Raw genomic sequence first — 72,089 nt, forward strand, 5'->3', positions numbered from 1 at the left:
CACTAGACTCAGGTACATAGAGGTAAAAGGGATTGTCATTGTCATGTTAGCAATTAGCAATTTTCCCAAGTGTACTGGCACAGAGGGGCAGGATGTTTCAACTTCCCTTCACTTTTTTTTCTTTTCCCCTCCCCTTGTTGCTCAGAAATTATCTGAGAGGGTAATGGAAGTCTCTCTACATAATCAGAACCACTACTTTTAGCCTGGCACTATGAAGTTAGCTTCTAAAAATGACCAGATGAGGCCTTGAAAATTGATTGGAGAATATAAACCCAGAAAAGTTTCCATGTACCAGGAAGGGCTTTCAATCTCATTCAAAACCCACCCACACGGATATTTAAATTCTCTTAACAGGCAACAAATTATGCACTAACAATTTTGCATGTATGTACATTGAACTATGTTCAATTCCCTGGGCTTCCTCCTTTTGTAATCTGGGCATTGGATTTTCCAAGTTTAAAAAGAAAAAACAAATGATATGCAGGGTAAGGGGCATAGTATTGAAGGCTAGCTATGGGGGCCTGGGGGCCTCAGTCAGTTAAGCATCTGCCTTCAACTCAAGTCATAATCCCCAGGGTCCTGGGATGAAACTCCACATGGGGCTCTCTGCTGAGTGGGGAGCCTGCTTTTCCCTCTCCCTCTGACCTTCTCCCCTACCCTCCCCCAACTTATGCTCTCTCTCTCAAATAAATGAAATATTAAAAAAAAAAAAAAAAGGCTAGCTATAATTGGCAGGGTACAAAATGTTAGTAACTCCCACCCCCAGCTTGGAAGCAGCTTATCTAGAAAATATTTACATTACATCAAGTTATGTCTCTCAGAAAATGGTGATAGTCTATCTACCATTTCTACCACTATCCAAAATAACAAGAAATGGTCATGAGAAATTATTGTAAAGAAATATCCCTGAGGCACCAGGGTACATGAGTAAAATAGCAGAATTTTGCACTTTTACAATGTTTAAATCAAAGCAGAGTCTCCTCCCCAGAGGCAGGAGGATGACTCTTTAGACTTCCATGTAGTTTTTGGATATAAGGATTAAAATATATGAAGACAGTAAAAGCCAAGAATACTGTGTGAGGTTTTATGGACGAGGAGTAGGCATCAAACCTTAAAAAAACAAAACAAAACAAAAAGCCCTCTGATTTTCTTTCCTGGATTTATTGTAAAGCCGTTTTCAGGGAATTTAGGGAAAACCTTAGATCAGGAGATGATTTTATGTAGTAAATAACCCCAGCCTAGGCTAGACATGTATCTCACCCAGCTTGACAGAGGGATTGGGAAACTCACCAAAGAGAAGATTATGCTGTAGTGCTGCTAAAGCAGAAGAAAATACTGCTGGACGGATCTTTATATTTTGTCTCTAATATGGTGGATGGAAAGAGAGAAAGATAATGACCACCAACAGTGGATAGGAAAAGGTAACTAAATATGGCAGCTCCAAGAAGATAGATGGGATGTAGAATCCCAGAGCACTCAGATTCAATTTAGACTTTACAGGTGATGATTCCCTTTGATTCATGGCTGCAGTTCTTAAGGGCAAAAGAACTTAGTTAGCTAGAGATGGGATGCAAACAGAAAGAAAGTCTTCTCCAGCTGGGAAAACAAAAGATGTTTGGGATGATGTTGATGAAAGCTTTTTTAAAGTGAGAGGTACAGAGAGAGTGCAAAAGGAAGGCAGCTGGAGCTTGTCCAGGTCGGCTAACGATGCGTGGTGCTGCTGACACAGCAGTTCATCCAGCCAGTGCAACAGAGAGCTGCCTCGGGGACCTGCCCTTGTTCTTAGGGTTGGACCCTAAAAGTCCAGGTCGGGGGAGGCTTTACCACTTGGTTTGTAAAGCTTTTTCTTGTGCTTTAATTTAAATTCTTCCCACAGGGACATACTTAACTAAAACTTAGCTTAATTTTGCCCTTTCAGACTTCATCCCCCTTAGCAAGGATTTGGTTTCTAAGATCAGAAATCAACAGGGGAAAGGACATTAGACTGGGTTATAAAATGAAATGAAACGCCTCCCCTTGTTCATCCCCTTTTACTAAAATGCCCGGTGCTTTGTTCTCGAGGCTGAGAAAAATTCAACCTGGATATAAAATACTTAACCACTTAGTGATCATTTACCCATCATGGGACCCAGGGAACTGGGGGTCTTGATAATTATGTCTACCAAGTTGTGAGGTTGGACCTATGTGATCTGAAATGTAAAATTTTGTGCATGACAACATAATGCATTTTAATTGTCTTTTTTTCGTGTTGTTTCTCCAGCTGAGACAAGATGACATGTACCACAAAGTCAACATCTTTGAATGTCTTAGAATTTATAAATTCAAGTTATATATATCCCATATCACCTTCTCCCCATTATCACTAAGTGAGCTCTACATCTACATCTCTTTATATAATTACACTATGGGGAACATACTTCTCTGAAAGTACTGAAAGTAGTTCATTTTATCATCAAACTCTGGTATAAGATGGACTCTAAATTTGACAAAGGTTCTATCCAGGTGACAACAATAAGACTGATGCATTAATAGGCAAAGGCTGCACTCATCAAAACCCACACTCCAGAAAGTGCCCTCCTATTTGGGATCTGTATATGTGACTAAACTCTTCCAATGCCATCAAGTTCTAAAGAAAAAAAATTCAGATGCACTAGTGTTTGGAGTTTGGTCTCATTTTGATGATAAAGCCTTATCTCTCACACAATGAATTGAGTTTAAACTTCAGAAAGAATTCCCTCATGTGAAGGTTTTTGCACATTAGAACTGTTACTATCAGAGTGGAGAAAAGAGAATGTCCTACTCTAAATCTTTAAACATTTTACCAACTCTAATGCCTCTCTGTCACACCTGAGACAAACAAATGCACTAGTTGCTCTCTACTCCACGTGGTCAGGTACTTCCCAAGCAGTGATTAGATGGTCCTAGAGATTAGCTCATGTCACAGGCCAGCAAACTCCAGCCCATGGACCAAATCTGTTCCTTTGCCTATTTCTGCTTATAAGCCCTATGAGCTAAGAATGGTGTGTACATTGGGGTGCCTGGGTGGCTCAGTGGGTTAAGCCTCTGCCTTCGGCTCAGGTCACGATCTCAGCGTCCTGGGTGGAGCCCGGCATCAGGCTCTCTGTTCAGCAGGGAGCCTGCTTCTCCCCACCTCTCTCTCTGCCTGGCTCTCTGCCTGCTTGTGATCTCTCTCTCTCTGTGTGTCAAATAAATAAATAAAATATTTTTTTAAAAATGGTGTGCACATTTATTAATGGTTGAGAAAAAAATCAAAACAAAGAGTAGTTTTTGTGACACACAGAAATTACATGAAATTCAAATTTCAGTGGCCATAAATAAAGTTTTCTTAGAAAATAGCCATGCTTGTCATTTATGTGTTGTCTGTGACTGATTTCATGTTACAAGAGCAAGGTTGAGTGGTTGTGACAGAGACCAGATGGCCTATGAAGTCTAAAATTTTTCTATCTAGCCTTTAATGGAAGAATTTGCTGACCCCTGATATATGTCTTCCCCATGCCTTCCTGGTCATAATGCCTTAAATTCAACAATCTGTTTACCTGGATCTGTATCCTCAGACCCCATTGTGTCTGTGTGTGTTTTTTTAAGATTTTATTTATTTATTTGACAGAGATCACAAGTAGGCAGAGAGGCAGGCAGAGAGAGAGAGGAAAAAGCAGGCTCCCTGCAGAGCAGAGAGCCCGATGTGGGGCTCAATCCCAGGATCCCGGGATCATGACCTGGGCCGAAGGCAGAGGCTTTAACCCACTGAGCCACCCAGACACCCTAACCCCATTGTTTACAAAGCTTTCTATACAGTGCCTGACACATATTAGATGCTCAATAATGCTTAATATATATATTACCTATACATATAAGTTTTAAATATATATGTAACCAATATTTAATTGGTTATATTGAATATGTATTGGCTATATTCAACATAAGAAATGATTTCATTATAAAACAAATGGAATGGAATGACAGAAGCTTAGAAGATAAAAGGCCCATTGCACTTCTTGTTACAAACAGCACAGCACAGTTTTTCTTGATGAGTATGCAGTCTGATCTAAAATATCTGCTGTCCCCTCTATATGAGATCTAGTGGTCCTAGACTCTCCGGCTTCTAATTACAAAACAAAATCTTCTGATGCCAATAATAAGACCAGCCTCTATACCTTTTAAGTGCAATCTTCTTGATTATAAGCAGCCACTGACTAAAGACATCAATTAGAGAGGGAGATTTCTTAAACCCTGGGGCTAGAGTTTAGTTAAAAACAACTTGGAAAGTGGTTGAACTCCTTGAGGATCACCCACTCCCAGCACAAAGCATTCAAAGCAACCCATTACTTCCCAGCTTCCCCTACCCCCACCCTACAACATTGAAGAAAAGAATCACTCTGTGTTTCTTGTTGGGTGGCTCCTCTCTCCTAAATGCCATCATCCTGTTGAAAGCTCATACTGAGGAGATACCGGGAGGGGAGGTAGAGTTCACTTGGTTTCTTCCTGCCTCCTTATTCCATTTCAAAATGCCTGGTCCTGGATTTAGAGCCTTTGGAAGCTTCAAAACCCTTTGAAAGACTGGAGACATAAACGGAAATTATGCCTGCCCAACAGAGACTCTAAGGCCTGCCATCATACACCTTATCTCAGGAAGAGCCAAGCATTCCTGTACAGAAACCAATCAGGCTGGGAAGTAGAATGGCAAGGAGAAACCTAGCGAAATTCCAGAAAGAGAACCAAGTTATGTCTCACCTCCCAAAGAGCAATATGCACTCTATAGTTCTTGCATATTTCCAAGCATTCAGAATGAGAAGATTTGTGCAATCAAGTATTAGAGCAATGTGAATCCATATATTCATTCAGTCACTCACACACTCTTTTGTCACCTTGTCTGTGAAGCCCTCTTTAGTTTATTGGGTTAGACCCAGTCACTGCCTCTTTATTTATTCGCACAGTTTTTCACACTTGGCTTTCTTTCAACCCCTATGCATTATATATCCTATTGACTTGCTCTTAGTGGCACACTTCAGCCTCTAGAGGGAGCTCAAGTCCCCAAACCTGAAGAGAGAGAGTTCTATTGTGATGTGTGGTCAAGAACACAAATGGACCAGAGTCTGGATGGAGCTTTGGTGGGAGGAGCAACAAGATTCAAAGTTCTTGCTGCCTGGTGTGCGCACTGGGATCCCTCTCCTTTCAGAACCTGCCTTGTCCTCTTAGCTTTCTTAGAAAAGCCCTTTTCAAAAACTGCTTCACTTTTCTTTCTTTTCCCACCCATATAGCTGCTTTGATAGTCCAGGCAAAAGGATTCTCAGAGTTTAAATACAGTCTTGCTCTTGAGGTAAGGGGATTGGATAGGCATTTCATAAATAACTCCAATTAAAAATAACTGACAAGATAAATATTAGTGCAGCCACTACGGAAAACAGTATGAAGTTTCCTAAAATATTAAAAGCAGGAGTAGCATATCATCCGGCAATTCCACTTTTGGGTATTTATCTGAAGAAAATGAAAGCACTAACTCAGAATGATACATGCACCCCCATGTTCATTGCAGCATTATTTACAATGGCCAAGATATGGAAATAACCTAAGTCCATCGATGGATAAAGAAAATGTCACACACACACACACACACACACACACACACTGGAATGTTATTCAGCCATGAAAAGCAATAAGATTTTGCCATTTGTGGCAATATGGATGAACCTTAAGGGAATTATGCTAAGTGAAATAAATCAGGCAGAGAAAGACAAATAACAAATGATCTCACTTATATATGGAATTGAAAAGGGGGGTAGCTCATAGAAGCAGAGAACAGATTAGTGGTTGCCAGAAACAATCAACATTATCTTTCTATAACTTTGGTTTAAATTATGCCATAAAATAATTATCACGAATACGGTAAACTGTATATCAAGAAATTTACAACAAGGAATTCAGTGCCTCCAAATTTCTGATCATTAAAACAGAAACCATTCCCCAAATTTTCTGTGAAACATTGATAAGATGGATTTATCCAGCAAGAATACGGAAATTACATTATGGCATTAAATTATTTGTTACAGAATTTTGAAAAGAATCTATGCTGTGAAAGCATCCTAGTTTTTATTGCATCCTAGTGAAAGCATCCTAGTTTTTATTGCATTTTAGGGGTATGGATGACTGACAATTATTCAGGACACAAAAATAATTAAAAAGCAACACTTCATTTAACAATGGTGCCTGGGTGGCTCAGTCAGTTAAGTAAGCATCTGCCTTTGGTTTGGGTCATGAACTCAGGGTCCTGGGATCAAATCCCTGTCTCTGCTCAGCAAGGAGTCTGATTTTCCCTCTCCCTTTCTTGTGCTCACTCTCTCTCTCTCTCTTTCAACTAAATAAAATTTTAAAGATCTTTAAAAAAAAACTTCATTTAATGAAAGTACGGTAATCTATTTTGGGGTGACCATTTATTTCCTACAGACCCCAAATATTTCTTTCTCTTTTGAAGATTTCAGTTGTAAATCTACACTCCTGATTTAATTTATCACTATCTCAATAATTTGGAGGAGCTGTACAAACTGATGCACAGAAAGCCATATGCCTAGAGGAAGCAAGAACAAATAAGAGTTGGGGAAAATGGGTGAGGGGAGTCAAAAGCTACAAATTTCCAGTTATAAAATAAATAAGTCATAGGGATGTAATATATAGCATGGTTTAAAAAAAAAAAAAGATAAATATTGAGATAGCAGTATTCGGAGACTCATTCCCCAACTTTACCACCAGAAAAAACCTTTATTTGTCAACTCAGTTTTCAAAGCCTCCTCTCCATTTCTTAAAAGGGGGCTTCTTTCTTCTTGGGAGCAAGGCTAAGTAGACCTACTTCAGGAGGAGATGCAGGAATGGAGGGAGGGACAAAAGAAGCGTGGGCTGGAGGGGAGTCTTGGGAGCAGCTTCTTGAATAAGGGGAAAGAATGGGAGAGGAAGGCAAGTTCAGGTAAGCATTTCTGTGGCTCCCATTTAATCATTTTAGCATGAAGACTACAACTCCCTTTTATTTACCCTTGGTTTTGAATTTGTTTCTGAAACACAAGTGTTCTGAGACCACATGGGTCTCCAGGTTCATTTGAACTACAGAGAAAGTGTTCATTTGTCCAGGCTCCCCCTTGCATATTTCCTTCAAAACCCAGAGTGGGTAGCTGGCTGAGGGTTTGCAGGTTTGGGATATTCTTCCCGTTCATTGTGCTGAATACCAGAAATAGTCCAGCAGATCAGGGCAAATATAGGATCTGGGGGAGGGGGAGGTCCACTCAAGGATATTATACTGTAGCAACAGCCCAATCAGTGCAAATTCCTGAGTGGGAAGCAGGATTCCTGCCTGCATTGGGAGAAGAGTTAGAGGAAGTCATCTGTTGTATGGAAGGATAATCATTCATTCTGGAGCAAGAGCAACTGGCCTTTTCGTGAGCAAAGTTCCAGAGAAATTATGGCACAGTTTTTTAAAAGATGGAGTCTGTTATTAACAGACAGAGAACTGCTTTAGACATTTGGGCGACATCTCACAAATATCATCAGAAATCTGGTCTTGGCGTTAACAAGAGCTCAGTCCTAGATTCAGGGTAAGTTCGTCTGCAGGCTCTTCGTCAGGTAGACAGAATGGTATTTGATTTTTCAATTTTCCTTTTTTCACCATGGATACTAGGGCCTGCAGGAGGAGCAGATTAATCTGGAAGGAACAGAGAGTATCTGCTTTAACATGGAAAGGTACTTCTAGGAAGAGAGGTCTGTGTTTCCATTATGTAGAAAAAAATTGCAAAAGCAGCATAGCTTGGTTTGTCTGGGCCCAGAACTGGTGAGATTTGAATCTTAGCATCACCATTTACTAGCTAGATGACCTGTGATCAGCTCCTGACCCTGGCCCAGTGTCCTCATCTGTAGAAAGGTAAGTTGGGTTACTGTAAGAATTAAGTGAGTTAACATACGTAAAGCAATTAGGAAAGTGTCTAGAACATGGCAAGTGCTCACTAAATGTTAGCTCCTATTATTTCCCATGCATAATCAAAGGCTGAGGAAATGTCAAGTTTGCAGGATAAATCTGGTTAAGTATATTATTTTGCCCAGAAATGTATTTTGGTTTTATAAATAATTTTTTTTCATGAAAGAATACATACACTTTGTATAACACATTTTAAAAGTTAATCTAAATTTGTTTTGCAATGGAAAATATATTTTGATCATATAAATACATCAACCACATTCTGGAGTCCACCAAGAAATCATAATTCCTAACAATATTCTAATTTTACCAATTATACCAGAATACGTATGAGCAAGGGTGAGGGAAAAGTGTCCTTAACATGTCATATGCAGGAATTTTCTAATACTGTGGTGATTTGCCTCCATGGAAAAGGTCACTCACATCTCTGATTGATCATGGAGCCTTGATATTCTTGAGCTAACCCAAGCAATGACAAAATGTGGCTTGCAATGGCCCTGCCCCATTTCTAGGGCAGTAGTTCCCCTGAATCCAAGCCATGTACCAATGCTGGGCAGATTGCCTAAAAATTACCTGGAAAAGTTGTTACCATATGGATCCTAGGTTCCTCCCCAGAATTCTACCCAGAATGGGGCCTCTGTGGATGATTCTCATGCACAGTCAGGTTAGAGAGTCATTGTACTGAAAAGATGGAGTTTAAGTATGATTTCCTCTTTTCAGAAAAGGAGCACTAAAATGTATCAAAGTCTCACAATTAGACCAAGGCCAAGGTGGGGGAATTTATGATAGGAGCAAAGAAAAGAAAACTTGAACTTCCATCAGGATTGTCCTTTGGAGGATCACCTTCTCATCCTTCTGAAGACCTTTCCTACTTTCTCTTTCCTCTTTCTGGCATAGTAGCACATTCATAGGGTTTCGGGGCAGCCCAACAGATGGCTCAGGAGGAAAAAGGCTAGAGCAGGTTTCCTAAGCCTGCTGCTGGCTAACAAGATTAAAAAACTCTCCCCTCTCATATTTGATCTAGCTGTTTTATCAGAGTAGAGGACTACAAAATAATGTGCGCCCAAAGTACTAACAAGTGGGCCTTTTTTTGAGAGCATCTCACTGGCTTTTTCTTTCAGAGAACTAGAAGACAGTGGCTCTGATAGATGTGGGTCAGGATCAACAATCTGGGATTCCAGATAAGACTTTCTTGCCTCTGGAATCATTTTTCCCCAGTGTCCTACCCCACATTCTACCACAAGCCAGCCCATTTTCCTATCGTGTCATTGGTCTGTCTCAGTCAAGTACATAGTTCATTCTCAGTGCTCTAGGGTTGCAAAATAAATTACATGATCCTTGCCCTTGGACTTGCAGTATGGTAAGGAAAGCATAATACCTTAAACATTAAGAAAATTATTGTTGCGCTGCAAAGTACTTGTAGGTAATTATCTAATGACAGTACCCAAGAGAGACAATATACAAATTCATGTTGCTGGGAATGCAGGGAATAGTTCCAGTTTCCAGTCTTTCTGATGCTTGATTGATCAGCTCTTCCTCCCATTCTGTGAGCTCACCAGCAACCTTCCAATACATCCATTTTTATTGCTTAAGTTAGCCAGAATTGCTTTCTGTTGCTTGGACCAATGATCTCTAGTTGATACTGATAAATCGGGAGTTACACTCTCATGGGGTGATTTGGGAGAGAGAAAGCTTGAGAATCAGAAGATGAACCAGTAGTCCACTCCAGTTAACAAAGTACAAAGCCATAGGGAGCTGGAAAGAGAACCACATAAGAAGAAAGGTGAGGCCAAGAGACATTGTGAAATAACATAATTCTGTGACAAGTTTTATGTAAGGAAGGACAGTCAAAGATAACTCCAAGTTTCCCAACCTGGCCTGGAAGATGAAAACAGGGAAGTAATTCATTCATTCAGCAGAGTTTATTGTGCACTTATTATGTGTCAGGCATAGTCCAGGTGCCAGTGATGCAGAGATTAAAAGTGGCTTGCTATATAGTTTAGAGGAAAGAAGATGAACTTCACTTTGGACAGGGAGGGTTTAAAGTACCAGAGTGCAAAATTTGATTGGAATTAGAAAACTAGAACACACCTAAGGAACAGAAATTAAGCAGAAGATTCAGATGTTATTAATGAATTGAGATCATACTTCAGATAAATTCTCAGGAGTGGGATTACCAAGCTAAAGTTATAAAAATATTACATAGTTCCTATAATATCATCATGTCGTTTCCTAAAATGGACTGATATATAATGCCACCAGAATATTATTTCACTACAATCTAGTTAGTATTATTTGCTATGATCAAGAAAATTAAATATTTTCTTAGACAATGGATTTAAAATTAATATTGTTTTAACTGTTACTTAATTATTATGTCTTTGTTAATGAGGCTTAACATTCCTTATTGTGTTTAATTATTATATCCTATAGAGGTCAACTATTTATGTTTCTGCCAGCGATCTCTCAAATCTTATTATGAAAGAGTTTCCCAATTTGTAATACATCTTTTGATTGCATGTTTCTTATTTTTATTATACAGTTTTAAGTTTCTGTGTGGTCACTTCACATCTGTTAAATTACCTTATTGCTTTAATCTGATACAATTATGTCATGCTTCTGCAAAATTTATTTTCTCCTATTTCCTTTGAGGTAACATTTTTGTAATTAACTAATTAGTCTGGAGTTTGTTTTGTGTTATGAGATGTGAACCTAAAGGATTTGCCTCTATTGGTATCCAGTTATTCCAGTGGCATTTATTAAGTAATCTTGAATCTTCACGTATTGTAAAGGAAAACTAGTAGAAGTAACAAAGTGTGTAGTTCTATACTTGGCCTCTTACACTGATGGACAAGTCCCTTTGCTTTGGTACTGTCCATTTATGCATCTCTCAGTGAATGCATTAAATTAAGGTCTCCAAGAATTAACATTTGATGATTGTCTGAAAAATTATGACCCTTACCAAGGACAGGATAGGTGCATCATGACCACTCATCTGGAACATGACGATCCACCACTTCAGGTGTTGTTTGGATTTCTCAGGTAACTTACAAATATCCTTGGTCACACGGCTATACAGAAAGCCCAGGGTCCAGCATATTTACCTCATTTAGGAAGCCTGTGCAGGATATGCCTGGCTGAACGGTACTATAATGGGCTATAAATGAGCTATAAATATATTTTGACTACTTGACCTTGGTCATGTGAGTATGACCCCCATCGGGTCCCCTCAATGGTGGGATCATTCAGATGCCCACGAATTGCTTCATAAATGAAAAGGGTATTTCCCTAATTGGGGAGAGGAAGTTTGGTAATGCGGTGCAGTGGTTTAAGTCACGCATTTCATGAACACATGGCTTGATTGGATGCCATAGTAAATAACCCATGGCTGGCCCTGTCACGTTTTCTGTTTGAGCCAAAAGACCCTACAGAGCCACCAGTTTAAATTAGTTGCCTAAACATCAGTTCAGTCCTACTTTCTACCCACTCACTGTCACTCTCACCCATCAGTATTTTCTACCATGCTTCTTTGCTGCATCTGCTTCCTGCTTTCCAGTCAAAGACATTTTTCCTATAACCCTATGCATGCACCTCAAGTTTTTTCTTTCCTTGAAGTGTTTGCTCAGAACCCAGACTCCCAGAGAAAACTTTCCTATGTGATGCTAACAATCACAACTGATACTATCACAATCACTACCATCACCATCACCATGATCTCAGCCCCTGCTATGTGATTGACATTATACTGTATACTCCATAAACTTGTTTTCATCTTGCAGTCAGGCCATGCATGTCTGAATCTTATTTCTGTCACTTAACTAACTATGTTACCTGTTTATGTTAATCTCTCAATGCCTCAGTTACCATCTGAAAATTGGGAATTTTTTTTTATATTTTATTTTTTTTTAATTTATTTTTTATTTTCAGCATAACAGTATTCATTATTTTTGCACCACACCCAGTGCTCTATCCAATCCGTGCCCTCTATAATACCCACCACCTGGTACCCCAGGCTCCCACCTCCCCGCCCCTTCAAAATTCTCAGATTGTTTTTCAGAGTCCATAGTCTCTCATGGTTCACATCCCCTTCCAATTTCCCCCAACTCCCTTCTCCTCTCTAACTCTCCATGTCCTCCATGCTATTTGTTATGCTCCACAAATAAGTGAAACCATGTCATAATTGACTCTCTCTGCTTGACTTATTTCACTCAGCATAATCTCTTCCAGTCCCATCCATGTTGATACAAAAGTTGGGTATTCATCCTTTCTAATGGAGGCATAATACTCCATAGTGTATATGGACCACATCTTCCTTATCCATTTGTCCGTTGAAGGGCATCTTGGTTCTTTCCACAGTTTGGCGACTGTGGCCATTGCTGCTATAAACATTGGGGTACAGATGGCCCTTCTTTTCACTACATCTGTATCTTTGGGTAAATAGCCAGGAGTGCAATGACAGGGTCATAGGGAAGTTCTATTTTTAATTTCTTGAGGAATCTCCACACTGTTCTCCAAAGAGGCTGCACCAACTTGCATTCCCACCAAGGGTTCCCCTTTCTCCACATCCTCTCCAACACATGTTGTTTCCTGTCTTGCTAATTTTGGTCATTCTAACGGTGTAAGGTGGTATCTCAATGTAGTTTTAATTTGAATCTCCCTGGTGATGATGAACATTTTTTCATGTGTCTGATAGCCATATGTATGTCTTGATTGGAGAAGTGTCTGTCCATATCTTCTGCCCATTTTTTGATATTATTGTCTGTTTTGTGTGTGTTGAGTTTGAGGAGTTCTTTATAGATCCTGGATATCAAACTTTTGTCTGTACTGTCATTTGCAAATATCTTCTCCCATTCCATGGGTTGCCTTTTTGTTTTCTTGACTGTTTCCTTGGCTGTGCAGAAGCTTTTGATTTTGATGAAGTCCCAAATGTTCATTTTCACTTTTGTTTCCTTTGCCTTTGGAGACATATCTTAAAAGAAGTTGCTGTGGCTGATATCAAAGAGATTACTGCCTATGTTCTTCTCTAGGATTCTGATGGATTCCTGTCTCACGTTGACGTCTTTTATCCATTTTGAGTTTATCTTTGTGTACGGTGTAAGAGAATGGTCGAGTTTCATTCTTCTACATATAGCTGCCCAGTTTTCCCAGCACCATTTATTGAAGAGACTGTCTTTTTTCCACTGTATATTTTTTCCTGTTTTGTCGAAGATTAATTGACCATAGAGTTGAGGGTCCATATCTGGGCTCTCTACTCTGTTCCACTGGTCTATGTGTCTGTTTTTATGCCAGTACCATGGTGTCTTGGTGATCACAGCTTTGTAGTAAAGCTTGAAATCAGGTAACGTGATGCCCCCTGTTTTATTTTTGTTTTTCAACATTTCCTTAGCGATTCGGGGTCTCTTCTGGTTCCATACAAATTTTAGGATTATTTGATCCAGCTCTTTGAAGAATACCGGTGGAATTTTGATCAGAATGGCATTAAAAGTATAGATTGCTCTAGGCAGTATAGACATTTTAACAATGTTTATTCTTCCGATCCAAGAGCATGGGATGGTCTTCCATCTTTTTGTGTCTTCTTCAATTTCTTTCATGAGTGTTCTGTAGTTCCTCAAGTACAGATCCTTTACCTCTTTTGTTAGGTTTATTCCCAAGTATCTTATGGTTCTTGGTGCTATAGTAAATGGAATTGATTCTCTAATTTCCCTTTCTGTATTTTCATTATTAGTGTATAAGAAAGCCACTGATTTCTGTACATTTACTTTGTATCCTGCCACGTTGCTGAATTGTAAGAGTTCTAGTAGTTTGGGGGTGGAGTCTTTTGGGTTTTCCATATAAAGAATCATGTCATCTGCAAAGAGAGAGAGTTTGACTTCTTCATTACCAATTTGGATACCTTTTATTTCCCTTTGTTGTCTGATTGCTGTTGCTAGGACTTCTAATACTATGTTGAACAGGAGTGGTGAGAGTGGGCATCCTTGTCGTGTTCCTGATCTCAACAGGAAGGACGCAAGCTTTTTCCCATTGAGGATGATATTTGCTGTGGGTCTTTCATAGATAGATTTGATGAAGTTCAGGAATGTTCCCTCTATCCCTATACTTTGAAGCGTTTTAATCAGGAACGGATGCTGGATTTTGTCAAATGCTTTTTCTGCATCAATTGAGAGGACCATGTGGTTCTTCTCTCTTCTCTTATTAATTTGTTATATCACATTGATTGATTTGCGAATGTTGAACCCTCCTTGTAGCCCAGGGATGAATCCCACCTGGTCATGGTGGATAATCTTTTTAATGTGCTGTTGGATCCTGTTGGCTAGGATCTTGTTGAGAATCTTAGCATCCATATTCATCAGTGATATTGGTCTGAAATACTCCTTTTTGGTAGGGTCTTTGCCTGGTTTGGGGATCAGGGTAATGCTGGCTTCATAGAAAGAGTCAGGAAGTTTTCCTTCTGCTTCAATTTTTTGAAACAGCTTCAGTAGAATAGGTGTTATTTCTTCTTTGAAAGTTTGGTAGAATTCCCCCCAGAGAATCCATCAGGTCCTGGGCTCTTGTTTTTTGGGAGGTTTTTGATCACCGCTTCAATCTCATTACTAGATATTGGTCTATTCAGGTTGACAATTTCTTCCTGATTCAATTTTGGGAGTTTATAGTTTTCCAGGAATGCATCCATTTCATCTAGGTTGCTTAGCTTATTGGCATATAACTGTTGATAATAACTTCTGATGATTGTTTCTACTTCCTTGATGTTCATTGAGATCTCTCCCTTTTCATTCATAATTTTATGTATTTGAGCTTTCTCTCTTTTCTTTTGGATTAGTGTCGCCAATGGTTTATGGATCTTATTGATTCTTTCAAAAAACCAGCTTCTAGTTTCATTGATACGTTCTACTGTTTCTCTGGTTTCTACCTCATTGATCTCAGCTCTAATCTTGATTATTTCCCTTTTTATGTGTGGAGTTGGTTTGATTTGTTGTTGATTCTCCAGTTCTTTAAGGTGTAGAGACAGCTGCTGTGTTCTGGATTTTTCGATTTTTTTGAGGGAGGCTTGGATGGCTATGTATTTCCCCCTTAAAATCTCCTTTGCTGTATCCCATAGGTTTTGGATCAAAGTGTCTTCATTGTCATTGGTTTCCATGAATTGTTTCAGTTCTTCCTTGATCTCCTGGTTGATCCAAGCATTCTTAAGCAAGGTGGTCTTTAGCTTCCAGGTATTTGAGTTCCTTCGGAACTTTTCCTTGTGATTGAGCTCTAGTTTCAAAGCATTGTGATCTGAGAATGTGCAGGGAATAATCTCAGTCTTTTGGTATTGGTTGAGTCCTGATTTGTGACCCAGTATGTGGTCTATTCTTGAGAAGGTTCCATGTGCACTTGAGAAGAATGAGTATTCTGTTGTTTTAGGGTGGAATGTTCTGTATATATCTATGAGGTCCATCTGGTCCAATGTGTCATTCAATGCTCTTGTTTCTTTATTGAGTTCCTGCTTCAATGATCTGTCTATTTCTGAGAGAGGCATGTTAAGATCTCCAACGATTAGTGTATTCATATTAATATGACTCTTTATCTTGATTAACAGTTTTCTTATGTAATTGGCTGCTCCCATATTGGGGGTATAGATATTTACAATTGTTAGATCATCTTGGTGGATAGTCCCTTTAAGAATGATGTAGTGTCCTTCTGTATCTCTGAAAATTGGGAATATTAATAGTACATATTTCACCAGGTTTTTGTGAAGTACTTAGAACCATGCCTGGCACATAGTAAGCTTCCAATAAATGTTAAGCAAAAATGATATTGATGATTACAATGGTGTGTCAGTTACACAGATGAGGAAACTAAGCCTCAGAGAAGTTAAATTATTTACTCAATTGTTAAAATTATCTACTGTTGCATAATTACCCACTCAAATTTTAGTTACTTTAAATAACAACAATTTTATTCTCACTAATGTTTTTGTGCACAGGGGGTTAGGGCCAGGCTTTCCTGTTCCATCTGGCACTGACTGGGTCAGAGCTGGTAGCTGGGGTAGGCTAGAGGGTCCAATATGGCTTGATTCACGTATGTCCCCTTGGTAGAGATGTCTGGAGGTTGGAATACAGTGAGCCTCTATCCATCTTCACAGAGCCTCTGGACCCTTCCACATGGTCTCACCATCAGACTAGCCAAAGTATTTTATAGGACAACTTAGGGTCCAAGAGAGAAAACTGGAAACTGACAGCCCTCTTAAAGGCTAGGCCACCAAACTGGGATAGAGTCACTCTGTACTTGGTCAACAAAGTCAAAGTCCAGTCCATATTCCAGAGGAGGGAATATAGACTCTACCTACTTCTTGTTGAGAGGAACATCAAAGCTTATAGCCATCTTTAGTCTGATACACTAAAATTTCATATTCACAAGTGACATTGAAATCAGATATTATTTTAAAATTTTTAAGTATTTATTAGCATCTATTGAGCAATCCAAAACTGATATCTCTTAATAAATGGAAATCTTTATCTATCTGACTCCTAATGCTCTGCTCTCAGCCCAATGCTTTTCTCATGCCATGAAGATAACATGGCTTTGACTAATGTAGAGCCTGGATTTCAGTCGGTTTTTACCAAGGACTGTAATGGACATGTATTATTTTCTTAACCAGACCCCAATTTTCCTAAGACAGAGATCCAGCTTCATTTTTATTTTAATTCCTCACCATGCCTAAAATAATGTAGTGCATTCAATAATAATCCAAAGAAATCATTCAACAAATTTTTAAGTCACAAAACTCTAAAAATAAGCAAGTTTAATAATGGTGTTATTTATTTTTAATTTCTTTTCAGTGTTCCAGAACTCATTGTTTATGCGCCACACCCAGTGTTCCATGCAATAAGTGCCCTCCATAATACCCACCACCAGGCTCACCCAACCTCCCACTCCCTACCCCTCCAAAACCCTCAGATTGTTTTTCAGAGTCCACAGTGTCTCATGGTTCATCTCCCCCTCCAATTTCCCCCACCTCCCTTCTCATCTCCCCGTCCTCCGTGTTATTCCTTATGCTCCACAAATAAGTGAAACTATATGATAATTGACTCTATCTGCTTGACTTGTTTCACTCAGCATAATCTCTTCCAGTCCCATCCATGTTGATACAAAAGTTGGGTATTCATCTTTTCTCATGGAGGCATAATACTCCATAGTGTATATGGACCACATCTTCCTTATCCATTTGTCCATTGAAGGGCATCTTGGTTCTTTCAACAGTTTGGCGACTGTGGCCATTGCTGCTATGAACTTTGGGATACAAATGGCCCTTCTTTTCACTACATCTGCATCTTTGGGGTAAATAACCAGTAGTGCAATTGCAGGGTCATAGGGAAGCTCTATTTTTAACTTCTTAAGGAATCTCCACGCTGTTTTCCAAAGTGGCTGCACCAACTTGCATTCCCACCAACAGTTATTTTTAAGTACATTGTTCATTCATTTACTCCTTCAATAACTGTTTATTAAAAGGCACAAAAAATGCATATTCTGTGTAGATGGTCTAGGTTTATGGATGTAGAAGATGTTAGAGCTGGCAGTATAGTGATCGTCCTCTTTGGACCACCCATTTTGCATAGAGAGAAATCAAAGTCCTAAGAGCTTAAGTGACTATATTCATTGAAACTCTTGCTAACTCAGAGCAAAGAGCTGGATCTCATTGACTCTCAGGTCCTTATTTTTTCCACTGTGTCATCTGAGTCTTCCCAACACATACCAGTTATTCTAATTCTGTTCTAATCTTAACTGTCAGGGTTAGGGGTTATGATATTAAATTTGATTTGGAAATATTAAAGTGACCACACTATTTTGTCTCTTTAAAAAAAAAAAGTGCATTTCTTAGTGCTCTCTACTGAAAAGACTCAGACACAATGACAATCCAGTAGCAATGAATATTCTAAGCACCCAGATTAAATGGCCTGTAATACCATTTCCAACAGAGGAACAAGAGACCTTTGAAAAAAATAAATGACTCTTGGTTTTGGAGGATTGTTTTGTGCCAGAAAGCAAGAAAGCTATCAAAGACTAACTGGGTCATGTCAAAAGGACAACTTGAAGGGATTCCTAGTGACAAAAGAATTTTTATTTTTAATCACTGTAGTGGATTTTAGCACATCACATATATAATATTTCATAAGCTTATAATGTTCCATTCTCCCCCAAAAGCCCAAAAAAAAAAAACACACCTTAATTGGTTATCATTTAGATGGTTAAAACATCAACTATTTGCTGTGAAACTTCATAAAGGAAAAGAATCAAGCCTGTGTGTGTGTGTGTGTGTGTGTGTGTGTGGCCCTTTCCCATTTAGGCTATATTTCAGAGTTACCAAATAGATGTCAAGGTAATGTTCTTCTTTATAGAGGCATTCCAGCCAATATATACAAAATAATAGAATTCCAGAATCACCATTGTGCCAAGTGGAAATAAATGGCTCTAGGTGGCTATCCCCATTGGATGTTCAAAATGTTAACTGAAACTTGATAAGGAAGGAGACTGACTGATAGCATCACTAAAATTTAAAATGTCATAATGTGATGAGGTAGGAAATGTGCAACACTACCTGTACAATATCGTGGCCTAAAAAGTAAAATGGACTTTATTCTTTTTATCACTGGTGTGATATTGTGATATAATAAGGAATATATATTTTGTACTCATTCTCTGCTCCTAAAACCCTTGTGATATCTGAAGTGGAGTAAGAGTATCTTTTGCTATAATATTTGGGTTTTTTCTCCTGATCCGGAAACAGTTCTGGAATGATAAAGGTGTAAGGGGCATCTTTGTGATCTGTATCAGGTCCTTTTCTACCACACCTGAGTTTATGTTAATGAGATGACTTTTGGGAAGCCTCTAGGGATGGGACTGGTTGCCAGGGAACCAACCTTGTGATTAGAGGATTGGAACACTCATCCCCACCCCTGCCTCGAGGGAGGGAAGAAAGACTAGAGGTTGAGTTAATCACTAATGGCCAATAATTTAAAGACTTGAACTTGGGAAGTTTGCTCTAGGCAAGCACCACTGGAGACTTAAGAGCAGAAGTGATAAAGAGGGATGAAACTGATGTTTTAGGAAGATTAATCAAGCCCCTAAATCTAACTGCCAATTTACAGGAAATACAGGGGATTGAGAAACCAAGTTAAACACCACCACAGGGAAATAATCAGCCAAATCCGGGTTTGGGGGAGGGAGTTGGATCAACAGGACAAATGACCTGGTTTTTCTAACAAAGCAGCAACTTTAAAAAAAAAATCTGCCCAAGAGAAATAATTGCATATAATGTGTGGACTTTGAATCCCAATTCAAACAAATCAGCTAGGGAAAACAGTCTTTGAAGCAACTGCAGAAATTTGAATATGGAACAACTATTACGTGATGTTGAAGAAGTGATAATTTTGTGCTGGCATGGTGGTTGAAAGGGAAAACTGTGTTTCTCCTCTACAACTTTCACAGCTTATTTGAAGATTAATCTGGATAATTGTTTGCATCTGTGTTGGTTACTTACCTAAATATCTGTTTAGCCCTTCTTTATTATTAAAGAAATTCCAATTTTGTTGAGAGCTGCTCTGTGCCCATCTCTAGGAGTGGATCATGATAGTTTAATCCAGTCAACACAATCCTGACCCCTGTCTTTAGCTTCCCTCCAGATCTGGCAAATGAGAAATAAGGGGAAATCAGTGGGCGTTCCTGAAAATGTTTGTTTTGGTAGATGTTTATAGATGAAGCTGGCCATATCCCTATATTCTTTCTGCTTTGAACATGAGTGTGATAGATGTAGCTATAGCAGTAGACATTTTGCTATCCAATAGGAGTGATCAAGAGAAAAAACATAGACATCAATTCTAACATTATTCTGTAAATCAAAGGCACCAATTGCCTACCTTTGAAATAAACTGTTCACTATGATCAGTTGGAAGCTAAATTTGTTCTTAAAAATCAGTTTGGTTTAGAGGAAAAATTAAAATGGAGTAAATGAAATTACCATTTAGTGGGCAATTGGGATCAAGATTATGGAGCTAGAAAGGTGCTATTGGATGTGAAGGAAAATCCAAAGAAAGTATTCAGAGAATTGAGTTAAATCATAGGACACCTAGTGAGTGCCCACCAAGAACTGTAAAATTGCTTAGTTTAGGAAAACCCACACATTTGGTATCAGATTTTCAACCATATATGACACCATCCAGAAGCTGCTATTGGAAAGGCCTCTTGAAAGGGCAACTAACTGACTGGAGATGACCACACATTGATGGGGTCCCATCCTTAGATATGATATATATCTTGAACCAATTACCATCATATGGTGCTGTGTCCTCTGTAGGAAGAATACATAGGTCTGAGAATCAAGGTATGGAAGTAAGGGGTTGCCCAGCTGAACATTACTCCTAGTGACCTGTCTGGGGCATTTGTTGTTCCCATCTCCAAAGCTTTGGCTTATTTGTTTCTCAAAGTCCTGGGCCCTAGAAGAGAGATACTTCTGTCAGGGGATACAGTAAGAATTCCACTAAACCTAAAGCTAAGTCTGCCACCTGATCTCTCTGGGCTACTTGTGGCAATAGAATTGCAGGTGCAGAAAGGAATCACTGCAAGGACAGGAGTAATTAACCCTAATCATGAAGAGGTAGGACTGCTGCTACCAAACAGAGTCAGGAAGAAATATATGGAGTACTCATGATCTACCTGGTCACTCAATACTCCCATAGCAGACCTTTATTATAAATGATCAAGGAGAGCAATTGAGATTTGCTAAGGGAATGATAGAGGCTCGAATTCATCCCAAGCTTCGAGCATTTAGATTAGCAGAAGTTCTAGCCAAGGGGTATGGGATGTAGAGGAAATGTAGAGGGAGATGTTAGTGAGAATCAACTATAGCCTCAGGACCAACTGTAACAACCACTAATCTTCATCTTGTAAGTTTTACTATAAAATACAACAACCAGATTCTGGAGGTAATTGTGTCTGGATGGAAAGGACTTCTTGTGAAAGGCAAACAAACCTGAACAGGATCAGGGATAGAATGAGTTGAATGCTATTGGAGCCCCATCACCAGGCTGATGTCCCCAGTTTCCAGCTAGTATGCATGGTAGCTGCTAGTAGCTCACTGCTGCCATCTGCTACAGAGAATTCCCTTGGGCCAAATGGGAGCAGCCTCACCAGGAGTTTTTATATCTACTCCCTTGACTGGCTTCTTGTTCCTGCCCTGGCCTGCTTACCTCACTTTCCATCTCCTGAGCACACTTTTTCCAGAACTCATCTCAACTCATTTCCTGCTTCTAAGGCACATGATCTAAGATACTGTCTTTTTTTATTTGAATTATGTCCCCCCAAAAGACATGTTCAAGTGCTAACTCTCAGTACCTGTGAATGTGACCTTACTTGGATATGGGGTCTTTGCAAATGTCAACAAGTTAAAAAGAGGCCATATTGGATTACAATGGGCCCTAATCTAATGACATGTATCCTTGTAAGAGGAGAGACATAGAAATAAACACACAGAGAGGCCACCATTTTATGACAGGAAAAGAAATTGGATTTAAGCTGCTATAAGGGACTGCCAAGGATTGTCAGCAACCACCAGAAGCTGGAAGAGATAAGGGAAGATTCTCATGTAGAGCCTTTAGAGAGAGCATGGCCCAATTTTAAGCCACCCAGTTTGTGGTATTTTGTTACAGCAGCCACAGGAATCAAACACACAGTCATGAAAGACCCAACTTAAAATTTCAGCTCCTTTGTGAAGATTTAGCAGGTCACTCCTATTAACACCTCTCACCTCCAATCATCTGTTTTTCCTCCATTCTCCCCCTCCAATCACTGTCACTTGCCATGCACAGCCTGGGAGTGTTTTAGCATTTTTCATGGGGCTAGACTGTTAGCTCCTAGAGAGCAGAGACCAGGGATGATGCTTAATCTAATTTCCCAGTTTAAGGAGTCTCTTTAGTTAGTATTAACTTTTCTATAGAAAACTTAGACGCATATTTTATTTTGGAATCTTATTTTAGCAAATACTCCCTGTCCATGAAAGATTGGAAAAAATAAAGTTGAGAATTGCTAAAAGGGGGGGGTGTATTATAAAAAGTTTCATTTTCTTTATGAGTTGGACCACTTTAACTCAAGGAGGAAAACATAAATCAATGACATAGGGGAATAGACTATAAAAAATTGCAGACTGGTAAAAATATTGATAGATGCGTAGAATATTTGAAAACATTGGATTTGTTAAACTCCTTATTTAAAACGATTCTAAGGGGCACCTTGGTAGCTCAGCTCATTAAGCATTTGACTCTTGGTTTTGCTCAGGTTGTGATCTTTTGGGTGGTGAGGTTGAGCCCATGTCCAGCCCTACTGTGGGGTCCTGCTCAATGGGGAGTTTGCTTGGGTAGTCTCTCCCTATGCCCCTCCCCCCTCTCATACTTTCTCTTTCTCTCTCTCTCTTTCTCTCAGATAGATAGATAAATAAATAAAAAAGACTCTAAGACCGTTTGATCCTCTGAGTTTACCTCATTTGCAAGCCTCGTAGTCTTAAATTCCTCTGGAAGCTAAAGCATATCTAAAGCAAATACAGGTGAATGGGAAAGGGTTATTTATGGATTTAATGGAAAAACAGAAACATGCTGGTCTCAATTCCATTCTCTTTGATTTCAGTATCCAAGAACATTTACTAATGATGGAGACATTCATATTTTGACCTGCCCATTGCTTGTTAGTGCTTGTAATTTATATCTGGAAAATCTCCTTTGAGAACAAGTGTCCTACAGAATGCCAGTGATCTATCAGGAACATATTTCTGAGACTCTTCTCTCCTGAATAGACTGTTCTGGTAGGGTAGTGGAAGGGAGGTGACAAGGAGAGCACTGCTAGCCCATAGAACAAGAGATTAATAATATCAATAAAAATATCTCATTCTTGGGAGCTGTGTTGGAAATTGTTGCCTTAGCATACATTTTTCAAAAACAATTTATAGGACTGAACTTCAGATGGACTGCACTAGTCGGTTTTGTGGATAGCTAGAAATCTTTTAAGTGGAACATTTTAACCTAGTCAACGACAACAAATCCTAAAAAGTCAAATCTAATGTTTGTTTTCTTCTAAATACCCAAAGGACTGGTAGAAATGATTCAACTGTTCATCACTTTGATAACTTTAAATAGAGTAAGATGAGTCATTGTCAGAGTTTGCCTTTGATGTGAAATAATACAGGTAATGAACAGGATAAAGGCAAAATCACTTAGGGACATATCCAATTTTATATACATAAAAGAATTAAAAATAAGAAATCTCTTACTGATTATTCTAGAAGATTTCTTTTTTTCCCTTAAGGCTTTCTTGTTTTTCTCTTTTTTCCTAAAATACGTCATAATGTTAGCAGAATGAGGACACTATCCTTCTGCCCTAAATGTCTTATATTCAAAATATTCAAATGTAAAATCAGATCAAAAAAGAGCTCCAATTTTGGAAGAAAAAGAACATGAGAATGTTTAGAGTATCCAGTGTCATTCTACAAAAACCTTTTCTTTCCTCAGGAGAGCCTTTGATACTCTGCCCTGGAAAACCAATACACAGTATTGTACAATTTGATAATGTGTGCATACTGCTCTGTGAGAAGTTGGCAGAAAAAGTAAAGGGAAGAAATAATACTTGTAGTTTTAAAGGAAAATAATAAGGTCACTGCAAGTAGAATTTTTCCTTTTGTACAGTCTCAGTACCCATCATTTTTCTAAGATCGGATTTCGTTTGCATTTCCATACTGGATGCAAAAACTTCATGTTCGTTCTATCAGCTCACCTGCCTGTGACAATCTCAAGATCTTAATAGCCAGACCACCAAACAGGAAATGGTCATGCAGATCAAGTTTTGGAAGCTATCAGTCCACAAACCTTGCTTGCCCGGAATTTTTCTTAGAGTCTGTCCAGTATTTCCCATTATAATATATACATTTAAGACACGTGTATTTTGTCTATATCTCTTTATATAAAACAGAAACAAGATATATATTAGGGAAATTAATTCATTTGCATTTATCTACTTATTTATTTGTTTCCATTCTATTCATTCATCATCATTCATTCCTTTAATTAACATAAGTCAGGAACTGTGTTAAGTGATAAAAATACGAAAATGAACATTGTATTTTTCTTCAAAGAGCTCTTAGGAAGGGGATGGGGGGGGGGGGCAACTCCCCAGATAATGTGATTTACAAAGAGATGCATCCAGTTCCAAAACAGCTCCACTCAGGTGAAGAAAGAAACATTTCGAGCCCTTCCAAACAACTAGGACATTTGGCTCTGATCTCAGACAAGTCAAAGAAACAAATCCCCACTCAACAGGGAACTTGTTCTTCTGCGTAGCTTCCTAAGCTCCTTGAAAGCCAAGTTCTTCATTTTCTTCCTGTTCTCATTCCAAAAGCAAGTAATTTTGAGTTTGCTTTGCCCAAGACCCTTCTTCCAAGGTTGTTCACATGTTGATTAGTTTTAAATAATTCTCCATGGTCTCTGTATGTTGTTGTTTCAGCGTTGAGGGAAAGAAGTGGGAGGGCAGGACTGCATCTCTTTTGAGGAATTCTTCCTGCTAAGGGGTAGGGCCACTCACTGCGTCTACTCTCCTCACCTGGCAGCTCTGGCAACCTTTATAGGACAAGACAAAAAAATAAAGGAGTAGAGGTAGTCTAATCCCCCTCAATTGGTCCAACACCGTAGTTCTCATATTCTCTCTGTCCCCTGAGTTTCCTGGTCTGTGAGTTATTTTGCTCATATAAGAGTTTAGTTAACTCTGCTAGTTTCTGACTCCTCAATCTGAAGTGTGGGTAACTACTTATTTCAGACTCTCTACCCTGCTCTGACATTCATAACTCTCTGAACTTTTTATTCTATTGCCACTTCCTTTGTTCTTGATACCTGCCTTGCTTTCAGGGAGGATGAGTAGTACAGGGGGAAAAAAGAGGCTCAGGAGATAGTCATAATGAAGTGAGTTTAGCTCTTGACTGTAGCACTTACTGGCTATGCGACTTGAAGCAAAACCAAACCTCTTCAAGCCTCAGTCTCAGACATTATTACCTTACACGGTTTTGTTTGGGTTTTTTTTGAGGATTAACTGAGATGACAATTGTAAAGCACCTAGTATACAGTACAGCCAATAAACAGGAGCTGCTTTTATCTGTATGCATTTGCTACATATAGCCAGGGTGGGACACACCCACTTACTGTGCAGTGTATCAGTCCACTTCAGGTGTGTCAAGAACCATACAAAATTCTGAGGCTACAGTGTGAGTGTACAAAAACTCTGTCCTAACAGAATTCACAGATCTAGCAGAGAGGACGAGTATGTATAGATTATGTAGTACTAAGTAATCACACCACCGTAGAAATAAAGACACAGTCCTTTGAGAATACAGGAGGTAGGAAGACTCTGCAGCATGTGACTCACCAGAGTGGAATAAACTCTGACAGAATTCCAGAAAGGAAACTGTGCACATACTTTTGTTAATTCTGGATACTAGAATCTTGATAGGAGAAGTCAATTTAGCATATTACCAACAATAAATTATAAAATACATACAGTAACCCCCACATCTTTCTGAATATTGGCCAGGGTTTGGACAGCAAAATGGCTATTTTACTCCAGGTATTTCAAGCAGGAAAATTTAAATGTGGGGAATTGTGCATTCATAAAACCACAGGAAAAGGAAGGCCAGAGTGGCCAGAGAAGGCCACTGCTACATCTCAGGGGTACTGCTGACTTTTAGGGAGTTGAGAACTTACAGGAACTCCAAGAAACTGGCAATAATTATAGCACTAAGATGGGTGTTTGGCAGTAAATGTCTCTGTGGTTGCCACAAAAATCTCACCTCTGTCAAAGCCTGTGCATCCGCTTATTGCTACCTGCATAACAATATGTGACTTCTTCTGCTCAGCCTTGCAGATCTCCTGGAAAGGCCCGTATTTTCTGGTGCTTTTACACCTTGGGGCCTTGCAGACCAAAGACTGCTCCTTCCAGGACTAGCTAATTTCTAGAGATAACAAACAAATCACTAGTTTTTATGTGAACCAACCGATCTAGAGTCCACACCCCCAGTCACCTCCTTTACTGACTCTCACACTCCGGATCACTGTCCTCCTGCCCTAATCACCCTATGATCAAGCACCAGATAACTAAGGACAGCCTCTAGAACTTAGAGGCAGCTGAATTTACTCCAACTAGCCAATCCTAAACCTGTTTGCCTGCCTCACTCTTCTTTCCCCTGGAAACCACAACGAAGGACCTTGCTCACATTTTCCCCTCTCCCTCTGCCTCCGGACTGACGCTGGTCAATTCCTGTATGGGTGTGGTTCCCAGTGGCTTGGTGGGCCCCCTCCTCTTGGGATCTGTGAGTTTAACAAACTTTCTTTCCACTGGCGGTTATCTCCTGATCTGTTGCCCTCACCATACCTGAGTAATAATAATAATAATGACGACGATGATGATGTTGTTACATTTTAATACAGTGCCTCACATCAAAGAAACCTAATCTAGAATTTGCTGGCAGGGATGATGAGAATGTAAGTGTCCACACTTCTAACTACTATACAAGAGAGCAGTGCACGGAACAAGAAAAGTAGCATTTGGGGCTCCTGGGTGGCTCAGTTGGTTAAGCCACTGCCTTCGACTCAGGTCATGATCCCAGAGTCCTGGGATTGAATCCCACATTGGGCTCCCAGCTCCACGGGGCTCTGCTTCTCCCTCTGGCCTTTTCCCCTGTCATGCTCTCTCTCTCACATAAATAAATAAAATCTTTTAAAGAAAGAAAGAAAGAAAGAAAGAAAAAGAAAGAAAGAAAGGAAAGAAGTGAAAAGTAGTGTTGAATTCCTGAGACCCAGTCCAGCATTCTGAGTCATGAACTGGTGATGATAACCCTCACCTGGTGTGGCTAATGAAATTTTTCTAGTATACTCTAGCTTACTCAATTCAACAAGATTTGACTATGTTTTATTATTATATGTTTTACTTTATTACTCTTGCTACTAATTTTTTTATAGTTTTTAAGCTTTAATTACTCCTCAGAGTTAGCCTTTAAATACTCTTTGGTGATCTCAGAAGGCTTTGTCCCACATGCTTCTTTTTTTTTTTTTTTAAGATTTTTATTTATTTATTTGATAGACAGAGAGAGATCACAAGTAGGCAGAGAGTCAGGCAGAGAGAGAGGGGGAAGCAGTCTCCCCGCTCAGTAGAGAGCCCGATGCGGGACTCGATCCCAGGACCCTGAGACCATGACCCGAGCTGAAGGCAGAGGCCCAAACCACTGAGCCACCTTGCTGCACATTTAAATTGCTAACAAAATGGCTGCAGTGACTCAGCCCCTCCCTTAATCATTATAGACCCTGTTCTTTCTCTTACCCCATCTGCATCTTGTATGCTGTGGCATGAAAGAGAAATTCAGAAATCCTTTTGGCAGGAAAAGTCACATCCTGCTTGGAGTATGAGCTGAAAGTGGGTAGCTAGTAGCACAACTGGCACTTTCTATGCAATAGCTTTAAACCTTCCTCAGCCCACAGAGGAACCCAGGGCTTTAGTATTTAACCACCTCCTAGAACCTGTAGAGTCCTGATCTAGGCATAGAAGACTCAGCCGCTAAGGAGATTTTAGACTCACTCTCATAGGTTAGCCACCAATTTACAGAGAACTATGATTGTGGAAGGTTATTCTAAAACCTCTTTGGGAAGAGGCACGACTTCCAGCCTTGATCTCAGGTAAAATTTGATCCCTCCACACCTAGACTGATATCCTACTAATCCCTATACACCATTGTTAAACACCTAGCAGGTGCAGTAGTTCGAAAGAAATGTAAGGCAGGGATGCCTGGGTGGCTTAGTTGGTTAAGCAGCTGCCTTTTGCTCAGGTCATGATCCCAGTGCCCTAGGATCGAGTCCCACATCGGGCTCCTTGCTCAGTAGGGAGCCTGCTTCTCCCTCTGCCTCTGCCTGTCACTCTGTCTGCCTGTGCTCACTCTCACTTCTCTCTCTATGACAAATAAATAAAATCTTAAGAAAAAAAAAAAAAGAAACGTAAGGCATTTTAAAAATTCATTCATTCATTCACTCAGAAATGTTCATTTCTTCCTCTTCTTCTTCTCTTCCCTTTTGGAACAATTCAGTCTTAACGTCTTTTTTAGAGGCAGAGGTGTACCGGCCTCCTCACCAGGATGAAGGAAGTTTGGGGACCTGGAGCCTGACTAGTGAGGTGGATGCCCATGCAAGGAGTAGGTGGGAGGTAATTCCAGTGTGCATGTGGACATCCACAAGGAGTGAGAGTGTCAGCAAAGGCCCATGTCCTGCACAGAGTGCACAGATCTAGGCAGAGTGAGGAAAGCGTCCCTCCAGCAGACGGCTCAGTATAGTATATGGGTGCCCACCAGGGTAAGGGGCACAGAGATGTAGCCTGGTATGTGGTGTCAGAGCCTGCGTGTGATGAGGATGGGATCTGGGGGACTAGAGTAGAGAGTCCAAACCCACGAGGGATAAAGATGGCATCCATGCCGGGAGGGGAGGCAGTGGTGACAGGAGATTGCCTATCGCAGTAAGATTGATCAAATTAGCAATATATTAAAAATAGTTGGTGCCAGGGTTGTTACTGTTGATAGTGAATTACAAATGTGGAAAGGGAGAAAACTAGACTGAGCCCTGTGAATTTTGGATTAGAATTGGAGATCTCAGTGAGAATTACAGTCCTCAATGTACAAATTTAGTCTCAAGGTCTGTCCAATAAGAGGGCTTAGGAGCAAGGGCAATGGCACAACTCGTGCCAAATCTTAGTTTCCAGAACCATTCTCCATGAAAAGAACTAAGACTCTGTGGAAAAGCTACAAATTCCAGGGCTGGGGCAGGGAAAAGCTAGATGAGTCTGGAATAGTGTCAGAAAGTAAGAATGATGATGAAACACCAAAAGATATAGAAAATGTTTTTAAAGGGAAAAAAAAAAAAAAGCAAAGGACGCAAAACCCAGCTTAAACCTGGGACAATGTGAGCAGCAATATAAAAAATCACCGTGAAGGATTATATAACTCATTGAATACAATAGAAGAGATAAAAGAGATATAACTGATATCTCTTTTATCTCAAGAGATAAAACTGATATAAATAAATGCACAAATTAAAATACTGATGAGAAAAAAGAGATGTATAGTATCTCAAAGTATACCTCTCTGATTAATTATTAACCACAAAAGGACAAAGAGCAACTTTACAGTGGAGGGTACTGGCAGACATTCCCAAAATTAAGAGATCAATATGAACATCATCATTATGGGGACAATTCCCCACCTGGTATCATGCAATAAAAACATCACTTCTGCAATATCTTTGTCAAAGATCCATAGCTTGAGTCTAATCACAAGGAAACATTCTACAAACTCAAGTTCAGGGACATTCCAAATAATTGGTGTTCACTCTTCAAAAAAACTTTGAAAGATCGTGAAAATCAAGAAAATATTGAGGAAATGTTATTCCAGATTAAAAGAGATTAAAGATCCTTGACAACTAAATGCAGTGTGTGACTCTGGATTGGCTCCCTCATGATAAAGGACATTATTGGGATAATTGGTGAAACCTGAGTGGAGTCTGGATTGGGTGGTAGTGATGCGTCAATGTTAATTTCCTGATACTGGTGGTTGTATTGTGGGTATGCAGGAGAATGTTCTTGTTTGTAGAAATTACACACTCGAGTTTCTGGGGGTGATAGGGCATCTGAGAGCATCATCTCAAATGGTTTAGGAAACAAAAGAGTTCTTTGTATTAGCAAGTATTCTGTAAATTTGAGATTGCCTTAGAGCTTTTAAGAAGATATACACTTTTAACTTTAGTTTTAAATTTACAGAAAGTTGTAAAATTAGTACAGAGAGTTTCCATACACTCCATACCTAGATCTCTTATTATTAACATCTTACATCAGTATGGTGCTTTTCTCACAATTAATGGATCACTAGTGATATATTATTATTAACTAAAGTCCATAGTTTATTCAGATTTCCTTAGTTTTAACATTTTTTTTTCTGTTCCAGGATCCCATGTAGGATATCCCATTACATTTATGTCATCATATCTCTTAAGCTTTTCTTGGCTGTGACAGTTTTTTAGACTTTCCTTGCTTGCTCATGACCTTGACAATTTTAAAGAGCACTGGTAAGACATTTTGTAGAATGTCTGCGAATTGGAATTCTTCTGATGTTTTTCTCATGATTAGTCTGGAGTTATAAGATTTTAATAAGAAGAAGATTACAAAAGTAAAGTGTCATTCTCATCACATCACACATACACTTCCAGATTCTAGTGATTATAAATAAAACTGTTGTAATATCTGTATGCAGACTTTTACATAAATATATATCTTTTAATCAGTTGGGTAAACATCAAGGAGCACAACTGCTACTTGAGACCATGTTAAGCTTTGTAAGAAACTATCAAACTCTTTTCCAAAGTTGTACCATTTTTGCATTCCCAGAAGCAATAACGAGTCTTCCCATTGGTTTGTATCTTTATCAGCACTGGTATTGTCAGGTTTGGGATTTTTGCCATTCTGATAGGTATATAGTAGCATTTTGTTGTTCTTTTAACGTGCATTTCCCTAATGATCAATGATTCTCATATGCTTATTGGCCATCTCTGTATCTTTGGTTAGGTGACCATTCACTGCCCATTTTTAAAATTCGGTTTTTGTTGTTTTAAAGTATAAATTTAGGGGCACCTGGGTAGCTCAGTGGGTTAAAGCCTCCGCCTTTGGCTCAGGTCATGATCCCAGGGTCCTGGGATGGAGCCCTGCATCAGGCTCTCTGCTCCGCAGGAAGCCTGCTTCCTCCTCTCCCTCTGCCTGCCTCTCTGCTTACTTGTGATCTCTGTCTGTCAGATAAATAAATAAAATCTTTTAAAAAAATAAAGTATAAATTTAGAAAGAAGTAAAGAAAAGAGAGAGAGAGATGGAGGGAAGAAAGGAAGGAGAAACAGAGAGAGAGAGATTTGTTGTGCATGTACTATGTTCTGGGCACTTAAGATACAGTAGGGGAAAAAGTAAATAATACTCCTGCTCATGAAGGTGATGAGCATGGCAAGGAGTATCTAGACAAGAGGACTGGAGGCAGAAGCAGGCTTGAACAAAGATTCTAAGACAGGAATATGCCTAGAACTTTTGAGGAAAAGGAGTGGGGCCAAAGTGGTTGGAGGACATTGAGGAGGAGAGAAGTAGAAGAGGCAGTCAGAGAGATCTAGAGTTTGCAAATTCTGACAGGTCTTTGGTCATGGTAAGGACTTTGCCTTTTATCTTAGTAAAATGATGAGGAGCAGCAGAGTTTTGAGTAGAGGAGTGACATAATCTGATGACACTGGGTGATGTGTAGGATATAGACTCTAGTGGTGCAAGATTAATAGGCATTGCAATGGTCCAAATGAGAGAGGACAGTGGTGTCAGTATAGGTGGTAGAAGTGATGAAGGCGGTGAGAAGCAGTCAGGACCTCCACTGTGATTTCCTGATGGATTGGATATGGAATGTAAGAGGAACAGAGGAATCAAGATTCCAATATTTTAGGTCTCCAGCAACTGGCAAGATAGACTTACTCTCACCTGAGATGCAGATAGCCATGTGGGAAGCAAGGTTTGGGCAAAGGATCAGGAGTTTGGTTCCAGACATATTTTAAGATGCCTGTTAGACATTCAAATGGGGCCTCCAAGCAGGCAAGTGGAGTGGGCCATAGGAATTTGGAGGTTGGGAAAGAGATTTGTGTTAGATATAGATATAGATACATTCATCTGCATATTGATGTCTTTAATGCTAGTAAGCCACTGGGGCTGATGATTCACCAAGAGAGGGATTGTAGACCAGGAGGAGGACCAAAGACTGAGCTATCTTGCATTATTGGTGACAGTGACAAGAGTCATGGGAGTAAGCCTAGATTGGAATAGGTTTTAGAGAAAATGGAGAAAGGAAATAGGAAACAGTGAATATGGAAAATTATTTTGAGGAATTTTGCTGAAAGAATGAAAGAAATGAGCTGGGAGTTAATGAGGAAAGTGAAATCAGAGAAAAGTGTTATATTTTAAGTTAGGAGAGATAGTAACTGGTTTGAATGCTGACAGGAGCCTTCCAGTAGAAAGTGAAAAAAAAAAAAAAAAAACGATGGTGCTAGAGAGAGGAGAGAGGAGAAGAATTGCTGGAGTCCTCCCCTTCAGGAGGTAATGCAGGATGGGAGCAAAGAAAGGAATGGCTTTATACAGGGGTATTGAATGCTAACCTACAGTAGCAGGAAGGGAGGCAGACTATGTCAACTATATGGATGCAGACAAGACAAGTAAGAATGGAATAATAACATTTACACTTTACAAAGATAATTTCTTGACCTTGTGGAAAATGAATTCCGCTGGGGAGAGAGCTTCCAGTCCAGAAAACAGGTTAAAATATTGCAATGAAACATTAAAATATGCAAATGAAACGTTATGAGGACATAGATGAAGGCAGCAAGAGAGGAGCACTAAAGGAAAGCTGGTTGATAATGGGCAGAAGAGTAGATGTGACTTGGTGTTTCTTGAGTGTGGGAGGTGAAAGGAAAGAAGAAATTATCCAGGATATGAAGGTTCTTAACCTAAGTTAATAGGTGGATGGTGAAGACCTTGACTATGGTTGACAGGTTGGAAATACAATTGGAAAAGAATGTTGGGGGCAGAGAGGGAAAAAATGAGTTTGTTTAAGACATTTGACCTCAAAATGCTTTCAAATCACCCACAATTGAGGGAGAGTTTCATGGGAGAGAGTTAAGGCTAGAGATTCAGATGTGGGAGATACAAATAATAACTGAGAATACACAGAAGAGTATAGAATGAACAGAGAAATACATCATGAGGAATACACCAACACTTAAGAGGAAGAGGTATCAAAGGGAATGAAGCAAGAATGGCCAGAAGGTAAAAAGAAGAACCAAAGAAAGTAAGGTCATGGAAATCAAGGAAAATAGAGTTTTTAAAGGTGATAGGGGGATAAAGCACTTTAATGGGCAAACCCAAAGTAGAATTGATCTGTCAATACAGAAATGACACCTGAGAAATTATCCGAGAAGAGTTGTGCAGTGTATTTACTTAGTGTATGCCCAGATCTGGATGAAGATTTTTCTCTTCCTTCATTTACCCTGGAGTCTAAATAGTGGATAATAATTTATTAAACTCTCAGCTTTTCTAGTAATGAAGGAATGATGTACTGGGGTCTGAGGTCAGACATTATTCAGCTAAGGAAAGTGAGCTTGGAAGAAGGGGATGGGAGCCTAGAAGCTTTCCTAGAAATCTAACACCACATCATTACTCATAGTGTGGTGGCTCTTCCACTTTCAGGTGTAACTGGACAGTGAGCTTTTTTTCTTTTTCTTTCCTATTTTTTTTTTTTTTACTGTGTTAGTACTGCTTACAATTTCTATCTGTTTATGATTTTGTAGCCAAAAAGACCAAAGTGTATTCTGATTCTGTTCCATGCTGAGCACATGTGCTTGGCAGAGGCATTCCTAATTTTCACAGCCTGTTGCAGGTTGCCTCTTACATGTGGGTTTTGCACAGAAATAGCTATCTCATTCCTTGTAATTGCATTCCAAGACTGCTTCTCTGCACTGTATTTATTTTCATCACCAGAGGTGATACTCTAGTACTTTATGGTTTCCAAATCACTTTCACATTTAATGTATTTAATTCAAGCCTTATAACCATCTTATAAGATAGATGAGCCAGTTGCTAATATTATTTCTGTCTTATGGATGAGAAAACCAAGGGTCAAAGAAATCACATGACTTTATGAAATTCAACAGTCAATATCTAAAAACATAATGATAATAGCTAATAATTCTATCGTATTTACCATGAGCTAGCACTGTTCTATGTAGTCTACATATTCATTCATACTGTAATTCATTTAATCCTTATGACAATCCAGCAAGAGAGGTGCTATTTATTACCCTATATAAGAGATGTGGAAGAAAACTCAGGCACAGAGAGGAGAAACATCTTCTTCAAGCTAATAAGTATAATAGAAGAGTGATTCAAACTCAGGTAGTCTGATTTCCAAACCAACTATCCCTGAACCTTACCATCAAGTAAACTGTAGTATGATATATATTGTGTGGCCCTAGGCTTTATTACTCTGGCACTTGTTGCTTAAATTAAATCACTTTGATTTCATTCCTCAAAAGTCACTCCAAATTCCACTTTTCTGTGGAAGTGTAATGAGATAAACAATGAAAACTATATTATAATGCCTAATTGTTGAGACCCTTTTCCTTCCATCAAATGTTTAGAACCATTCAAAGAACTCAGGTGGCTTGAGATGCTGGGTTTGAAATTTGAGGTGGTTCTAGAGCTCAATCATATTTGAGCTATTTCTCTCTTTCTCCCCTTCCCATCCCACTTTTTCTTCATCCATCCAACCTTCCTTTCTTCTCTCATTGTCTCCCTGTATCTCTGTCTGTTTGATTTGTAGCATTTGCCCATTTCCATTTGTAAGTACTCCCACCATGGCTTATTTCAAACTACCAACGTGATGTCAACAGCTTGCAAGATTCCAGAAAAATTTAATTATCAACTCTAAGTCTATCCTAAGTAGTTCTATGTAACCCACTTAAAACTCTTGACAAGGAAGGAAGGATTTTTTAAAATATTTTTTATATTTTTATATTTATTAGTCACACTTTACAGATGAGAAAACCGAGATACAATGAGTTAGGGTAACTTGTCAGTTACCAAATGACAAAGTTAGGATTTGGATATGGAGTTCCAGAGCCCCTGCTCTTATCTGCTACACTGTGCTACCACCCTCTCCAATACCGGCTGGATCTTTCAGTTGCATCCTTAATGTCTCTAAAAAAGGAAGGAAAGGAAAAAAAAAAATTGATTGCGTTCACAGTTCCCTTCTGCTTGTCCAGCTTCCCATCTCTCCATTCCATCTCTCACATACTACTAACAAAATTCCCTTTATAAAGAAAAGAACTAATCATATCATTCTCCTGCTCAAATACACTCAGACAGTTTGCTACTACAGAGAGGATAAAAATGCCCAAATTCCTCTTCTTGGTATTCGTGTCCTCTGTGGTCAGCTCTGAATGCCTTTTGTAGTGTTCATTGCAGCTCCCCTGAAAGTTCTGTCTGCTTCAGTTACACCAAATTAATTGTGACTTCTCAAACAGGCCATGTGCTCTCTTAACTCTGGGCACATGCTAACCTCTCTATCTTTCAAGGTCCTGTAAAAATGCCACTTTCTCTAAGGTCTTCCCACATGCCTCCAGTTGGAATAAATTTATTTTCTGCTTCCTGTTGTCCCACTACATTTGACTTGTACTACCTCTACTATAACACTTACAATGATCTGGTTTTCATTACAGTTATATTCTATAGTGTGGGAGATATGTCTGTCTCCCCTACTATAGAATGAATCTTTTGGGGGGCAGGGTCCATTCCTCTATATATCTCTCCGAGAGAATCCAGAACAGTGTCTTGCTAGCAGCAGGCGTTGAATCAATAGTTGTGAATTTTATTGCTAGGCGATAGTGATGAAAATCTGAACTTGGAGTAAAAGGAGTATTTACTCTCCTCTTTCCCAGTTCATAGGGCACTATCCACTCTGGGTTGGTCCCTGAGGATGATGGGAATGCCAACTTCCTTGGCCAACTAGGGAAATAATGTTACACCTTGTCCTATGGCCACAAGGGGGCACACTGGTTGGGCAAGCAACAGCTGACCTGGGGAGGTCCTGTGCCAGTCCCTAGGGATGGCAGTGATGCTTTCCACTGTGGTCCTTTCCTTAGTCTCAGACACAGCAACCTCTGGACTGAAAGCCATCCTAGAGGGTGTGGACTTCCATGCCATGGGCCCAGAGTCAAACATCTTTCCTCCCTCATTCTCTCCCCACATTATTTGTTTCTGCTTTTTAATTTTAGAAACTTCAAATATACAACAGAGCCACCTGTCCACTCCCCTAAGGTGGCTCCCCAATTATCTGGAAAATCTGTACTCTCTACCCCTACGGCAAGGTAGAGCTGATTTAGCGCCCTCAAGGACTCTTAGGTGTATGGTCAAGGAATTTCTGGGACTTTTCTGAATAGAGCAGAAAAACATACAACACTGTCATTTCGATGTGGGTACACCAAGGCAAACCTCAGAGGGCATCTGTATCTCAAGAGCGGCACTACTGACATTTGAGAATACAGCTGAATGAATCTGTTGTAAGGGCTATCCTATGTACTGTAGGTCATTTACATCAGCATTCCCAATGTCCACCCACTAAATGCCAGAAGCACCATTACCCTCAACTGTGACACCAAAAATGTCTCCAAATACTACCAAATGCCCTTGGATGGCAAAAAACCTCCTATTTGAGAACCATTACTGACATAGGGCTTTCCACAAACTGCCACATAAGTGACCCCTGTTGGGCTGGGTTGCTACGGTTCCAGCTCTAGTCCTCCAGTTAATAGCCTCAGACAGCTGCATGTTGTCTTTGGGGCCCGTTTCTATAGTGCCAGCCCCTGCCTCTGCACATTCCCAGATGCTGCCTGCAGGATGGGGGCAAGGCTAGTATCTGCGACATTAGTAGTGACTCCCAGATAGAACAAAAATTGATAGGGACATGTTTCTAGCACATGTTTTGTTGAGGTTGGGTACTATTCTTTTGAGAATTCTCTTACCTCTGAATCTGGCTCTGTGAACCTAGCATTGGGCAAAAAAATGAACAAATATGGTCAACTCCAAGACTCTTTTTCTAATTAGCCTGCATTTCTCTGTAGAGAATAGTTTTGAAAGGATCTCATTTAATAGAATCTTACCCTAAATTAAAGCAACATAAGACATCTTCCTTAGCTGCTTGAAGAAAACACCTCAAAAGATGGAGAGGAGAAGGGAGTTGCGAGAAATTGGAGGGAGAGATGAACCATGAGAGACTATGGACTCTGAAAAACAACCTGAGGGTTTTGAAGGGGCGGGGGGTGGGAGGTTGGGGGAGCTAGGTGGTGGGTATTATGGAGGGCACGCATTGCATGGAGCACTGGGTATGGTGCATAAACAATGAATTCTGTTACACTGAAAAGAAATTAAATAATAAATAAATAAATAAAATCTTAAAAGAAAAAAGAAAAGAAAAGGAAAAGAAAAAGAAAACACCTCAAAGGGTCAATAAGGCATTTGGGGGAGGGGAATATATAAATAAAACCTCCTATAATTTTCATCGTCCTTCAGCACACACACACACACACCCTTTTTGACCCAGATTCTTCTTTTCCCTTTTTGAAAGACTTAATGTATATATTTCTAGATGATAAAATATCTTGTCAATGAACATTAGAGATTATTCACAGATCTTCCAATAAATTGCTTTTCTGCAAAATGCAAGAGTACACGTTTATATTATATTAGTGTTCAGAATGTTTCTTTATGAAGCTTTTTCCTTGGTGTTAAATGGCCTAAAGTACCATATGTTTCTTAATAAAAAGCCATGTAAAAACCTACATTAATAAACTGAACTCAAAGAAAACTGCCCCAAGACGGCTCTAACCAATCCTTTTTATGGGCTTGCCAACAATTTCAAGATTGTTTTAATGAAAAAAATTTATGTTCCTGTCTTTGTGGACCACAGCACTCCAGTCCCCTAACCACCACTACTCACCCCCACCCCACCCCCCAGGCCCAGCCAATTCTCCAGTGCCCTACAGAAGGACTCACTCATACCTTGGCAAGCATTTAACTAGAAGGGCTGAGCTGTCTGCCAGCCCCTGCACACACACGTGGCCAGGCCACCACTTCCAAGCCCTTGCCTGCTAACATTCCCAGGTACTACACTGCCACCCCCATGGCCACTTCATCCTCTCCTGGGGCTGCACTGCACAAGGAAGGAAGGGGAGCCTGCAGAGCTCAATGTCTTTAAAAAGGAAAATTCCTTGGAGCTCAGCCTGAGGCTCCATGAGCATGACTCCAGATTTCGTGTTTCTCAGTATGTTGGAGGGGAAAGAACACAGACAGCCTTTAGATCAACATTTACCATTCGTCACTGTCATTGCTTATTTATTTGCTAGTCTCAGCTACTGGATAAATTTACATGGTAAATTCCATGAAAGTGGGATTGTATTTTGTTGATCACATATAATGCTTAGCAGAAGTCTGGTTTGTCAGTAAGCCTTCAATCTGTATGCATTGAAATTTGATTACATTCAAATTTTGGCAACATACTGGCTCTAAGTTACATAATAAATGTTCATCAGTTGAATGAATGAGTGGAAGAGAATGTTAAATAAATGCTATATATAACTACTAAAGTGATAGAAGTCAATAAATGATGTCACCTTTATTTTTATTATATTTGTATTATACTTATTATTGTACTTATTATACTAGCAAGCACATGCTTGCTAGCTATGTGCACTTAAGGCAATTTACTTTATCTGAACCTTAGTGGGTTTTTCTTTCATCTGTAAAATGGGTTGCATGCAGCCTGCCTCCCTATTAGGTTACAGTGAGGATTAAGAGGCCCATGGTATGGTATGTACTCAATAAGGATTGGGACTTCTAGTTCTCCTTTCACAGAATTAATGACCACCTTACTTTCTACCACCTACAAAAATATTGCAGCTCCCCTTGCTCAACACACGAGGTAACACTGCCATAATCTTCCAAAGGAAAGATGTGATTCCACTGAAGCTCCCCCTCCCCATTCTTATAGAGAGCATACAGAGGAGGCACTCCAGTTTGGAAGGAATACTATCCAAATTTGTTGCTTATGTCTATTGATCATATGCTCATCATCTTTCTTTTGTACTTCTTTTCCTCTTGTCTCTCTTAATACAATTATTTTTAAGCATACTAGCTTGTCTCCACAGAACTAATGGGAAGAAAAAAGCACTGTTAGTTAACTCTTTGTGGTTCTACAAAGACAGCACAGCTTTGCCTAAGAGACTTGTATGTAGTAGTATCTAGAAGGGTGAACTCTTCTTGGGGCGGGATGAAAATGAAAAAAGACACCAAACTATGGTTCGTTATGGCATCTCTTTCCATCTTTCCCTAATGAGCTCTGGATTTGTTTGCTTAGTTTTCTCCTATCTCTTGGAAGACTTCAGATTTTTTATTTTAGATATTTTAAATATCTTCATCTCTTACAACTCATTATGCAGAAAAAAAGAGCAGATGTGTTCTTGTGAGACCACAAGGACAGAGTCAGGACAATGGATAGTAGTCACATAGAAGAAATTCTGGACCCATAAAGAACATTCCAGCAATTAGAATGTTATAACCAAAGGAAGGAGTTGCCTGGGAGGTGCAAATCTTACCACTCTTGGAAATGTCCAAACAAACATTTGGATAACCTCATCGGAGATGCTGTAGAAGAAATGCTTGCTTTGAGTAGGCAATTGAAATAGATGACATGTGTAAAATAGAAGATTCTTTGGCCTGAGGTTGACTTAAACCTGTTCTTATTTCTGACCTCACAAATCTACCAAACCAGGATGAATCTATATACTATTATTAGTTCTAATGGGTCCGATATTAAGTTGGTTCCTTTCTTGGCTGAGGCCATCTGGCTAGGATGGAAGATGCATTTCAGTCAAGGCTTCTTTGTGATTAAGGCCTTACAGTTGTGCTCTTAGCCCCCTTGTTTGTCTAGCCAAGTTTCCTTTTTTCCTTTTTTTTTTTTTCTTTTTCATCAGACTAGTTTTCCCCTCTGGTTTTCATCTGCATGAAAAGGTTCTGACCTTTGACTTCTCTTGACTCTTGGTTGCTGCACATGCCCTGAATTTTGCTTGCCTGCTTGGTGTCTGAATTTCTCCTTTGCCTTGATCTTAATTTATATTTTGTACCCAATTCCTCCCTACCTACAAATTTACTATGATAGTTGTTAAGTTGTTAAGTTGTTGAGTCTGGATTAGCCTGGCTTCAAATTCTGCTTCTTGCTAACCTGCAACTTGCTAACTTGCAAGTTACTTTTGTCCTTTAAGCTTTGTTTTTCTCAATTGTTAAATGCAAATAATTATAGTATCTATGTGACAGGGAAGTGGGCATACAGTGTGTGCCCAGTAAATGTTACTATTAAAACATCCCTGATTCAGCCTATAGTCTCAGGTCCCAGTTTTCCAATCCTTCTTGAGGTTCTGACACCGTAAAACCACTATCCCAATATAAACAAAATCTTAATTTAGGCTTCCTTGCTTAATAAAAATGACATGTTCCAGCTAAGTTGGCTATAAACACATTTCTATAAGTTCTATTTGTCTATTAAATTTTATTATAAAATTGAAACCCATTTAAAAAAAATATATATATATATAATGAAGTTGAACTTCAGAATTCAAAACATTTTTTAAAGGAAAATAACTTACCAGTGAGATATTATCCGTATGCAAAACAGTTGTCACAATCACACACTGTTTACACAGTTACAATGGGGATAAGACAGTAAGTATAAGAAGCATGGAGTCCCCAAATTCTATCCATCTGTGATGTACAATCCCTTAGAATGCATGTGTGACTAAATTTATAAATTTGTAAGTTTAGAAGTCTGTCCAGCAAAGTGAGATCATTTGTCAGTGTTGCAGAATCACTACTCACTACTATGTTTAGCATTATTATTCCATCTCAGGACAGCCAGCTTAAAGAGAACCAGATATCATACGAGTTCAGACAAGAGGGCTGTGGAAAGGTTTTTGATGAAACAGGCACAGTGCATTCTTGTTAGCCATCGGCCATTTCCCGAATGTGTCCATCAACCTAAAACTCACCAGACTTCTGGAAGCAGGACTTGAACCAAACCTAACTTCAATCCAAAATTCAAGCAGAAGTGAACCTGAATGTTAATGTATTACTAACTTATGAACTGAACCAACTTTCTTGGGAGAAGGGGGGAAAACCTACTAAACCAGTTTGATTTGGAGTGGAGACTGTGTTTTATGAAACTATTGAACTGGAAAAAAAATCAGATCTAAATATTCCCTGAATTTAAACTAAACAAATAAATTTTTATTTCCCTCAAATTGAATCCCTGGCTACAAATAAGGCTTACTTTAATGCATATGATATTTAATCCAATACACATATAGTTTATCTTGGGACTTTTCTCCCTGTCAGTTTTCTTCTTTATGGAAAGGGGATGACGACTCCTACCTACTTCACTATAGTTACTGGGAAGAGTCAATGAAATAATGAACACTTCTATCGTCATCGTAATCATCATTGTTTATCATCATCATCTCATCTGCACTGTATCCAACACACAAGGGGTCAGCTTTGCACTTTAAGTCCTCCAATATGTTCACTGGCCACCAGAGGGCAGCAAAAAGGTAGAAACCCTTGCGGGAGCTGACTGTGGAACTTGTCTTTCAAGGACCAGACCGACACTGAGGGCTTACTGTGTGCCAAATACTGTTCTACACACCTTGCATATATTAACACATGTAATCCCTAAAACCATGCCATGAGTTGGGTTCAGTTATTATTCCCAGGGAGAAGATGAGGGAACTGAGACAAAGAAAGGTGAAGAAATTTGTCTACGATCACACAGATAACAGGTGGTAGAGCCAGGATTTGAACCCAGGCATCCTGGTTACAGAGCCTCCACTCTTAACCTACTGCCATATACTGCCAGTTGGTATTCATTTTGGAGGATGTTAACCTGGGAGAGGTTCAGACCCTGGTATGAGTGGAACCGCAGCCCAGGATGACCTTATACACCCTGTCTACAGTTCAGAACCAGAGAAGAGACACAGCCTGAGCCAGAGGAGTGTAATGTGGTCAACACTTGTGTTATGGACTAATTCAGGGCACAAGCATCAACCAAATAACAGAATAACGTCTGAGAAGAGGGAGGGGAGGAGGATGAGATTCAGGCTAAATGTAGGAGAATGATCAGGACTGTTGCTCTTGACAAAAGAGAATAGTTATTCTCATGGTGGCGGAGTCCAGCTGGCTCATCACTCGGGAGCTGCAGTGTCTTGCGGTTTAAAGAGCCAATACTAACAAGACTACAAAAAACTGACTTGGTTTCATTTTCACAATTTCCATCTTCTGGATTTTTTTGTTGTTGTTGATTTTTTTTTTTTTTTTTTTTTGTAAGGGAAAACGGTAACAACAAAAAGCCTATTGTCCTGTTCATAACAGCTAACTCTCCCAAAATGGCGATCCCTACTGACTTCCCAGTGTCGTCATTTCCTGCACTCCCCCAATCCACTGCAGTCAGACTTCGGTCACACCACTTCACTGAGACTAACCTCACCAAGGTCACTAGTTATCTGCCAAACCAAATCCAGTTATCTTTTCAGAGGCATCTGCAGCTTCCAACATTGTCAGCCATTCCTTCCTTTGTAAAACTCTCTCCACCTTGTCTTGAAATGCCTAGTGTAATCATCCTCAGTCCCAAATCTACTGCTCTTTCTATGAACACCATTTTGTAGTCTGCTTAATGGGTTCTTCTTTCCATCGTCTCTTGTCAAAAAAAATGTAATGGCTTTTAGCGCCCCCCCCATCTTCACTCTGGACATTCCAATCCATCCTCAACATTTCTGCAGAGAGAGCCTCTCAAAATATGAAAATGCTATTCGATCATAATTCTCCCTTACTTCAAAACATTCAATGTTCATGTTTCCCCATCATGAAATTATTTAGCATGGCATTCAACAGTCCTCTTGACTTCTTGCCTACTTTCCCATGTGGTTCTGACACTGTCTCTATCTATGGTCTTTGTCTACTTACACTACGAAAGACAAGGAAAAAAAGAGAGAGGGAAACAAGCCATAAGAGATTCTTCATGATAGAGAACAAACTGGCAGTTGATGGAAGGAGATGGGTGGGGGTTGATTAGGTGGGTGATGGGTAATAAACAGGGCCCTGTGGTGAGCACTGAGTGTGGTCTGTATGTGATGAATCACTGAATTCTACTCCTGAAACCAGTATTGAACTATATATTAACTAAAATAAAAAAATTAAAAAGTCATTCAATTTCCCATTGTTTCTCGAGCCTGTTTTCCTTTGCATCTTTCCGAATTCAAGTCAGTCATTCTCTTCCTTTTCCTCAAATCCTTTCCCCTAGACAGAGATGCTCATTTCCCCCAAAGAGTTCCAGTGCTTATAAGCCATTAGATGATTGTGGCTCATTCACAACCATGGGTCTCCTATGCCTGACTGCTCTCCCATTTACTAAATGGTAAATGACCATTTAGTCTGGTACCCTCAGCTCCTAACACAGAGAGGCACTTCATATAGATCTAATGGTGGGATTGAGAAACAGTAACTGGGACATCAGAGCTCACAAAATAGCAAGTGATTTGGCACTGGAATCCTGATTTTTAATATATCCCATCAATTCCTAAAGATCTGAAGGGCAAAGGCAATGCTGAAAGTTACAAACAATAAGTCAAGCCAGAGTCATAATATTGATTTTATTTCTTTATCAATGACAAGGCAACAAGCATGTTAATGAGAACCAGCAGGGTCATGCTGAACCATGGGCCTAATCCAAGTGGGTCTACAGGAGCAGGGAGCAGACTGCAGGACTGGCTTTCCTCTCCACATACCACTCAGTAGAACAAGTCCTGACAGTTTAACATGGAGCACAAAATGTGTTCTCTGGGTAACAGGGCACTTAGCAATCATGTGGACCAGATTTTGTTTTGCTTGTCTTGCCAAAAGGAGTAGTATCTTTTCACCCTGCCTCACTCCTACTCCCTAACTTAGTAGTAATTTAATAGTCTGAGAAAATTTGAATGTACAGCTTCCCCATTTGTTTAATAAAACTTCAGAGAAACATCACCATTACTCTGATCTGTTATCCTAGAAGATAACTGGGTCACAGCCAGGAGGGCAGAGACTAGAGGAAGTGCCTTTGTGGTAGCTACTCACCTGCTGAGTCCACTTTTTGTTTTTGACCTTGTCTCAGAAGACTGTGAGAGGGAGATAAGCATGAACTTCCAATTCTTCTCCAATCTATTTTCCAACTGTGAGCTGGGATGGAAAGGAAGCAGGGGGAGTTTTTATTCTATTGCTATAAATTAACAGTGTAGATTATCTAATTCTTTCCCATTGGACTTACCTTCAGTTCCCAGGGTAGCAAGGTGATTAAATACCTGGCCTTTGCATTCAACATCCTGGGTTCAAATTCTAACTCTCAAATTATTAGCCATGTGAATTTCAGACAAATTATTTAACCCCTAGGGTCCTCAGTGCTCGCAACTGTAACATGGGAATGATAATAACTTCCTCGGAGAGTTGCTCTAATGAGAAAATGCCTGTAAAATGCTTGGCATGAAGCCCGAATCAGCACTTTGTAAATGTGAGTTGTTATGACTCTCAGTTTAAATTCTTGGAAATTGGATTGGCTTTCATGAAGCTCCAGGATCAATCCAAGCTCAGTATGCCTTACATCTGGCCTGAAAGCATTTGGAAACCTCAAGATGACTGCCGTGACAGTAATGGCAGAGCACCATGTGCGCTGGCGAGAAAGAACAGATCCACTCCCTATGGCTAAAGGTAATCACTCTTGCAATCACAAGCAATTTTTGCTACTGTCAGCATTACTGAGCCAACATAGATCTGGATGAGAAAGCTGGATCCCTCTGATTCAGTCTATCAACAAAATTCCAAATGTCCCATCTTCTGAGTGATGAGGTAACAAAGGAGTTGACAGGCCTGGTCATCAGGTCCGGAATCCTGCCTCCAACGGTGTCTTGCATGCTGAATATCAGATCAAAGTTAAAAAAGAAATAGTGAGACCATTGAGCCAAATTTCCATGTGCAAGACTAAACACAATTTGATTTTCAAATTTTAGACCAAGTTCTCAGGACTGACCACTGGAAAAATTCTTGCTGAATTTTCTTCTCTAAAGTGAAATTCTGTGTATAAATCACAGAATAGATAAAGATGTTTTTTCCAGAGCCACTCTCTTAAGCCTCACCTCCTTTCTGGAGATTAAAAATAGTCTGACCAATAGAGGGACAGCAGTGGAAAGAAGATTGAGGAAAGGTTAACAAAAGAACCTTGGAAAGCTTCACAGATTTCACAACTGCCATTCTTATAGTAATCTCTAAAGAGAGACTCTGGAAATCCACCACAAGGGCACTTTCTCTAATACAGATCACCCAAAACAGAATGAAGAATGTATTTCAGCAACAAAGACAGTAACAAATCTAAGCCTTCAACTCAAGCCTCAATATCAATGAGACAGAGAGAGATGGTGTATAGTCAGGATCCACTCAGGAAGCAGAGCCACGGGCCATACCTGTATGTATATATGCTGAATCTACATTTATGTATCTACACACATATACAGAATTGTGATGGGGTGTGTGTGTGTTAGGAGGATAGATGCCATGTTGGGGAAGAATCCACAAGCATGGGCTAGAGCCTCACAAAGACAAACTCAAACTGAAACCTGTGTCAGTTCCTTTTTTGTTTTTCTCACCATAGCACATACCTTCCCCAATGTTCCTCACCAGTCTTCCCATCCCTCCCACACCCCCCCCCCCCGCAACCCTCCAGCAACCCTCAGTTTGTTTCCTCAGACTAAGAGTCTCTTATGGTTTGTCTCCCTCTCTGGTTTCATCTTGTTTTATTTTTTTCCCTCCCTTCCCCCATGACCCTCTGTCTTTTTTCTCAAGTTTCTCATATCAGTGAGATCATGTGATAATTGTCTTTCTCTGATTGACGTATTTCGCCTGTCATAATACCCTCTAGTTCCATCCAGTGTCAGTTCTTATTGCCTTCGACTTTAGTGATATGGAAAGCTGGGGACCTTCTTCATGGAACTAAACACATAAACCTAGCCCAGAAGTTGGAGGATCTGGAGGAGAACTCAAGGAAAGGTGAAACATTTGTAGGTGTAGCTAGTACCTCAAACCAGTGAGATGAGTCAGGATACCATGGTGAGCTATGAGGTGGTTGCTGCTTCTCTTCCACCCACCAAATCTCCCACACTTCTCTGTGGGCTGCTCTTCCTAGAAACATACAGGAAAAGGAATTCTGGGAACTGTCATTCGGACTAGCCAAGTTGATACCTTATGAAGCCATCACAGATAGATATTAGATCTCTCTTCTTCTGATTTCTGTGTAACTTCTCTTTGCGGAATGCCTCCTCCAGTCTAGAGTGGTTTAAAAGTCCATGGAATGAAGACTTTTTTCTCACCTCATCATATCATTCAGAAAGTAAAAAATAATTATGGTTACCTTCAGAAGCATTTAGATGTTCAGAAATCTCAGTTGCATTCTCAAGGCCTAAAACAACCTGTTCTAAAGGCTGTAGAAGCTAATTTATTATGTTAAGAAGAGCTCCCTCTGTCTTACACACATGCATGTGCATACACACACACACACACACACACACACACACTAATCTATAGCCCATAAACATCATTTCACAAGTTTCATGTATTTTCAGTATTTGGTAAATTCCCTATTTTGACAGGAATGTGAAGTGAGTGTGCTTCTCCTCACTGTCCACTCTGAGCACAAATCTCTGAGATTGAGAGATCACTTTGCCCAATACCGAGTCATCTGGAAAGTGTCACACCTGCGTTACTTAGCTGCTCCTTAAAGTTCATGGGTGTCTCTTAGTTTTGTAAGAACTGCAGTGTATTGGGATGTTAGAGGTGAACATTACCATTTTAACCAACTCTTCAAAAATAGAAAAAAAAGTAGGAAGCAGTCACATGGCAATATTAAATTTTTTCATTATATTTTATAATAACTCTCACGCACTGGTAATCATAAAAGCCATCATAATGTGTTTATTGAGGCCAGTAATCAGTGCAGGATGGAATTTTCAATATAACACAGGCAGGTTTTCTATGAAAATGGCACAGGGAACTCTGCCCCTTTGCTGGAATATAAACTTGACTCCTTCTTTAGGGCATTGAGGTAGTAAAACACAAGAGAACTTCCTAATGGAAATGAGACTATTCTCATTAAATTAAATGAGACCATTTAATGTGGGTGAAAGTGATTTAAAATTCACACACCTCCTGCAAATATGTTCTTGATTTACTTTTTAAAGAGTAAAATGGGTTTAGTAAATATTTCCAGGTATAATAAATCATAAAACATTTAACACCGATTTGTCAAATGTAGTTTACATGAACTAGCACTTAGTGTTATTTATGCCAGACTGAATGAAATGGCTGATATGTTAGGAGGGTTTTTAGCCAGTTAGGAAACATGCAGGGAGCAAAACATTGTGCTGGGTGGTATGTTGGTTATAGAAAATTGCACGATACCACATTATTCCCCAAATGCTTACAGTCTGGATGGGATATTCAATCAAGAATACAAGGCAAGATATGTGACAGGCCTGTCCAAAGCAGCTCAGTTTCAGCGTAAACCAATCAATCAAATCCACCTTTTCTTATCTGATTCTACCCATCACTCCCACCTGGCCACCATCCATTAGGAGTTTCAGCCCTCTTAGAACTGTTGACTTGAACCTTCCATTCTGAACTTTACATCCTGTCTTGCACTCTGCTTCTAAAACTTTCAGGTTTCCAGTGCTTGAACTCTTGTCTTGGATGACTTCACAGTCACTTACAGGACTAACCTTTGTTCCACTCTTCAAATATGATCCTTACATACTGCTTAGATGTGTATAATGTAAGCCACTCTGTATAACATCCTGATGCAATTCAATTTCATACCCTGGGTATGAAATTAGTCAAATCAACTAATATTATTACCTGCTCTGCCCCTATTCTGATGATTGTATAGATTTATGAAAGTGCTTATAAGGGTTTGCATCTATTTCATCAGAAATTAAGGTTAGTCAAGAGGGAAGGGGAAACGATTTATCAGTAGCAGTCTAGTCCTCTAGCATGCTCATAAACAAGTTCTAGAATAGAAGAGGACTTTACCAGGAAAACAGACCACCATCTCAACATTCAAGTGCTTCCTAAAATCATAAATAATATCTTCCTTCTTAGCATAGACTCCAATTTGTCATCTTGGAAAGAAGAGGAGTTTAACTGTCAATACCAAAATGCCCTGATATGTCCCTTCATCTTCCGGTTATTTCATTATGAGAAGAACATGTGCTCTGCCTCATCTGTTTCTCTTGTCAAGATCTTAAGACTGATCCAAAGAAGACTTTATGATAAAGGCTTGACTTTCAGGAAGTAGAGGAGTTGTATTGGAAGAAGAAGTCAACTGTGGCTGTAAAGTTTGATTTGGTATGCCTAGAGTCAGGAAATGCAAAGGAACAAGTATCACACTGCACAGAACAAAATGGAGATTAAGACTTTGGGCAGCCGCAGTTTGTTAAATCATTTTTCTGGTTAGTATTCGGTAGCTTTTTAATAGGCATCAAGTCTTTCTAAAAGTATTTGTCAATGATGACAGCAGGTCAGCATCTGGCTGGACAGGATTTGTTAAGTCTGAAGGCTTAAGATTATTTTCCACTGGAGCTATACTTAACAGTACTGTTTTGTGTGGCAAAAAGACACTGGAACTCTTGGAGTGGGAGAAAGGGGTGCAGAAAAGGAAATATTTAGAAAAGAGGTTCCAGAATCCAAGCCAGAAGAAGTCTATTCTCCAAGAGGGTCCTAGCCTTTTGTATCAAATAAGGGCACCACCCACCTCCAAACCTTTGATCAGCTCCATCTTTTTATTTATTTTTTTTACTTTGGTGGCAAATATGTAAATGACTAAAATTATAGCCATGCCATAGGATCTTTTTATCTCCAAGGTTATGATTTTAATCAGGAAACTACCTTAAGCCTTGGTTATGGCCTGGCCAGACTTTCTTTCACATTCTAGTTTTGAGTATTGTGTTCTGATCCTGTGGGAAAAATCATGCTGTAGGAGACACTTCTGGTGCCTGTGCTATAACTCCTCAACTCACCTTTGGTTTTAGCTGGAACTCTCAACAGTGAACAGCTTCAATTCCTTTTGCACTGCCAGCACCCTCCTCAAGAGTGTGCCTAGTTTCCTTACTCATTCTAACCCCAGGGCCTTCTCTATTGCCAAGACAGTTTGGTTGGTACAGGAGCAAATACAGCCTGGCGGTAAAAAGGAGTTAGCATTCCCAGAGGAAACCCAACATTCAACCATTTTGACAGACAGTTCTGTATGCTTCTTAAGAAATCACAGCAGAATCAAAATCTATTTTCTATGTTGGTTTTCCTCCTGACCTCACATCCCCACTACCTTACCTCAAATCTGTTTCATGTAATTACCTTCCAAATAACTACATGCACCCAAGTACTGGTCTCATATTCTGATTTTAAAGAGAAGCCAAACTAATAATGATACTAAGCCATAAATGCTCCCCTTTCCTTCCCAAATATTTCTCATGCACACACACACACACACACGGGAAGTATTTATGTGTTTTGTTTTGTTTTAAAGATTTTATTTATTGGACAGAAAGAGAGAGTACAAGCAAGGGGGAGCAGCAGTCAGAGGGAGAGGGAGAAGCAGGCTCCCTGCTGGGCAGGGAGCCCAATGCAGGGCTAGATTCCAGGACCCTGGATCACAACCTGAGCCGAAGCCAGACACAACCAACTGAGCCACCCAGGTGCCTCAGGAAGTATAGATTTATAATAAGCCATCGTAATATATTGAACCAGAACATCCCTGAAGTTATTAGATTATGAAAGTTTGTCTTTAAAAGAGAAAGTAGAGGACATTCACTTCTTTCCTTGCAAGATCTATTGCAATGGGATTTGCCATCTAATAATAATAATAATAATAATAATAATAATAATAACTAGACAAAATATGTAAAACTACTGTTTTCAGGCAATGGTCAGCAAGCAGCACAGCAATGATTCCTTAGGAAATGAAAGCAAATCAGTTGAGCCCTACAATTGTAACAGCCCACTAACTGGAGATAGTTTCAAAAATGCAGATCAGAGAGTGTTAACCCAGAGCCTATCAATCTTCCTGAATGGAAGAAACAGAGATTCAGGAAGGCTTAAATGCCTATAATTTTTAGGGAAGAGTATTGGAGAAGAGAGAGATGCATAGAATGAGAAGTCTGAGAATCAGCAGAGGGTCCTCTTGAATCTTGGTTGAGTAGTGATGTGCACATTAACAAGTGGAAATTCCCTAAGGTCAGGGATAGAAACACTGGAAGGCAGTAGGTCAAACGATTCCTGGAGCTCACAAAGCAGTCAGTATGGAGAGACCTTGTAATTCATAAGAAATTCAATACAATCCTCAGAAGTCTTTCACCTTTTTTCTCTCTAGAAAAAAAAAAAAAAAGGTTACCTTTATATCTGACTTTGCAGAAATTAGAAGTATGCTTCAAATGGATCAAACTGATCCTAAGTAACTTAAGTGTATAAAAAAAAGTAACTTAAGTGCAGAAAAAAAAGATGAACTCTTCAAAGGAATACAACAAAATACATCATTCAACAATGTAAAACTTAAAATCTTCATCATCCAAGAAAAAAATAACATACATGCAAAGAAGCAGGAAAAAATGAACCATACTCATGAGAAAAATCCAATCACTATTAACAGACTTAGACATAATAGAGATGATTGATTAGCCCATGAGGCTCTTTAAAAATATATTATAAATATTATAAATGGGGGTTGGGTGAGCCTGGTGGTGGGTATTATGGAGGGCACATATTGCATGGAGCACTGGGTGTAGTGCATAAAAAAATGAATTTTGGAACACCCAAAACAAAACAAAACAAATAAAATAAAATAAAATGGGAAAAAAGAGAAATTAAAAATATAGCTACGCTATGACCCTGCAATTGCACTACTGGGTATTTACCCCAAAGATACAAATGTAGTGAAAAGAAGAGCCATCTAAATTCCAGTGTTTGTAGCAGCAATGGCCACAGTCGCCTAACTGTGGAAAGAGCCAAGATGTCCTTCAACAGATGAATGGATAAAGAAGATATGGTCCATGTATACAATGGAACATTATCCCTCTATCAGAAAAGATGAATACCAACTTTTGTATCAACATGGACAGGACTGGAAGAGATTATGCGGAGTGAAATAAGTCAAGCAGAGAGAGTCAATTACCATATGGTTTCACTTACTTGTGGGGCATAAGGAATAACACGGAGGACATTGGGAGATGGAGAGGAGAAGGGTGTTGGGGCAAATTGGAGCAGGAGACAAACCATGACAGACTGTGGACTCTGAGAAACAAACTGGGGGCTTTGGAGGGGAGGGGGTTAGGGGATTGGGTGAGCCTGGTGGTTGGTATTATGGAAAAGGATAACAGGCTCATCTATAGATTAAAATAATGTGAAAGAATCATTTTTTATTAATGAGCAAGACTAAATTAGTCTCTAAGATATTAGTCTCTAGCATATTGCATGGAGCACTGGGTGTGATGCATAAACAATGAATCTTGGAACACTGAAAAAATAAAGTTTAAAAAAAGAAGCAAAAAAAAAAAAATTAGCTTCAGAAAACCTGAAATGAATAGGAAGATACCACAGAGACTAGTGGCAAGCATTAACCCTCTAGTTGCTTATAGTTGCTTAATCAATATAAGCTTCAAGGGAAAGAATGTTTAATGTAATGGCTGTATGCTTCAGCAATGAATGTATTGCAGCTATTAAAAATGGGAAGAATTGGGACAGTGTATGCAAGAACATTTTTAAACTATTTTCAGTTATTATATTGGTGTGTGAATATAATTATTCTGACTCTTATGCATATAATGTTGACCAGAGTAAACAAGCAGTTATGGGGATATTCCAATTCTCTTATCCCCTGTGTTTTGAGAATGGAAGGAGATAAATAGATGTAATATTGAAAAGTTTTAAGGGAAAAAAATAGAAATATTAAATTGTAGTTGGAATTATCATTTCTATTCACAAAGTCTCCATGAGTTCTGCCTCCACTGAAGAGATACCCTCATTACTAATGAGCATTCCTAGTAACACCTGCCCAGTGATCTTAAAATATAATTTCTCACTAAAGTAAGCAAGGGTTTTGCAGGAATAGCTGATTCCAGGTCTGGAAATGTACAAAATGAGCCTGGAATACATCATCCAGAAAACAAAGAAGCTATAAAAGACTACCAGGGTTCTGTCAAAAGGATCCAGGAGTGAACATGAAGAGACATTCATCAGCCAAAAATAGAACAACTTGAACTTTACAAAAAAAATAATAATTGCAGTTGATTGCAACCTACCAAGTATCTTTAAATCCATGAATTATGATGACATTTTAAAAAGCTAATTGGTCACTCTCAGAGGTTAGTAGTAAGCTACTTAAAACTGGTAATTAAAGGGAAAGATCTGAGAACTTTTTCTGTATTTCCTGTATGATTGGCAGCCAATCAAAAACATCTCTTTATAAAAGAAATATAAGTAATAAGTGATGAAGAAATAATGAAGTTAGATGATTACCATTCTGAAGCCCCCAGTACATTAATGGATCTAAGCATGAACATCAATAGCTGCTCACACACAAATAGATAATCAGGCTATGTGCCCCCTGATGAAAGAACACCATCTCTTATAGTCTTGCCAAAGGGATAGAACACAGGCTGATCTGGCTGCCAATTTGGAGGAAATATAAAGGTCAGAGGATTACGTTGAACTGGACTACAAATGTGCAATTGGCAAAACCTAGACAGTAGGGACCTCTATAAGTAATGTGCTTCAGGTCTTTCAACAGATAAACTGTAAGAAGAAAAGGATAACAGGCTCATCTATAAATTAAAAGAATGTGAAAGAATCATTTTTTTTTTAATTTTTTATTTTTTATAAACATATATTTTTATCCCCAGGGGTACAGGTCTGTGAATCACCAGGTTTACACACTTCACAGCACTCACCAAATCACAAGAATCATTTTTTTTAATGAACAAGACTAAATTAGTCTCTAGGATGCACGTGGATGATAAACTGTAAAAATATTCAAAGAGATGGGGTGCCTGGCTATCTTAGTTAGTACAGTATGCAACTCACGATCTTGGGGTTGTGAGTTCAAGCCCCATGTTGGGTGTAGAGTTTACTTATAAGTAAAATCTTAAAAAATATTCAAGGTGCATGATATCGTGAGCTCTAGGTGATATGCTCAACTAATGAATCATTGAACATTATATCAAAAAATATTCAAGAAGGTGGAAAGATCCAAATAAATTATGAAGACTATTTAAAATAATAATAATAAAGAAAATATGTATGAGAACATCTAAAATAGTACTCACAGGAAAATGTATAGTCCTTACATTAAATATATAATCCTTACCTTCTTACAGTACTTACATTAACAAGAAAGAGTTTTAAAGATAAGGTATCCAAGTCAAGAAGTTACTTAATAAAAGCAGGAAAATATTAAAGTTAAAGTGTAAATTAGTTTGAAAACTAATACATACATTAAAAGGCTGAATCTTTTTTTTTTTTTTAGATTTTATTCATTTACTTGACAGACAGAGATCACAAGTAGTCAGAGAGGCAGGCAGAGAGAGAGAGGGGGAAGCAGGCTTCCTACCGATCAGAGAGACCAATGTGGGGCTCGATCCCAGGATCCTGAGATCATGACCTGAGCAGAAGGCAGAGGCCCTAACCCACTGAGCCACCCAGGTGCCCCTCAAAGACTAAATCTTTGAGAAAGCCAATAAAATCAATGAAATTTTAAATAAGCTAATCAAGAAAAGTGAAAGGAAAGATCATAAATGTACGAACAAGATAAAATAAAGGAGAGTACACCTATCTTGATGGACACTGAGAAACGTGTAGAATTGTTGAATCACTATATTGTACATCTGAAGCTAATGTAATGTGTTAATTATACTTGAATTAAATCAGAAGACAAAACAAAAAACGTTTTAAAAAGATATCTGTACTGGATGGCATAAAAATAAAATAATCTAAAAAAATGATACAATAAGGGAGAAATAACAAATACAGAATAAATACAAATACAGAAGAAACCAAAAAGCATGGTATAGAATGATCTTCTCAACTTTACAAATATGTCAGGAAATCTTGATGAAATGGACATTTCCTCAGGGATAAACAATCTAAATGAATCAATTGCCATAGAAAAATTGATGGAAGCTATTATAAAGAGCTATTTTTCCCTCAAAATCACCAGGCCTCTATCATTGTGTGAGGAGATGCTACCTTCCTAATAATAAAAATAATAATGATAATAATAATAATCCCACAGCTAGTTAAACTGTTCCAAAACACAGAAAAAATAAAGCTCTCACCTTTTTTATGCATCAAGTGTAATATTGATAACAAAACTCAACACTAATTGCACAATATAAATCAATCTTACTTATGATTATTGATACAAATACCAAAGAAATATTAACAGACTTTAAAGCTCATTAAAAGAATCATGCCATTATCTAGCAATTTATTTCAGTAATGTAAAGATGGTTCAATAATGAAAAACATTATTGTAATTCACCATATTAATAGATCTAAGGAAAAACAATCTATAATTTCCCCTATAGATTTTCAAAAGGTATTTGATAAACTTCAATGTTTGTCCTTGATCTTAACAAATAATCAACGAAAACTGTTAATTAAATAAGAAAGATGAAAATATTCTCAATCTGATAGCTCTCAACACATAAGCTAGTATCATTTTTAATAATAAGGCACTAGAAACGTTGCCCTTAAAATCTGAAAAAAATACCATAATTTCCACTATTGCCACTAATATCTAATCAACTATTGCTTCTTGGTATTAGCCAAAGAAATTTCTATGAAAGAAAGAAAGATATGGGACGCGTGGGTGGCTCAGTTGTTTAAGCAGCTGCCTTCGGCTCAGGTCATGATCCCAGCGTCCTGGGATCGAGTCCCGCATCGGGCTCCTTGCTCCGCGGGGAGCCTGCTTCTCCCCCTGACTCTGCCTTCCACTCTATCTGCCTGTGCTCACTCTCGCTTGCTCTCTGACAAATAAATTAAAAAAAAAAAAAAAGAAAGATAAAAAATTGGGATCAAAAAAGTAAAATTATCACATTTTGCTGTTGGCTGAGTGAGATTAATATATAATCAATAGATTATACATGCACAAACAGAAATAGGGAAGATACAATTCAACTTACAATAGTAAAAGGAAAAAATGCTAGAAAAAACATGAAATGTATACATTTTTTAAAAATTTTATTTATTCATTTGACAGAGATCAAATGAATTAAGTGAATCAAATTATTCATTTGACAGAGATCAAGCAGGCAGAGAGGCAGGCAGAGAGAGAGAGAGAGAAGAGGAAGCAGGCTCCCCACTGAGCAGAGAGCCCGATGCAGGGCTTGATCCCAGGACCCTGAGATCATGACCTGAGCCAAAGGCAGAGGCTTAACCCACTGAGCCACCCAGGTCCCCCTACATTTTATTTTTGAGAGAGAGTCAGAGACCATTGAGTGGAGGGGCAGAGGGAGAGGGAGAGAGAGAGTTTTAAGCAGGCTTCACATCCAGCACAGACCGGAGCCCTACATGGGGCTTGATTTCAAGACCCTGAGATCACAACCTGAGTGGAAATCAAGAGTCAGACATTTAACCGAGTCACCCAGGTACATTGAAATACACAAATTTTCTTATTTGAGTAAATATTTTAAATACTCCTAAAAGACAGAAAGAATACCTGATCAAAAGGCAAGTCATACCATGTTCTAGGGTAAAAAGATTCAACATTATAAAAATTCCAGTTCCTGCTAAATTAATCTATAAATACCACATAATCTCAATAAAAATAGCAGCACTTTTTTTTTTTTCTGGGACTAAGCCAGTTGATGTTAAAGTTCATAGGGTGAAATAAATGAGCAAGAATAGAAAAACTTTGAAAAAGAGCAGTATGAAGATGTACTAGAGAGGCAAAAACATCATTATAATAAATTTTATAACATGTTATTATAGGCTCAAGAATTAAAACAGTATGGTACTGGCACTTGAATAGAGAGACAGATTATTGTACCATAATAAAAAGCAAAGAAATAAACACAAATATATTGAAAGAGTATCTTAAATTTATAGGGAAAATAATTATTAAATGGTAAGGGAACAAAGAAGTATCCATCTGGAAACAAAAACTAGATAGTAGGTTCATACGACATATGTTATTTAAAATAGACTCCAGAAAGATCAAATATTTAAATATAATAATTGAAATTATAAAAGCTCTACAAGAGAGAAAATTCTCTTACAGTCTTTGATTGGGGAAGGTTTTTCTAGCTATGACATGATCCAGAAGCTATAAAGAAAAAGTTGATAGAGTTGGCTCCCTAAATTTTTTTTTAATTACAAAGCAAAAACTTTCACAAGCAAATTTAAAAAAAAAATACCAATTGGATAAAAGTCCTGGCAATTTATATTGTAAATTAAGGATGAATGTCTCCAATATATAAAGAACCTCTATGAATCAGTAAGAAGAAAAAGATTAACATCCCAGTAGAAAAATGGGCATAGAGACAGTTAAAAGAAAATACATTTATTTTCAAACATGAAAAGTAACTCCACTCATAATATAAAAATTGCAAATTAAAAAAAGACTAAGAAATCGTGCTTTGTGTAGCAAATTATCAAATATCAAAAAGTTTTAACACAGTCTATTAGTAGATATGAAGAAACAGATATTTTTGGTGGATGTGTAAATTGGTTCAACCTCTGCGGAGGGCCATTTGTCAACATATTACAAAGCTGGATATCTACATATCCTTCACCCTTGTAAATTCACTTTATATATTTATCCTAAAACATACTAATTTATATTAAAACCCAAACTCACACATTCAAAGTGGCTTATATATAACTGCACAATGTAAGTAGTTTGTGATAGTGAAGTTTGGAAACAATCTAAATGTCTATCAATAAGGGACAGGCTAATATTTATCCATTCAGCCATAGAAAAAGGCCTTAGTAAGCTACGTATTTATAAAATTGCAAAGCGAAATTGTTAATTAAGAAATGTAAAGATATTTGATCCTTCTGGAAAATGCAAAATAGGGGCCTGGCATTTACCACATGAGGTACACATTCAACTCTAGCCACTCATTCTATGGAATCAGTTTGTTTCTACTATACAAACTGGTTGCTTTGTAAACTTTGTAAACACAGTACCTTAGGCACATCTGCTTTGCTGTCCATACTCAGAAAAATCTGAATGGACTCAGGAGAGTGCAGCACTCCCCTGAGGGATTCCCCCCTACCCCCATACCAAAACACACACATGTGCATGCACTTGTACACACATAGTTCTAGATATTTTTTTTAATTATGCATAGGGTTACCAGAGAAGATGCTGAAACCATGAAATAATAGTAGTTATATCAGCAGGAATGTGGGATTGGAGCGCAGCACTGCTTGTAAAACAATATATCGTTTCAACAAAAACAGGCCAAAAGATCAAAACCAGTTCTGAATCAGTGTCCAAAAAGCTCCATTTTTCAGTAATGGTTTCCAAAGATTTTTCTCTTAACATCTGAGGCAGCAAAGCAGAGACATAGGTAAGCAACTAGATTCCCCTCACCTCCGTCAGCTTGCTGGCTCTCTTGCTCTTTCTTTTTTCAGGCATCAGGATGTTTCAAAATGTTTCAAGTGGAAAACCTAGCTATTGTAAGTGCTTGAGAAATTCATTCACTTAAAGTCCCTGACCAATTCACTGCTATCTTCACTACTCAGTGGGGTGTCTCCAAATATCTTGAGGGATATTGCAAAATACTAAAAATAAATGGAAAAACCCCACAGTTAATTGGTTCAAGTTATTTTTCCTTTAATTTATTTACGCCATACACAGTCCTTTAGGGGAAGTCAGGATGAGTTTTAAAAATAATCAGCCACCCCAAATATAAAAAGATTGGCGATCATTACTTCAAGCTTCTAGGAGATAATTTAATGGTATTATGTATAATGGTGAGAGTGTGATCCAAGACTTAAATACAATCTGGGTTCAAATCCCAACTTTAACACTAGCCTTGTGACTTTAAACACTTGTTATTAACTCTTCTGTGCCTCTTGTTCCTCTCACAGGGTTATTGTGAGGACTGAGCATCATTATTCCTGAAAAGTATTAAAACAATGTATTGAAAAAAGTACTGAATACAATAAGCATTCAATGAATATTAGCTGTTCTTTTAATTATTGCTAGAGATATTATGACAAAAAATTTACTAACTAGTTTCTGAACACCTTGAAAGAGTTTGTATTCTCCCTTAAGCATGTACCCTTAAAAAAAGCATATACCCTAAGCATTTACTACCACAAAGCCACTCATGTACTATGGAACCTAACTGTCCAGATAGCAAACCCCATGTAGCTTCTTGTTTAAAGATTCTCTCTGCATGGAGTGTTAACGTGTGCTTCAAAACAAACAAACGAACAAAAATGCATGCAATCAGGCCAAAGCTAGGTCTTCCATCTTGCCATGAAGGATGCTGATGGGTTGGTATGCTGCATTCAATTTTTATGAGACTGGCTCTTTTCTTACTGCATTCCAGCTCATCTTTGAGTTTCAACAAATGGGTGGGCAATACAGGAGTAGCACGGAACACGCTGCTTTGTTTTGATGTCTTAACACTTCAGATGAAAAGAATCGTCTTTAAGCTGGGCCCTCTTTATAGACTGTGTCTTCAGCGGAACATACTTCAGTTTTTCCATGAATACAACCAAATGACCTGTTGATAAATACTTTAGGGAACAGATCATAGCAAGAAAACCAAAGGCATATTTGAGTTCATGAAGATACCTAATTTTCCATCACTGAGAGATGTTCTTCTTTATCTCCAAGTATGTTATTCATCAAGGCATCCTGACACTATTTACTGGAAAGAAATGGCACTGTTTACAGGAAAATGAACTTAATCTGCTACTCATTGTTTTCATCAGTTAAATAAAACTGACCTTTCCTCATTAGCATTGTGCTTCCAACAAAATCCTGCCAAAACCACTAATGATCTGTGTTCCTCCGACAGCAGCAACCCACTCCCCATGAGCTAAGCAATGGATCATCTTAGGATCATCCTTAGGGTTGGATGATCCCCTGGATCATCACTCCATCCAGAGATGGAAGGGCTTAACAGACCACATTAACAGGTTATCACTCAAGCAAAGCCATTAGGATCCAGTGGAAAGAATAAGTGAAAGTAAGAAGTTTGGGAACGAGAATGCCCAAACTTGGCCTGGAACCCCTAAATCCAAAGAATTTAGTAGCTAAGACTGAACTGACAGAGTCAAGGGTAGAGTTAACACAATCAGTCAATAATATCAAGTTATGTAGAGTTCACACTACAAAATTGGTATAGATATTCCACAGTGGAGCCTTACCTACCCTAATCAGAATTCTCTAATCACTAATATGAGCTAAAGACTTACCAATCCTCCCTTTCATATAGAATGATATCAATATGATACATAATTTCATTTTACTTCTCTCATTGATAAAGGTGCTTATGTGGACTTAAGCTCAGTCTCGATTTATCTCTGAAAGACCAAAGTTTACACATTCACAGATTATAGACTGGTTATTTTCAACCTAGTGCTAACACCCACGCATACCGTTCAGCATTCTCACACAGTTCAACCAAATTACAGAAGCAAACATTTTACTTAAATAGGTAAGATCATGGGGTAGCTGGGTAGCTCAGTTGGTTAAGTGTCTGCCTTCTGCTCAGGTCATGATCCCAGGGTCTGGATTGAGCCCTATGTTGGGCTTCCTGCTCAGCGTGGAGTCTGCTTCTCCCTCTCCCTATGCCCTTTCCCCCAGCTCATACTTACTCTCTCACTCTGCTCTCGCTCTCTCTCAAATAAATAAATGGAATATTTAAAAAAATAAAATAAAATAAATATGTAAGATTTCAAATCTTGGGGGTATGCTTTCAATCACCCATAATCCACCCATCCATCCCTCCATCCACCCATCCATCCATCCTTCCTTCCTACAGTAACAGTATCTTGATTCTCCTTTAAGAAACCATTTTATCCCACTCCCATCTGTATATTTTAACTTGTCCTCCAAGATGAATGTACAAAATGTTCACTGCAGTAAAAATTTAGGAAAAATCTAAATTTTGGATATTGACAGGGGGATGAAGAAGTTATAAAGCATCTACAGTAAAATATCACACAGAATTTAAAAGAATGAAGAGTATCTACAGGGAACAATGTTGATGATTATTAAATGAAGAAATAACCTGCAGAATAATGTGTAAATGTGTTATAGGCACATAAATATACATATAAGTACATGGAATTTATTTCAATAGATACACATTGGACTGATAATGATGGTTAGTTTGAGGTAAGGTGGATGACTAGAGAAAGGAGACGTGAATGAGGAACATTAACTTTAATTAAATTATTCTGTATTATTTGAAATTTTATAATATGCATACAGGTATAATATAAATATGTAAGACTTATGATAAAGTTCATGGGAAAAGGTCTAAGATAAAAAATGAAGTCTTTTAAAGGAAGTTATGTCTTCAGACATTGGTAAGCACTTTGTGTTCTTTATCAAAAGTGACATTTCTTGGATGCCTGGGTGGCTCAGTGGGTTACTCCTCTACCTTCAGCTCAGGTCATCGATCCAGGGTCCTGAGATCAAGCCCCTCTTTGGGCTCTCTGCTCAACAGTGGGCCTGCTTCCCTCTCTCTCTTTCTGCCTGCCTCTCTGCCTACTTATGATCTTTCTCTCTGTTAAATAAATAAACAAAATATTTAAAAAGTGACATCTATTAATGAATATGTGAACCCAGCAGTTATAGTCTCTTCAAAAAGCAAGTTTGGAGCATATAATTTACCCAATGCAGCAATGTAATGTTTCTTTCAAACAACTCAAATAAAGCTTGTGTCTTCCTTGTCCCAATCCTAGTTCCCATGCCAAAGTAACTATTGATATAGATATAAGATAATCCTTACAGATTTACAAACACATATATGAATATTAGAAATATGTATTGTTTTGCTGTGTCTTTAGAATCCTCAGACAGGTGTTAAACACCTGCCCTTTTGGGCCCTCAACCTCTGGAAACCTGTGTCAGTCTTTCTGTGGTCCTATGTAGTCTATTTTACACCAAAGAAACAATGTCTTTTATTTTCAGCTCCAAAATTTTAGTACTTTTATACCTTTGAGTTGGGTAGATTCAGGGATTAGTCCTTAATGGGTGGGGCAGTAACAACTTTGAAATGTGGAAGTAATTGCCCCCTATTGCAATGGAACCCAGACAAAAACTAAAAATAAATTTGCATTTATTTTGATATTGGTTAGTCAAGTTTCTTAAACTAATTAATTTCAATATTTGGTTCCCAATTTTTAGTCACTTCTGAACTCTTTTATTAGTTTTATCAGCTATTCCTCTTTGGGTTTTAGTATAAAAATGTATTTTTGCTATAAATGATGATGACCCCTTTCCGATGCTTATACTCCTATTTTTTCTTGTCTTCATGTTTGGCTAAAATCACCAGCACAGGGGCACTTGGGTTGCTGTCAATTAAATGTCTGCCTTGGGTCCCGATTGTGATCTCAGGGTTCTGGGATCGTGCCCTGCACCCGGGCTCCCTGTCCGACAGGGAGTCTTCTCCCTCTCCACCACAATTTACCCCCTCCCAGCTCTTTCTCTCTCAAATAAATAAATAAAATCTTTTTTAAAAGATAGTCAACAGCACAAAATTCAGAATCTCAGTGTTAATAGGCAGCCTTGTCTTTTTTCTAATTTAATTAGAAGTACTTCTGTTTCTTTGCAATTGCACTACTAAGTATTTACCCCAAAGATACAGATGTAGTGAAAAGAAGGGCCATCTGTACCCCAATGTTCATAGCAGCAATGGCCACAGTCATCAAACTATGGAAAGAACCAAGATGCCCTTCAATGGACGAATGGATAAGGAAGATGTTATCCATATACACTATGGAGTATTATGCCTCAGAAAGGATGAATACCCAACTTTTGTATCAGCATGGACGAGACTGGAAGGGATGATGCTGAGTGACATAAGTCAAGCAGAGAGAGTCAGTTACCATATGATTTCGCTTATTTGTGGAGCATCAGGAGTCAGAGGACACAGGGAGATGGAAAGGAGAAGGGAATTGGGGGAAATTGGAAGGGGAGATGAACCATGAGGGACTATGAGCTCTGAAAAACAATCTGAGGGTTTTGGAGGGGCAGGGAGTGGGAGGTTGGGTGAGCCTGGTGGTGGGTATTATGGAGGACACTTATTGCATGGAGCACTGGGTGTGGTGCATAAACAATGAATTCTGGAACACTGAAAAGAAATTTAAAAAATAAATAAAAAATTTTTAAAAAGAAGTACTTCTGTTTCACCATTAGGTGTGATGTTTGTTCTAGATTTCTGTTAGATGCTCTTCAAAATAGAATTTTTTTAACTTACCCTATTTCTAGCTGATTGAAAGTTGTATATGATTTATGGGTCACTGAATTTTATCAGATGGTTTCTCTGCATCTATTTGAGATGATTGAAAAGATTTTCTCCTTTAATCTGTTTTATAATGTACTAAATTACATGGGTAAAATTTTCACATGCTGGATCATCTTTGCATTTCTGGGAGAACCCTGCTTAGCCATGTGCTTTTTTCTTTTAATATAGAGTTGTATTCTATTTGCTGGCATTTCATTTAAAAACTTTGCCCCATATTTTAAGTAAAAATGTTCTATGCTTTCCTTTTCTAATCTATTGTTTCTCTTGCCAAGTTTTTGAAATTTAGTTAAATGAGTTACATAGCTTTATAATTTTTTGGTGTGCTGGAGTAATTTACAGGTCATGGAGATTATGTGTTTCCTGAAGTTTTGGTAAAAATCACCCATATATCCATTTAGTACTTTCTCTATTTTTAATATTAGTTCTTTGATTCCCATTTCAATTATACTGTATTATAGGCTTATTTAGTTTTCTACTTTATTTTGGGAACCTTTTTAAAATATAAATCACATTTTCCTAGAAAATGTTCCATTTCATATAACTTACAAATATAATATTATAAAGCTTTACATGTATTCTGACATTTACTCTTTTCTATTTGTATTTATGGGCTAAATGGCATTTCAGTTGTCTTTTTATCCTTAATAAGATTTTCCAAGTTTGTTGTAATGTTATCAATGTTTTCAAATAAACATTTTAATGGATTGATTCATTAATTACTATTTCTATCTTTTAAAATGCCTTTCTTTGGAGTGCCTGGTTGGCTCAGTGGGTTAAAGCCTCTGCCTTCCACTCATGTCATGATCTCAGGGCCCTGGGATCAAGCCCTGCATCAAGCTCTCTGCTTGGTGGGGAGCCTGTTTCCCCCTCTCTCTCTGCCTGCCTCTCTGCCTGCTTGTGATCTCTGTCAAATAAATAAATAAAATCTTTTTAAAAAATAAATAAATAATGCATTTCTTCTACTTTTTAAAGCCTATTTTGTTATTATTTTCTAAGTTTTTTAGGTTGGAAGATCACTTAGTTTATTTTCAGTTATTATGACTTTGTAATATTTGGCTCATGGTTTATAATATAACTTATAATATTTTGTTTATACATTTTCCTCTGACTGCAGCTTCATTTTAATTTCACAGGCTTTACTGTATTGTGCTTTCATTTATCCCTTTTAAGAAGTTTACTATTTATAGTTTCTTTATAACTCAAAGTCTATTTGAAATTGGTTTTAAATTTCAAAGTTTTCTTTTCTATTTGGCATAGATTTTAATTTCATTGTAATGAATGTGCCTGGCATAATTTCTACTTTTGTAATCAATAGATTATTTTCATGGCTTAATGTGTCATGTGTGCTTTTTGTGTGTGAATTTTCCATATGTATTTGGAGAAAAAAAACCTTTATTGTTTTTACTGGATGCAATGATATATAAATATAAATATAGATACAGAATCAGAATTATTCATTAGATCTTTCAAATTCTGTATGTAATTAATTTTGTCAAAAATACTTTTGAGAAATGTCTTAATATATCCCAATAAGATCATGGATTTATCAGCTTCTATTTATATGCTTCTCACAGATGCTGTTTCATATTTTTCAAAGCAATGTATTTAGACGCAGGATAGCTTATGGCTTTTATACCTCTGGTGCATTGCTGTCATTGGTATTTTAAATTCAGATTCTTTTTTAAGCTTGTTCTTCTAACATTCCGTTCTTTTTTTGTTTCTTCACTCGTTATTTCTTTTGTGTCCTTTGCTTTCCTTGGGGATTTATTTTTTCATTTTGTTGAAATGCATTTTCCCTTAATATCCTTAGAAGAAATTTATAGTTAAAGAGTTCTCCAGTAATTAAATGTTTCAAATATCTTTATTTGCCCTCATGTTTAAATAATAGTACAGCTAAATAAAGAATTCTAGGTTCCAATTTTTCCTTAGATATCTGAAAATATTGTTGTATTATTTCATTAGAACAAGTATGGCTGGTGAGAAATACAGTATCAGTCTATACTTTTTCTAAAATAGGGATTTATTTTATTCCTCTGGCACCTTTTAGGATTTTTTCTTTATATTTGCATCCCCCAAATTAAACTCTATTCTGTCTAGGTGTGAGTCTGTTTTTATTAGATAGGCAATTTTAGCATACCATACCATTCTCATTTCAAAGTCTGTTGGCCTTTCATTTCATTCAAATGAAATCTCTTTCCCGAGGATATATTCTTTTGTTATTTCTTTCACTTTTATCTTATTTCATTTAAGTATAGAAGTAATTCATGAATATATTCTTGTTAAAAAGTGGGTAATTCACAAGCAAATTTGAGCAAAAACTTGAGTAACAGTCATCCTTTTCCCAATTCCATCTAATTCTCCCTAGGAAGGATCACTATTAATAAATTAAATATATATCATTCCAGATATTTTTTATTATTAATTTAACTTCTATCAAATTAACACATTTATGGTTTACAAAAGTAAAAGCAATAAGGTTTGTAACAACAATAATAAAACCACAACCCCTTGTTCTACCTCCCAAACTCTGATTCCTGCTCCTGGGCAGGAGCTCTCTCTCTATATGAGCACTAATTTCATCAATGATTTTATGCATCCCCTAACTGACAACCCAAGGCATCTTGAATTTGTAAGGATTACTCACATGGAATCACCCCTATGCAAGACTATGGTCCCCAGACCTCTTTCCCTACTCTCCTTATAACATAGATAAGGATAAATTTACTAGAAGTAGTCATGACTTCTTGGAAACCAGTGCGGTGAGAAAATCTGGGGGCTCTTTTTCATATAACCAAAGCACTCTTTGTGGTTTTAGCTAAGCTTTGCAGCAGAAGGAGGTATACTTAAAAATAAATTAATCAACCACTGTGTATAAATTTCTAACTCAATTTACTTAACAGTTAAATTAAACATGACAACCAATTTCAAACATACAATGCAAGTGTGAGTTTAACTTTAATCAACAATGCCTCCTCCTCAGAGAGTTGGCAAATGTTCTCAAGAAACAGTCAGCTCAGGGGAACCTGGGTGGTTCAGTCCATTTGTTGAGCATCGACTCTTGAATTTAACTCGGCTCATGATGTCATAGTTGTGAGATCGAGTCTCATGTTGGACTCTAGGCTCAGCTGGGAGTCTGAGCTTATCTACCTTTCCCTCTGCTCCTGCCACCCCCACTTCTGATCCTCCTACCCCTAGGTAAATAAATAAATAAATCTTAAAAAAAAAAAAAAGAAAGAAAGAAAGAGTCAGCTGGACTACTGTCTCCATCATGATGTACCTTCAGTCCTTCTGTCAGGTGTCTTTCAAGAGACATGCATCTGTTCTCATAGATATAGCATCTATGTATAATAACAATACAGCTTTGCTTCCAGGATTGCAAACACTTATAAACTCCTTTTTTTAAAATTTCTAGTAGGCCCTAGTTTACTTGATTAAAGAAATTATATCATAAGGGCATTTAATTCAGTGAATTCAACTGATTAAGTTTACCATTTGTGTTTCTTAACTTAGGTTGCACACTGCAATCATCAGGAAGCTTAAAAAGTATTCCCTGAGTTGTTTTTTTTTTTTAACCTTACTGTTTATTTATTTTATTTTATTTTATTTTTATTAACATATAATGTATTATTTGTTTCAAGGGTACAGGTCTGTGAATCATTGGTCTTACACAACTCACAGAACTCACCATAGTACATACCCTCCCCAATGTTCATAACCCAGCCACTCTAACCCTCCCCTCCCACTTCCCAGCAACCCTCAGTTAGTTTCCTGGGATTAAGAGTCTCTTATGGTTTTTCTCCCTCCCCAGTCCCATCTTGTTTCATTTTTTCCCTCCCTACCCCCCATGATACCCCACCCTGCCTCTCAAATTCCTCATATCAGAGGGATCAAATGATAATTGTCTTTCTCTTATTGACTTATTTCACTTAGTATAATATTCTCTAGTACCATCCATATCATTGCAAATGGCAAGATTTCATTTTTCATGGCTGCATAGTATTCCATTGTACATATATACCACATCTTCTTTATCCATTCATCTGTTCATGGACATCTAGGTTCTTTCCATAGTTTGGCTATTGTGGACATTGCTGCTGTAAACATTCGGGTGCACGTACCCCTTTGGATCACCACATTTGTATCTTTGGGGTAAATACCCAGTAGTGACTGGACCATTTCCTTACACCACATAAAAATAGACTCAAAATGGATGAAAGACCTTGATGTTAAACAGGAATCCATCATAAACCTTGAGGAGAATACGGGCAGCAACCTCTTCAACCTCAGCCTCAGCAACTTCTTCCTGGAAACATTATCAAAGGCAAGAGAAGCAAGGGCTAAAATGAACTACTGGGACTTCTTCAAGATCAAAAGCTTTTGCACAGCAAAGGAAACAGTCAACATTCCCTGGGATTTTAATGGTTTCATGTCTAACATTGGCTCTTTCATCCATTTTGTATTTATTTTTGTGTATGGTATAAGAAAGTGATCCAGTTTCATGCTTTTGCATGAGGCTGTTGTCCAGCTTTCCCAACACCATTTGTTGAAGAGACTGTCTTTTTTCCATTGGATATTCTTTCCTGCTTTGTTGAAGATAATGGACCATATAGTTGTGGGTTCATTTCTGGATTTTCTATTCTGTTCTTTTTTTTTAAGATTTTATTTATTTATTTGACAGACAGAGATCACAAGTAGGCAAAGAGGCAGGCAGAGAGAGAGAGGAGGAAGCAGGCTCTCCACTGAGCAGACAGCCCATTGTGGGACTCGATACTGGAACCTCGGGATCATGACCCAAGCCAAAGGCAGAGGCTTTAACCCACTGAACTGCCCAGGCACCCCTGTTCTTTTGATCTATGTGTCTATTTTTGTGCCAGTATCATACTGTTTTGATCACTACATCTTTGTAATATAACTTGAAGTCTGGAATTATGATGCCTCCAGCTCTGTTTTTTTTTTTTTTTTCAAGGTTGCTTTGGCTATTTGGGTCTTTTGCGGTTCCATACAAATTTTAGGATTGCTTTTTCCAGCTCTGTGAAAAATGGTATTTTGATAGAAATCATATTAAATGTATAGATTGCTTTGGGTAGTATAGACATTGTTTTTAACATTTACTTATTTGAGAGACAGAGAGAGAGAGCATGAGGAGAGGGGCAAAGGGAAAGGGAGAGACAGAATCTCAAGCAAACTCCCCATTGTGTGTGGAGCCCAATGCGGACCTTGATCTCACACCCCTGAGGTCAGGACCTGAGCCAAAATCAAGAATTGAGCACTTAACCAACTGAGTCACCCAGGCACCCCACTTTGAGAAGAATAGATATTTTAACAATATTTGTTCTTCTGATCCATGTGCACTGAATGAATATCTTTACACTTCTTTGTGTCCTCTTCAATTTCTTTCATCAGTGTTTTATAGTTTTCAGAGTACAGGTCTTTCATGTCTTTGGTTAGGTTTATTCCTAGGTATCTTGTGGATTTTGGTGCAATTGTAAATGGGATCGATTCCATTTCTTTCTGATGCTTCATTATTGGTATATAGAAATGCAACAGATTTCTGTGCATTGGTTTTCTATCCTTCAACTTTCCCGAATTTGTGTATCAGTTCTGCAATTTTTTGGTGGAGTCTTTGAGGCTTTCTGTATAGAGTATCGTGTTATCTGCAAATAGTGAGTTTTACTTCTTCCTTGCCAATCTGGATGCCTTTTATTTCTTTTTGTTGTCTGATTGCTGTGGCTAGGACTTCTGATACTATGTTAAATAACTATGGTGGGAGTGGACATCCTTGTCTTGTTCCTGACCACAGAGGAAAAGCTCTCAGTTTCCCCCCAATAAGAAAACTGCAAATGACATATCTGATAAAGGGTTAATATTCAAAATAAAAAAGAATTTATAAATGTTAACACCAATTAAATGAATAATTGAGTTTTTTAAATGGGCAGAAGACATGAATAGACAAATTTTTAAAAAAATCAAAATAGAGGGCAAACAGACCCATGAAAGGATACTCAACATCACTCATAATCAGGGAAATACAAATGAAAACTACAATGAGATATCACCTCACAACTGTCAGAATGGCTAAAATTAGTAAGTCAAGAAACAACAGATTTTGGTGAGGATGTGGAAAAAGTAGAACCCTCATGCACTGTTGATAGGAATGCAAACTGATGCAGCCACTCTGGAAAACAGTATAAAGTTAAATAGAGCTACCTTAAAATCCAGCAATTGCACTACTAGGTACTTATCTTAAGAATACAAAAATTCTACTTCAAAGGGATACATGCACCTCAATGTTTATTGCAGCATTACCAGCAATAGCCAAATACAGAAAGACCCCAAATGCCCATTGACTGGTGAATGGATAAAGATATAGAATATATATACAACAGAATATTACTCAGCCATCAAAAATGATGAAATCTTGCCACTTGCCACAGATGGTTAGAGGTAGAGAATATTAAGTAAAATAAGTCAGAGAAAGACAAATACTGTGTGATTTAACTCATACATGGAATTTAAGAATCAAAACAAGTGATCATGGAGGGAAGAAAAGTGAGGTGAGCCAAGAAACACTTAACTATAGAGAACACACTGATAATGACCAGAGAGAAAGTGGGGGTAGGGGTGGACAGAGATGAGTTTAGTAGATGATGGGGATTAAGGAGTGCACTATTTGTGATGAGCACTGGGTGTTGTATGTAAGTGCTGAATCACTAAATTGTACATCTGAAACTAAAAACACACTGTATGGTAACCGGAATTTAAATTAAAACATCAAAAAAAAATTACTACTTGGATTCTACCTTCAGAGGTTCTGATTTGATTGGCCTAGAGTATGGCCTGGTTACAGGAATTTTATTTTGTCTACTTTTTTTTAAAAGATTTTATTTATTTACCTAACACAGAGAGAGCGCACAAGTAAGCAGAGCAGCAGACAGAGAGAGGGAGAAGTTGGCTGTCTACTGAGTAGGGAGCCCAACATGGGATTCAGTCCCAGGACCCTGGGATCATGACCTGAGCCAAACGCAGGCACCCAAATGACTGAGCCACCTAGGCACCACAAGATTTTCTTTTTTAAACCTCTCAGGTGATTTTAGGTGTTCCCAAGACAAAGAAATCACTGAAAAGAACTCCCATGGGAAAGGCTTTTGAAAAGTAAACAATCATCTTCAATTAGCTTTTTAAAAATCTGGATTTTAAAACCTGGATTTTAAATCTTCATTAAGCTTTTTGTAATAAAGTGAATCCACATTTAATTCTGTTTTATTTATTCTACATTCAAAAAATTAGAGAGTCAATTATTTTATTTATTTATTTAAAGATTTTATTTATTTGTCAGAGAGACAGAGTGTACACACAAGCAGGGGAAGGGGCAGGAAGAGGGAGAAGCAGGCTCCCGGCTGAGCAAGGACCCCTCCGCTCCGCCAGCCCTCTTCATCCATGCAATGTGGGACTCCATCCCAGCACTCTGGGATCATGACCCAAACCAAAGGCAGATGCTCAACCAAATAAGCCACCCGGCTGTCCTGACTCAAGTATTTTAGGCTTAAGGATACCTTAAAGATAATTTAATCCAACAAACACATCTTATAAATGAAGAGACTGTATTATTAAGTTATACATGGATAAAAGGACTATATTGAAAAGTGGGGGTTGTCTTGCCCTCACTGCTAGGCTTCTTTCTCAAAGCCAGCTATGTCAACAATCTTGTGAGCACTTTGTTCTAGAGGTACTCTCTAAGTATCTCCAAATGACATCCTCCAATTCAGTTGCTCATATTTTAGGAGAACACAAATGACCTCCTTGTGTGAGTTGGGGTCACTGCTGGGCATCTGGAACACGGCAGGGCATCCACTTCAATAATCACCAGTGAATTGTAGGGTAGAGTACAGGAGCAGGACAAGGCACTGGGGCATTGAGTAGTAATAGGATTTAATTGCTTATGGCAAAAAAATGGTGATTATAAAGAAGTAGGCTATACTTAGTGCCCTAGTAAGGATGAAAAGGGAAAAGGAGAAATTGAAGATGGTGAGTATTCTACTCAGAACAGAAAAGGAAGTGGAAAAACCATCAAGGACGGCTTCGAGGGAGTTCTGTCTCCTGTGGACACAGAATAGATACAGCTGAGTATCAGGTATAGCGCCTGGTAGTAACAGTGACTGAGTTGCAGCAAGATACAGATACTCAACCCTATCAAGTCTCCTGAACTATGGCAGGGGCACTGTAGGAACAGTGTGGGACTCTGCATTTGGAATAAAGACATTTAGGCACACATGAATAAGCCCTAGAACAATGAATTTGCATAACCTTCCCAGTCTGTGGAGGCAACCCCTTTTACTCCCAAGCAGTCTCCCCATGCTTAAAGCATTTCAATGCATGCACCTGGGGCAGGAGCCTCACCCTGATGCCATGCCTCTTAGAAGTCCACGCCCACCACCTCTCATTGCCTGTAAGCCTATAATGAGAGTTAGAGACCAAGAAAGGCCTGTGGAGAACACAGGCTTATTCTGTGCTCTATACCAAGAGACGTACAGGACCTTACCAATTTGTATCTAGGAGTCTGAGGAGTGCATGGGGGCAAATTCTAAAGGTGTTTGAACAAGGATAGAGAAATACAGGGCTTGACTGGGCAGAGTTTATTGGCATGCATGTATCCACTCAATGTTTGGGTAGAATGAGTTGGCTCAGGCACCTGGCAGTGCTGTTAAGAGTCTGCTAGGTTAATTGCCAGTGAGAATGAAATGCCAGAACTTCCTGCATATTGTGGAAGAAAGAATATGAAGGCTCAGAGAGGTAAGACTATTGGAAAATCTGCTATGCGTGCCTTTCTAGACCTTTCCTTTACCAGACCTCAACTACCTGCCAGCCCCCTTTGTATGCTATCTCATAGAACCACCAGCCAGTACCCACTCGAGAATATCATTCAGCCTTAAAAAAGAATGAAATTCTGACATATGCTACAACATGAATGAACCCTGAAGACATTATACTAAATAAAATATCCAGACACATAAGGAGCAATATTGTATGATTCCCCTTATATGAGGTACCTAGAATAAGAAAATAGACATCAAAAGTAGAATAGAACTTACTGAGGGCTTGGAAGAGCAAGGAATTTAATGGATACAGGTTTTTGTTTAACGTAATGAAAAAGTTCTGGAAATTAATAGTGATGGTTGTACAACACTGTGAATATACTTAGTAGCCTGAATTATATACTTAAAATGGTTAAAATGGTAAATTTTTATGTTATATATGTTCTACTACAATAAAAGACACCTATTTTGCCTGGTCAAAGGGTGAGCCAATGACTTATGACCCAAGCTAGGTCAATTGAACTGGTCAGCCTGAACTACGTATCTTGAGCTGAAGGTCACAAGATAGATGTCTTGGTCCAGGCTGCTATAAAGAAGTACACCATAGACTGGGTGGCTTATAAACAATAGATATCCATTTCTCACAGTTCTGGAGTCTAGGAAGCTGAGATCAATGTACAGGCATGGCTGGGTTCTGGTGAGGGCCCTTTTCCGGGTTGCAGTGGCCAAATTTTCTCTCATAGCACACAGCAGAGAGGGGAAGAAAGCTCTCTCATGACTCTTATAAGGGCACTAATCCCATTCATGAGTTCTCCATTCTCATGAGCTCATCCCAGTTACCTTCCCAAAGACCTCATTTCTTAATACAATTGCACTGGGGATTCAACATACGAATTTGTGGGAGACACAAACATTCAAACCATAACAATAGGCATGACTTAGAATGGATTCATTCTGCTTCTTCAGCAACTTTCTTAGATTCTTCAAACC

This window comes from Mustela nigripes, chromosome 3, assembly GCF_022355385.1.
Source record: "Mustela nigripes isolate SB6536 chromosome 3, MUSNIG.SB6536, whole genome shotgun sequence".
Lineage (NCBI taxonomy): Eukaryota > Metazoa > Chordata > Mammalia > Carnivora > Mustelidae > Mustela > Mustela nigripes.